Source organism: Rissa tridactyla, chromosome 15 (genome assembly GCF_028500815.1).
Source record: "Rissa tridactyla isolate bRisTri1 chromosome 15, bRisTri1.patW.cur.20221130, whole genome shotgun sequence".
Classification (NCBI taxonomy): domain Eukaryota; kingdom Metazoa; phylum Chordata; class Aves; order Charadriiformes; family Laridae; genus Rissa; species Rissa tridactyla.
In genome coordinates this window covers 13,700,886-13,772,974 of record NC_071480.1, presented here as the reverse complement: position 1 = coordinate 13,772,974, position 72,089 = coordinate 13,700,886, and the positions used below count along the sequence as shown (strand labels likewise).

Genomic DNA, 72,089 nt, shown 5'->3' with positions numbered 1-72,089 from the left:
TTTTTTTTTTTTTTCCTTCTTCTCTGTTTTTGGTTTGGTTCTCTGGTTTGTAGCCTGAATGGAACTAAACCAAGCATTGAAAAAGCTTGCCACACACGGTCAGAAACGGCACCGCTCTCTGCGAGCCGGCCAGGCAGCACGCACGCCGGGGCTGCTCCGCAAAACCTTACTTCGCGTCCAATGACTCCGAGGGCATGAGGAGCATATTCCCCTGTAAATTCCGATCTGGGTTCCACAGCCCTAAGTACAGAGCAAAATCCCAGAGTTTGGAAGATTTAGGCCAGGTTTGCCCCACACTAAGAGACCACGAGCAATGAAGCGCGCACAGCCGCTACCTGGGAGGTGCCGGACACTAAGGATGGCTGAAATTGCTGCGCTGACATTTCCCCCCAGATAGAAATAGCCCTTGTGGAAATTTATTTTGGGGGATTAGGCTGTATTTTATTCTATTTTTTCTTTTTTTTCTTCCCTCCTGGTGGTGGTGGTGGTGGTGGAAATCAACAAATGGTTGGAATTTTTGTTTCTGCAAAACGGGAAAATTAAATTTTATTTTTAATATGGAAAATACAAGCAGCTGAAACATTATAATTTGGAGACTAATTTGACTGATACACTGCCTAAGTAAAATCATGTGCTAATCACGATAACCTTTGTTTTCCTTCTCCCATATAAGCTGTTCTGCCAATATTTATGCAAAAAGTCTACGCTTGGATCCTTGCCTCCTTTAAAAAAAAATAAAAAAGATCCCATCCTTAATTAATAAAAACATTACACAAAGACAAATCAACAGCAAAACAAAGAGAAACAAAACAAGAGAAGGCACTCTTCTTCCCCTCCTGTTAAGATGACAGTATTCCAGAGACAGAGGGATGCCCAGCGCGTGGTGGCAGAGGTGGCCGGGGCTGGTGCCCGTCCTGCTGCGTGGGACTCTGCTCTACGCCACGGACATCCCCGACAGCATTTCCACGAGCTCCTGCACAGCGCTCAGATGCCTCCCTGGTCCCTCCATCCTTAGGAGCTCAGAATATGAACTGAGCAACGTGAGGGAGATGGATCGGAGCACTGAAAAGTGCTTCTCCTTTTGCCTTTACCCTTGCATGATAATACCGAGAGGAAACAATTACAAATAGTGCATCTTTTATTATAACTGAGTCTACAGCTTTTCAACATGATGGTTCTGGCAAGACCTGGAGAGACATCAGTGGGTCCAGGGAAGGGCAATGAAGCCGGTGAGGGGTCTGGAGCACAAGTCTTGTGAGGGGCGGCTGAGGGAGCTGGGGGTGTTCAGCCTGGAGAAGAGGAGGCTGAGGGGAGACCTTCTCGCTCTCTGCAGCTCCCTGAAAGGAGGGGGCAGCCAGGGGGGGTCGGGCTCTTCTTCCAAGGAACAGGCCATGGGACAAGAGGAAACGGCCCCAAGTTGCGCCAGGGGAGGTTTAGGATGGATATTAGGAAAAATTTCTACACTGAAAAGGTTGTCAAACATTGGAACAGGCTGCCCAGGGAAGGGGTTGAGGCACCATCCCTGGAGGTATTTCAAAGCCGGGCAGACGCGGTCCTCAGAGATATGGGTTAGTGATGGTTTTGCCAGAGTCAGGTTGATGGTTGGACTCAATGATCTGAAAGGCCCTTCCAACCTAGGCCATTCTATGATTCTATTATTCTAATAAACCATCCTTAAATATCACTTTTGAAAGTTAATTCATTTGGAGTCATGCTTTTTTGCCAGAAAGGGAATTTTTTTACTGCAAATGTTTGTCAATTTTTCGGACGAGTGGAATAACACAGCACGCCCAAGAAGTCTTCTGGAAGTTATCAATATCCAATTTGCCACTCGAGCCTTCGCATTCACCCCGCAAACGAACTCTGCAGCGACATCCTTTGTGGTGGGAGAGCAGCGGAGCCCAATGCGCTGCCTCAGCTCCGGGAAACGGGGCAGAAAGGCTCAGCCTCGGATCTTCCTCCCTTCCTGCCCCCTTCCCAGGGAAAACCAGACCCTGGAAACCACAGGGGCTTTTGCTGCCTCTTGCAACCAACGGCAGCCCTGGAAGTAGTGCAAATAATGTTTCCATTGCTCACTATTTCGGATTGAGAGCATATTTTTCTTGGAGCACTCTTAACCTTTGGGATCTTTTCATGTTCTTTAGCCATTGTGTTCGCTTCTTCCTTGTTTTCTTACAGGGAAAGCCGAAATGGCTTACAATTAAAATCTTTTTTTAACAGCTTTCTCCTGTTGCTTTGGCAAAACAAATTTTGAACAGTTGGAATGATACAGGGCCATTTACTCCTTCCTCAAATAGTTTTCCCCTTCTACCAAGAAATCCTGCTCTATTTGGATCCGATCATTTGCTCGTGTAAAGGGATACCTCTAGGGCCTTAAACAGAACTAGAGAGATCTGCAGCAGATGAAAATGTTCATTGTTAAGTCCAGGGATAGATTTAGTTATGCTGGGCCAGATTCTTTTAGCACAGCTTGCTTGTTTGTTTTGAAATTCTGCAGGACCAACTCGTGGTATAACTGAGAGCAGAGCCTGCTTAACAACCCAACGGTGCTGATGACCAGCCAGTCTACAACTGGAGGTGAGCCGGAGCCACAAATCACTAATGTGATTCGCACTGCAAAATATGGGAGGATTCGGGATTTAGGAGTCTGGTTTTACCCACGCTGGAAACAGAACATGACCACGACACTCCCACGTGAAGGCAGGAGCACTTCGTTGTCGTCTCAGCTCATCCCTACGTGCACAGATCCCCTGCAAGCCTTGGAGGTTTTCCAGTTCCAAGCTTGCACTCACACCCCACCTGGACTCCCAGCCCGCCCAAGCCGTGACCCCTCTGCAAAGTCACCTCCAAAGAGACCACGTCCTCGGCAGCACCATCTGCCATGACCCACTCTCACCCAAAAACTTCATTTCTACAGTGTAACATGCTTGATTATTTTCCTCAATGAGTATGTTTACTCCAAAGATAGACACATAAATCACACCAGCTGAAACCCAAGCAAGCATATGACAAATACGGTATTTTTAAAGGTTAGCTGTTGTTCTTTTTAATGAAAGAAAAGCAAGAGGATGGGGCTGGACTTTTATGATGTGCAAAAGAGGTTGTAACCACAGAAAAATCTGCTTCCCAAAGCCAAATATTATTCATTTTGGTGGAATGCAATGTTAAAATAGCTCAGCCTTTCAGGAAGAAGCACGCTTATGTAAACCATCTAGTTTACTTTCTTTTGAACAGACAACCTAAAAAAATATCCTATCTGCATGTACGTGTGGTGTCCTCCTCATATGTATGTGCACAGACTTATACACATCCACTCAGTCAGCTGTGGCCTCCAGCAGACTCCTACAGCACATTTGGGAGAAGAGGTAATCACAGAAGGAAATGTCGTAAGCCATGACACCTGACTGGTGCCATTGATTAGCATCAACAAATCCTGGTGCTTTAACAGGAGCCAATAATGCTCCGCTCATGCACCTTGCTGATCCACCACATCTTTCATTTAACATTTAGAAGGGGGACAATAAGGGCTGAAATATCATCGCCCATCCTCTGTCGGAGCCTGGAAACACCTGCCATCAACAGCACGTCCATCAGAGAGGATGATCAAAATACTGGCCCATCTTCAACTTTTGAATAGTTTTTCTTTAATTGACTCCTAACTCTCTCAAGTTTCACATTAAAGTTCAACAGAAACGACACTGAAGAGCTCATAGTGTGGTTATTTAAATTGAGATTTTCAGCTTTCCTGGGATCCTTAATGGGATTAAAGATGGGTTTGCACACATTCACCTCAACAGTAAATTTATCCCACATTGGTTCTATCAGCTTTTTGTTCGCTGCATATGCAGGACCTTTTCTTCTTTCCTGTAGCCCCTATATTCTTCCAGTGCCATCACACAGTTAACATTTAGACACAGCCACGAACGGCTCAGCTCCTGCCGCCTGGTCGCCTGTGCACATCGATGCTGCGGTTTAATTGCCTCCTGCTGCCTTTTCCCCTTCACCATCCTCAGGATCTTCCAAACTCAACCCACCATCCATTCCCCCAACCTCTTCAATATAACATTGAAGTCGGGTGACACTTTACCTGGAACTAACTATAGCATTCTATAATGCTATTTAATAACTGCCTTGGCTGCAGTGGGGAGAACTCAGCGTAAGGGAACAAGAAAGAGGGAAATTGTGTTTGGATGCTGAAGTTGTTGTCCATAACACCAACACTACAGGAAATTTTGTGTGGCTCAGGTGTCTCAGACATACAGATTAAGTTTCAAAACAGACACTATTGGATCTTTGCTTCTTTCCCCTTTTAGTTCTCAACACTGTTGGCATTCACTGGAAAACAGTGGCCAGTCCTTAAAAAGACCGTGGGGCAAGTCCTCATGGAGGCCAATCTCAGGCACGTGAAGAACAAGAGAAGCAGCAGAAGTCAGCACTGATCTACCAAGAGCAAATTATGCCTGAACAACCTGATTCCTTTCTAAGATTAAATAACAGGCTCTGCAGAAAAGGGCAGAGAGAGATATAATACGGTTCTCTTTCTGGTCTTTAAATGGAGATGTCCAGTGCTGTGGAAAACCCATTTTCCTTCTGAACCAAATTTTTATGGAAAATATATAAACTTAAATTTGCACTTATTACGCAGCTCAAATCCTGCAAAATACTTCAGATACGTGGGCACGCTACTCCAAGGGGGGTCTTTCTGGTCTTTCTTTCACCCAAGCCTTCCTTCTGCCCTCCTCTCATTAATAGATTAAGGGCCATTTTCAGCACAGCTCCTCTCCAAATGCTTAAGATCCCCACATGCAGATTATTTGCATAAAGATGATGAGCTTCCCTGGATAAGGATGCTCTCGTGAATGACTGCTGCTGTTCTGCCCCGCGGTCAGGCAGCTAGGAAACTGCGCTTTGAAAAGTCAGCAACAGTAACACGCAGATTAAATATTCATGTTTCTATTTTTCATCCTTTGATTTTTGTCCCATGTAGCTGTAGGGGGCAAAAAAAAAAAAAAGAGACTGAAAATATGATCATTCAATTGAAAGTTTAATTTGAGAGAGTTCAAAAACATTTAAAATAGAGGACAAACTACTTAGAGTGATTTCTGTACACTTCATGTTGTTAATTTGCGTACTTCAGCTTCTCTTCTCCCACCACTTTCTGTCCCCATCAATTAGATTTATTTTTTTTTTAATCCTGCTTAATTTTTGCTGGGAATAGATGAAACGCTGTGGCTGCTTTTCTTGGCCTAAGGAAAAGTTATGTGTGTGCAGTAAAACTACTCCCTGCTATTATCACCCTAGGAGTTATACACATAAAACCCATTTTTATCCATGAAATAAAAGAGAATCGGAAATGCTTATAAGTTATTATAATTGGTGAAAAATACTAAATTCAATAGGTGATTTTCTCTACCGTTACAAGTGGAAGTAGAACCTTTCTACTTCAGTGGAACGAACGATGTTGATTTATACCACTTAAGGATTTCACCCATGGTAAGACGGGAGAAACATAAAACACTTAATTTTTTTTCCTGGAGGGGAAGAAAGAAAAGGAAAAAAAAAGCCCTTCCTGACTGTGAAATCCACTGAGTTTTAAAGGAGAAAGTGTGTAAAGAACATACTCGCACGGAACTTAGGGTTTGAAAAATGACAGAAAGGCAAAGCAGAAGAGAAGGGAAATAACCCAACGCAGGTGAGAGAGATTGTGTTACTTTTATGATTAATCTCATGAACACGTTGCCCTGAAGTCGACAGTCATACACAGAGTTTTCAAGGAATTTTTCAGGATCAAAAAACCCCTATTAAAACGGGCGTTATTTAAGATGCTACATTTAAGACGACCTAAGATGACCAGAACTCTCATTGAATTCAAAGAGCCACAGAAAAGCCCTAGTGCCCATGAGACTGGCCATACTCCAAAGCAGCCATAGGGTATGGGTCACTTACTCGCACAATACCATGGCACTAAGCCACTACTCCACTTAACTGAGAGGTCTCCACATCACAGGGTATTTAGGTAGTAGGAATGGGGCTCTCTTTCAGTTTCCTGTGGGATCTACACAATATTGAACCAATTATTCATTCTTCACTGTTCTATGCTCATGAACATACTCATCTTCCTCACCAAAAATTAACGCTAGAAGCAGAAAGGCACAGACCCTCGTGATGTCCCAGGCTTCTCTACTGGTTTCTGCAAAGGAGAACCTTCACAAGAGATCGGTTGTGTTTCACATTTTGGCTTGTGCAGCCTCCCGTCCAGTAGACAGTGGGACGATTGCAGTTTGATGATGGGGGAAAAAGGGCTTTGATAAACACCAAACCCCATCATTATCTCATTTTGGTGCACTCTACATTTTTTCCTAAACAAATTCCATGGAAAACTCATGTAGGAAACCATAACATGCTACGAATGAGAACCCACAGATTTAATTTTTTTCCTTTTCTTAATATGCGAATGCAGGGATAAAATTACTTCATTGAGAAATACATGTCATGAAAAAGAACAGAGGGATAAAAGAAAAAAATTACCCCAAATCTACCAATGTCTAAACCAATTTTTCTGGGGAAAAAAATACAGTCCTATCTTAAAGCTCGGCTATGCCACTGTGCCTACTAAAGATACTTGAGACTGATGTGCCGAAACCACTGCTCATACCAGTGAGCAATTATTTATCATTACTTCTTTCCACTCCTCTATCTGGTCCCAGTGATGATGTTTTTCCAAACGGAACGTATTTGATAAACATTAAGGTATTAATTTACAGGCGACTTGGAAAATATACCAGTATGATAAGTAAAGGAATCATTAAGCTGATCTTTAAAACTCCCAACCAAAACACTAAACCTGAAGTTCAAATGAAATCGGTGTTATTCGTACCAAGTTCAGCTCGGGACGTAGAAATGCCTGAAGATCAACTTAAAAGCTTTACAGTTACTATAATGCTTGTTTCAGTATATTTTACAGTGTTACTTGAGAGCGACTCAAGCTTACTCATTTATTACCAAGTCAGTTCTCTTGTTGATGTGTACCAACTCCCTTCCCTGGTGAACTGTTCACCTCCAGCATTAGCCAAGCATAATAGCGTGGTGTTTGATACTCTGGAAACACACACAAATTACAACCCAACAACCACCACGATGCTGGCCTTACTTCTGTGGAGGGTAACAAATATAGGGCTCTCTTCTTAAGAAAATCAATGCTTTGTCATTTTTTGGTCTACTGTTGTACAGGATGTCTATCTAGTTGGAAATTGCTCTATGGAAATCATTCGAAAATGCCAATTTTCCATGTTATAATTTCCTGATAGACGTTTTGCTGAAATGTGTCTGAAGTTCAGGATGACAAACACGGGTAGCAAAAAAAAAGACATCCACTCCAAAACTAGCCAATTACTGGGCCATCTCTTGGCATTCAAAAATGCCACATTTAGACTCTTTCCATGGTCTACCTGATTCCCATTAAGGTACTGGGCATTCTAGACAGAACCGGGGTTAAGTTCCTTTTGGAGCTCTCCCAGGGCGGATAATTACACCTTGGCTTAGTCCTTACACCTATATCTCATTGACGTGGATTAAAAAAGTATCACTAAGTTCCCACTGTCGTAGGGGAGTAGCAAAGGTTTCTGAAGACATCTGGTATGTCACGGTGCTCTCCATCCTATAGTAACTCCTGTGGCACTCCATGTTAAAAAGCAGCCCCGCAGAAGTCGCAGCAACTGGTCATTATTTAAAGCAGACAAGCAAGAAACGTGCCTGCAAACATGCAGGGGGGCAAGAAGACCGTTTTGAAAGCATTTGGAAAGATTTCCCCTTGTATCAAATAATAGCCTGGTTTATTGAAGCCTTTATTAATCATCACTTACTGACTGCCCAACTCCTAGAATTCCTTTATATTTACGGTGCATGCTTCTCGTTATCCCTTCTCAGGTCAGTACTACTCAAACTGGCGCGGCTGGCATTTGCTGAGCCTGGAGTTCTGCACCAAGGTCTCCACAGGATAGCAAGAGCAGTCCACTTCTTCACAGCTCCTGTCTTCACCTCCCCATTTAAAAACACTCACGCAGGGTTTTAGATGTTACTTCAGCCCTACCATGAAATGGCAAATCCTTGGAAACAGAAGCGCATAGCGGCAAGAAAGTCAATCACCAGTGGTGCACCTGGATATACAGTGCGGTTTCCTGCGGGCCCACTACCACGTGGTGTTCTGAGTTGCAAAGGACTTCCCCTCCACACTTCTCATACGAATTCTTGATATGGTGGCAGAAATAAAACAGCTTTAACAGATTTAATTCTTTGTTGTGGCTAAAGAGTCACTTCTGGAATGGCAAGGAGGAAAATCCCACTCCCTAATGCAATGTACATCCACGTCTATAAGCAGGATTTAGCATTTTCAGACTCCACACACAACCTCCTCACTGAAGTTCAGACCAGAAATCAGGGTTGATACGGTCGTTATAAAAGCTCTGGTGCTTCAACAAGCCCAGCAGCTCCCGGCTCCTTCTCCAACGTTGCTCCTCATGAATTCTGAGCTGCCATTTGCAGGCAGAGGAGAAGGACTGAGCGGGGACTGTCTCACTTGTCATCAAACATTGAAATCACACGCGTCATTTCTCTTCCATTCATGAGTCTTTTTGGCAAGCGTTCTCCTTCAGCTCTGCCATCTCCATGTAACAGAGAGGTGAACTGCAACGTGTCTCATTTGCTATTTAATATTCACTTGAAGAAAAAGGACTTCCCTGTGGAACTGGTTTTGTCTAAACTGTTTTTTTGGTGAGCAATCAGGTTTTAAACTTTTTTCTTGTTGATGTAAAAACAAGTGTCTGTCTCTCTGAAAAATTGGGAATTTTTATTGGAGACTTTGGGCAAAAGGCAAAAATATTTTGGCCCCAAACCAAAAACTTTAAGCCTAAAATGGCAAACCTCTCATTTTCAGCCAAACAATGAAAACGTTGGTTTTGGCTGGACATTTTTGGTTTTTCAACAGAAATGATCTTTTTCTCTAGGTCAAAAATTTTCCATGAGGTGAGGAATAAACACTACGGGTAAAAGCCTGGTGTAACTGGAAGGAAGGAGTAAAAAGAGAGATAAGGGATAAAAACAGCTTATCACAGCCATCATGAAGCTTCTGTTACCAAGGTCTGTTACAAGCCACTGCACCAATCCGGTAAAGAAACCCTGAAACCTATAGCCTGGTGTATTTATAGCATGATTCATGGCCACTGAATGTTCTATAAACAAATTTATGGAATTGTTTTTCTCTTGGCCATTTCCTTTTTTAGAAAATTATCACCAGGAAAAGCATTTGCAGACTATTTCTACCTGGACAGGGTTTTCATAGCTGTCCCGATGATCTCCTTTGCTACACAGGCAGTAAAAAGTCCCAAGCACTTGTAAGCGGCCTTATTAACTCATGAAAATCAGGAGCCCCATGCAGGCATCCGGCAGGCAGAGGAGATGCCTTGTCACCTCTCTCCCACCAGCCGCACACGGTCCGTAGGGAGAAGGGAGCGTGTTTTAGAGATGGCAAAGCCATCTCAGACCGAGATGCGAGCCACCGGAGCACCGAACACGATGTGCACAGATTATCCCGCAGAACTCTTAATCACCCTGCGGGTGATTAAATTACTCGTGCAGCATAAACCGCATCCAACCTCCCCGTGGCGTGTTTCAATGGGGAGCGGATTGAGTAATCACTGCAAAAGGGCTAGGATGGGAAAAGCCGGAGGGCGGGAGGATATGGATCCTCGGGGTTAGGAGAGGGAGAACTGAAACGTTCTGCGGCCAAGAGCTGGCCTGTAATGAAGCTCTCACTGATGGTGCAGGTTTATTTATTTACTTTTTAATTTTCTGCCTAATACTTGGCTCTAAAGAGCGTGTTTCAGCATACAGCAGGAGCGCTGAGCTGAAGGGTAAGCTGAGCAGCATCAGGAGAAGAGTGTCCCCCCGAGCTACTAGGGCAGGTCCTGGTGTTTCCCTTTTCTCTTTCCGTGTCTTCAGGAAACAATCATTCCTGAAAGCGCTGCCATCCGCATCATATGTGTAAGTCTGACTACTTGGACGGACAACGGTGAATTAAACTGCCAAGAACTGATGCTTCCTCCTCCTAGTTTTCATGCAGGAGCCATGATCAGAGACAATTTTTTAATCACTGTTATAATGTTTCCCAACCAGTTCATAAAGCGGCTTTCAGGACATGACGCAAACCAGCAGTCTAAAGCCATAGATCTTTCTAGTTAATCTAAAAGATTAAGCACCTCACAGCCACTGGAGAGTGCTCCTTGGAACTACGCTATTATGGCCCTGAATAAATCTGGTTTTATAATCCTGCTTAGTCTACCCTGATCTGGATAAACAGAGACCCATCGTTTGAGAATGAAGCTCAGAAAAGCACGATTTAGGCAAAGGGAGGAAAATCGGAGCACATGGAAGGTGGCATAGGATGTTAAATCCTGTTAGGGACAAAGCATAATCCCCAGTTGCCCTTTACAATGACACTTCCCACAGAGTCACCTTACTGTTCAAGTCCCCACAGACAGAAACAGCCGGTCAGGCGGGGAGGAAGGCTGTGCAGGATGAGGATGAGGAGCAGGGGAAGCTCAGACGGCTGGCTATCCGCAGCCAGCACGGGTAGAGCTGCCACCCCCAGGGACCCTGTGGGCAGGTGGCACGTGGAGGCACAGCATGGCTCTTGAACGTGCTCCAATGCCGCTGAGCTCAAGGAGCTTGTAGGGCAGCCAAGGCTGAGGGGGGAAAAATAAATACTTATCTACCCTCCTCACCTCGGGGAAAGAAGCAAGAACAGAAGTAAGCACCTACACAAACCAGCTGATTACCAGGAATCCCACTTCACCTACCAGCACTGAAACATGGGTACAGTTACTTCTAGCAGAACTTTGCATTGGGAACTCAGCTACTAACCCAATGCACCACCCCTGCTGCACCGACACCAGCCTTCACCAACCAACGGCCCAGGATCCTGGGGTAGCAGCATTTGTCCTCCTTTGCCTTGTCCTTCACTGCAGGACATCGCTGCACAGCCGCGGAGAGAGGGAACACGTCTTGTAGGCACGACCATGACATGATGGTGGGGAGGTGGCACTACCTAATGGATACAGCACTGCACCTGAATGCAAAGAGACCTAGAATTTTTCTTCCATTTGGCCAGTGGATCATCGATGTAGTCGAAGCAGTTGTTTTCCCCTTTTTCATCATACTTGATGAGAAACGAAGCAACAGACACCTTTCCCCAAAAGCTCTCTGATGCAAGGCTGAAGTGCTGCCTGTATTCTGCACTAAGAAATAGTGCAGATTCTACTGCACTATTCTACAGATTCTTCTCTTCTATTCTACAGATACTTCACTTAAAAGTTCTTATATTCAGCTGCAACCAGCTCAAGTTAAAGTGCATGAGATCATTCATTACATCACCAGCTTATCTATGGGGTTAGTAACACGCTGATCAGACGACTGAAGAACTGGAAATATTTGCTGCAACTGAGGATCTTAGGAAGTACTTTTTTAGCGCTTGTACAGGGAACACTTGCCTATACAAATATTTGCGAATAGTGTGAAATAAATTAGAAAGGAATATATCTTTAAATCCAGTATTTCCCGTATCTCTGAAGGAAAGGGAATATTGCCTGTATTTCTGAAGATTACTAACTTAATACACGAATTACTGGGCAATATTCCCTCGTCTGTGTTTTGCAGATCATCAGATCAGCGGGTCACAATGGCTTTATATTCTGAAGAAGCTGTGAACAAACAACAAACTGGGCACTGGATCTGCATTTGCAAACATTTTGCAGTTATCCCACAAAGAAAAATGAATGTGAATTACAGCTAATATATAGCCTTTGTCTATTCTGAATCGACGCAAAACTTTTGGCAGTGAAGACAGAGAGACTGGAAGTGTTGAATGTACAAAAGTTAGCTCCTACTCACCCAAGTGATAGTATTAAAATAACTCTCCCACAAACTTTATGGCAGCAAAATTCAGAAACAAGAAAAGGAAGCTTTTAGAAAACAAAGCAACTCATGAAACTCATTACTATGAGACAGGAATTATGACTGCTGTTATTATGATCTAGTGCCTATAAGCTGCTATGATGTGTAAGAACTTGTACAAATAAAAGGATAAGAGATCATTGTCATCACAAATTTAGTGGATTAAGAAAATGGTATGTGCATAATGAGTCTGTTTAAACAGAATGTTGGAATGATTTTTTTAAGGTAGGTAGAAATTGTCGTATCATTGACCACTAAGTAATTTGTACTTGGAAAAAAATCCCCCTTACATGACTTAAATCTCCCTGACATGACATGTTTTTAAGATGCTGGAAGGGTTCGCCTTGGGAAAGCGGAATTGTTCTACAGGAGCAGAACTCCCTGCTGAGCCTGGTGCTACAGTGGGACCTACACTGGGGTACATCAGAAGGTGAGAGAAAAGCAGAGACTTCCAGACCGGTAGAGAATTTGTCTCCCTCTCCCAAAGGAAGAGGCCGTTTTTCCATTTATGTTTAGCACTAAACATAAAACCCCAAATCCTTAAAGGCCGGTAGGTACTAAACCAAACAAAAGCATAAGAACTGACTCCAAGCCAAGGCAAAAGTCCTGAGGTCTTTTCCCGAAAGGCCATTGCACGCCATCCTTACTACACTTCTGACGCCAAGAACTTAACGTAGGCAAGAGTTCCCCTTCGTTTTACTCTTCCAAGTAAGACGCTGCCTAGCATGCAAAGGACACAGTTCCATGGTAACACGCTTCTGGAAATAGGCAGTGTCGTGGTGCTTTTGGCCGATAATCCAGATTGCTATATGTTGTCTGACTACCTGAGTATCTTTTTTGCTCACAAAAGCTACCATGGGACCATGATAAGGAAGGAAAGATCCAGTTCCGAACACCCTTGTCATTAACCAGAAACTCAGCTGTCACGGGAAACCTGGAGACGATTTCTGCGCTGATAGCATCAGAGCTATGGCTGCAGAAAACTTTGGGATATAGTTTTCCTGTTATTCCCCTCACTAAAATGTTTGCATCAACTATACAACAAAAAGTGTCAAATCAGCACTGAAGATCCCTCTTCTTTCTGCCCTGACACTCTTCTCTTTCCATTGCCTTAGAGGAAAACTATGTCACCGCTGGTGTTAAAGGACTGCAATCCAACTTAAGCAAAGGTTACACAAGCTAGTACAATTACTAGAGTCTCCATATTTTCCCAATAACGAATCTTGCTCTAATTCAGAAGATATGCCCTGCCTGGGAAACAATGCGAGGTTGAATGAGGACAGAGCAAAGAATGACATGTCATAAAAGCCTGATGTTCTTGAGTGCCAGCAGAACCGTTTCCTTCTGATGGGTGCTCTTGGGTAGCTAATTTGAGGCATTTGGAGCATTTGGTAGACAGCTGTTCTGCTCAGAGTGCAATGGCAAGCGTTTTCAGCTAAAACCACAAGAATGAACCGATGATGCCATTTGGAAGCCATGTTCAGAGAACTTACCTCCTCTGACTACGTTGCTGGTTTTTAGGAACAGAACGCAGCTTTTTACCCTCTCCCTTCCCTGCTGCTTTCCCTTTTGTGCTTCTCTAAGCAACCAAACCTTGCCAGAGCTGCAGATACCGGAGGCAACGCAGGCTGGCTCCGAGGGAAGATGGGAGCAGCTTCAGCCATCTTGGGTGGTGCCACTGGTGGGACAGAGGAGGAAAAAGAGGTCTCGCTTTGTGAGCATCTCCTCCTTCTCTGTTAGAGAATCTGCACCTAGGAGCAGTTAAAAAGGACCTTTTCTCTCTTCCCCAAGGCACACGCAGCACACAGCACACTTTGTCCGCATGGGATAGTGCCAGGCACTGGTCCCAGTGAGAATTGTCCAAGAGAAGGGGGTAAGAATCAGCAAAGGTCTTCCCAAGGTCGACTGCTCTTGTCAACTGTTAACCTGTTTATTGTTAACTATTTACTGATCTTCTCCTGACAGTGGATGCAAATCTACCGGACCTGCCACGTGCAAAGATATTCATTAAACTAAAGAAGATCAAGACTAGTGAAAGAGATGGAAGGAGGGTGTTTCGTTCAAAGGGTAATGCACGAGACAGGAAGGCAACTATAGGTTCTCTGGGATCAGTCTTTGAACAAATCCGATTTTAAAATTTTCAGGTTCTTGGGCATGTTAAAAAGCTGGGGTTGAAACGTGGATGCTGGAGGAGGGGAATACCAAAAGGGAAGAACCAAGCAGTCCCAAGGGACTGAGTAATGGCAATGAGATGGAAATTTAGTAATACATACTGTCAAAGTGTGAATAGTAACAGCAAGAATTTTTGCTACATATTCAGAATATAACACACAGAAAACAGGCAAAAGAGGAAGATGTGGTTATGAACAGAGGAAAAAGATGAATCCGGCCCTAGAATAGACCAGAGGAGATATTCACAGACAGGAAAGTATTACTGTCGTACTATCGTAGATCACTTTTTTAACCGGAAGACTATGTCTCTTTTTTTTTTTTTTAACTCTATTCATTTCTTCAATATTCTGCACATTTCCTTTTATTTGGTGGAATGGAGACTCAAACATTGAATTTGCACCAAAAAGGGCATGCACCACTAGTTTATTAACTAACTACAGAAACCTTTGCAATGCTTCACTGGGAAGTGTAAGACTACACAACTGACTTCCAAAGAACAACCCATGTTATTTCCGTTTCTTCTTTTTTTTTTTTTTCTGGTATTCTAGAATACCTTAAAATCGACTCTTACATCATTAGGATGCTGAAACTCATTTTACAACTTTCTTGATTTTTGTCTCTAAATACTTGTGCTGCTTTTCTATAGCCATTCTCAGTAATTAAACTACTTTTAGAAGCGTATCAAGTTCGTTCAAAAATTAACAGGTTTTGAAGACAAAAAGGGGAGAACAATTCACTAGAACGATCTGATTCTGTTCCAGACCTACCAATCATCTAGTCTGATTACTGTTTTAAAAACTGCACCTTGCAGGCTCCTTGATAGCTGGTACTAGTGCAGCTCTTTAGATCTCATTCTGCAAATATTTCACCCCCTTATTAAAAATAAAAGGAAATAAAAAAACATTAGATGTACTATGTCTTTCAACAACAGCCTTTGAATATCTTGCTTGGTGTTCTAAGTCACTTTGAATGAATACACGCACAGACAGGACGACATGGCCACGCAGACCACAGGTAACAGGACCACTAGCCTTCATCCTCCATCCCCCCAAACGATGCATGCATTCAGTGCTCGTTATTCTGTTTAATTGTCTCTGAAAGCATTCATATCCAACTTCATTATGATTATTATGTTCCTTTATGCTGCCGATGTTTCCATCCATTCCTGCACTTGAGACCAAATCAAATTAAAGTGATGTTTAGCATGTGCACGCTGCGCATAGCACACTTGCTTGCCTATTTTTCACTTCCGTTTCACATCATTCTTAATGGGCCTTTAAGGACATCTCTGTATTCCCGCAGTGTTATTTATGGTTCTGACATCATCCCTCAAGGTGAACAGTACTTTGCTGTAGAGTATTTACTCTTTTATAGTAAATCTGCCTGCTGCTTTCTATAAAAACAGGAAAACAGCTGCAACTTTTATAGGTGAGAATGAAGGTTTCTCCCTCTTCTTAACGTACATTTCGTCATGGGGAGGTTAAAAGTGATCTTGGGAGCAGAAACACAAAGCATGAGTGTGGTCTTTCATGGCTGAATTTTATCTGTATCCCTTCAGCTGATGTTAAACAAAATGCATAAAGCCACACCAGATGTTTTTATTATCATTCGTTACTTACACGAATGCAGTATGGGCAAGCGCAGTATACAGAAGAAAAAAGTGGCCTTGGCTCATGGGACCAGATCTGTCTTTATAAACATCTTGTTAAATAGTTACGTGTATGCACAATGCCTTTGGATTAATAAGTGTTGAGTGAAACAAAATCTATAAAGAAATATCGTCAAATGAATTAACAGGTAAGTGGCTGTTATTATCTGAAGTCCAGGAAGATCTGTTCTCATTTATATCGATAGTAAATTGCTGAATGAGCTTTAAATCACATTCAACTTGGTCAAAACACAGGGACCAATATTTTTAAGTGCAAACCAGGTACCTAACAGGGTCTCATTTTGAAAGCATGCAGTGCTAGGTTAACGGTTGGACTTGATCATCTTAAAGGTCTTTTCCAACCTATAAATCCAGGGACAAACCAAGAACCAACACTGTTTTGATGCAGAATATTTGTTTGCTTAAAGCCTCAATGTTCCTAAACAAAGCACTGAAACCAAGTTATCTTTATGTATAGACTGCAATCTGTGCAGGTGCTTCTGCTTCCTTGATACTCATGCAAAACCTCACAATTCTTGTCCCAAATCCGGCTATAGTGTTTGCCACATCACGTATGGCCCTACACATTATGTTGCAGGACTCGAACCTTTAGACCTTTGAGTTTTTCTGACTCAAATTTCTCTTCTTAACACACTAATCCATGCTACTGCAGTTGTACCAGAGCAGAGCTGAACTCCTCTAGCCTTCAATAACAACTACAGGCTTTATTCTGTAAATTGGTCAAACACTGTTTCTGGATCTTCAAGTAGCTTTTCCTCTGAGCATTCTCCAGCAAGCTAATGGGGATGTGTGAGCACAAATGTGTTTAAAGACAACTGGTGGAAAACTTTCCTGAGGACAACGCTGCCTCTCTCGATCAGTGGATCTTGCTGATGTGTGCAGCCTGGATGCTGCCACCACAGCTTCCTAAGAACTTCAGAATTTGCTCTCTCCTTTTTTCCACTGTCAAGTGGCCAAATATTTCAAACATTTTCCTTTAACAAATGTGTCCTTGTGGGGGAAAGTACATTAGTAACAAAGTAGTTGCATCTTGTCAGGACCAGACTTTAATGGCTGTTTGAATTTTAACTATTATTTGCTAACTATTCCTGTTCAAGCCAACTAAGACCATAATAAAAGCCATTAAATACCAAGTAACTGGCCTCAGTGTAGCTGCAGGGTATAACACTGAGTATGATCTGAATTTATCCACTGTAAAGCAAAGACTTTGACCCTCAGACTTTTTGGAAATGGAAACTTTTTTTTTTTTCCAGAGAAGATTGCCTAGAAGAATAGAAGTACTCTTCTTTGCCCCAGGGAAGGCCAAACATAGTCGGAAGGTAACACGACACAGTGGAATCCATTTTCCTATTTACAAGAGGAATGAAGACACTGTAAAATATCTGGCACTGATTTGCTAAAATATATGGGACAATGCAACCCGGTGTTTGAATCCATGGAAAAGTACACTGTGTAGGACAGAAAATACAAAGCATTGTCTCACTGTGAGCAGGGAACTGCCAGGTGAACAGGGCAGGCGACTCAGACTGAGCTCCACATTCTTTCGCCCTTTTCCTCCCTTTGCTTCTCTCTGAGCACCAGGAAGCCCTTGCGGCACATAAAGCATCGTTTTGGTAATTGCTGCCCGGTGGAACAGCAGGGAACGAGCAGAGGGACTGCAGATACAACAGAGAGAAGTGGTAAGAACAGAAGGGGTTACCCATGGCCAGATGAAGCCCTGACTGTGTAATGTCAAAGAACACACCAGCAAAAGGCCTCCAGGACATCTTCCATGGGTGAAAGGAGATGGCTCCTGCTCTCTTTCCTCCTCAGGAAGGGGAGCACAGACCCTCCTCAACCGCAGCCTTGTCCTGATGTAGCCTGAGACGGGAGGCTGGGGTAAAATGGGGGACACACTGTGCAGATCCTGAGCCGGCGTCTGAGTGAGAGCACTGCATCCCAAATCAAGGGAAAATACAACACAACCCCTAAGAGAGTTATCCTCCACATTCTTAACGGGCTTTCTGCAAAAACCTGGGGACAAAAATTAATACTAGCAGCATTTTCACTTACACAACAAATCTGATTTTTAGCCATTTAAGGTGGTTGGAACTAATAAATCAAAATCTGTAAAAACCTAAAGAGAGAAAAGTTAAAGGCATGAATCTTAATCTGAAGAATTTGTGTCTTTATATTTAGAGGCAAGGTAAGAGATGCAAGTAAAATAGTCAGTGCAAGAAAGCAGAAAGGTAAGAAAAAGGTTAAAATAATTTCCTGGTTATTTACTTATGGCCCAATCAAAGTCTACTGAAGAAAACAGAAAGCCTCAGTGGGCTTTGGAATAGGCTGTTAAGACATTTGCACATCTTAAATGATCGCTGGATGTAACCAGTGCACTGAGAGCGGAGCGCAGAATGGAGAATTAAAAATAAGCAACACATTAGCTCAAATGGGAGCAGAACAGAGATCTCACAAAGCAATTTTCCATGCAAAGCCCTTAACTCACAAAAACAACAACAAAAAAAGACCAGTCCAAAACAAAACGCAGCCCTCACAAGTGATGTTCAAAACAATGCTTGGCTAGAAAGATGAGCTTTACACCATGTTCCAAATGTGAGCAAGCTCCACAGCTGGAGACACTAATCTGAAAATGTTCACTGCATGAACCGATCACTGCAGGGATCAGGAAGAAATTTATTTCCCTGAAGAACAATAACCTATTGGCAAGGTGTACCACAGAAATGTTTCACCTTTTGGAACCAGCGAGTGTTGCTGGTGGCTGGACATCAGACTTGACAGGCCGTGAGGTATCATCCGTTGAGGCAGTATCAGTGCAATATTGAAGGTGGCCCAGGAAAAGTGTAATTTAGCTGAAAGGGCTTCCCATGTCATCCTGCAGAAATAGCTTACTGCGGCTTCACTAACGAGGAGCCCAAAGCTGAGATTCTTGCTCGCAACCTTTTGCTTGCTATCCTCAGTAAATCACAGCACACACTTTGATCTAAGGTGCTTAATTAAAATCACGGGGGAGCAAGGTAGAGTTCCCTTCTCTGGATTAGCTTGTTTGCACGGGATCGGCCCTCTCTTTCACTGAAAACCAAAATGCTGTGTAATTTCACAGGGCTGAAAAGCCCACACTGACATAGGTTACGACTTAAACTGCTTGTAGAGCACTTGGATTATCTCTGTGTTGGAGCGAAACGTGCCAGTTGTCGCTCAGGCCCAGGCAAGCATTTAGGAAGAAGCTCATCCCAGCTGTCCAGCAGCAGTTTTCACAGAATGATATTACAGTGCCGGAGTTACAAGACTAATTTGCTTCTAAATACGTTCTTTTTTTATTAGAATCAGCTCAAGGGTTTGCATGGTTTCAGTGATGTTTAATGGGGATTAGTTTGAAGTGAAAATGTGTTTTCCATTTGTCTGAGAAAGACACAACAGGGAGCCAAGCCCTGGAGATTATTGAGAGCTTTGGGTGGTTCTGGGAGGCCAAAGGCCGAGTGACTTCAGATTTCAGTGGAGTGTAATAATCCCCTAGAAATGCACAGCCTGGTGTGGCTTATTGTGCAATTACGGGATGGAAATTGTAGTGCATTTCTGACCTGTGGATTATTCACCGGGTATCATTAACGCAGGTATGACAAGACTGTTAAGCAGCCAGGCAGTGCCAGCTGCACCTGGAGCTACCCACAGAACCTTCTCCGCTCCCGTTCTCCTGCTCCCTTCGGATGTGGACCCTCTCGTTTAGTTTAACAAGAGATTAACTACAGGGTAGCAAATAACGGAGCTGGTAAAGCTTATTCCCTGATTGATGGATAATGAGTTAGTCATTTTGCCCACCTCAGGATATTTATACAGCTAAGGAGTGGCACAAAGAATTGCTATTTCAGGGCTCCGAGGGGCTACACTGCGCATTGTTTTTCTACTCAGTGGTGTCTGTGACATACGGTAGACTTAAATCTTTGTACTTATTAAATGGCTTGCCAACATAGGAACATACTGGCTTGCTTCATCTTACTTATTTTATTTATTCACTTATATTTGGTTGCTAAAACAAACATTTTCCTTGGCTGCAGAGCATCGCTCCCTGTATGTTGCTGGAGGTACGTGAAGGATGCTCGGCAGCCCGGTGTTTCTGCCTGCATCTGTCCTGAAAAACAGCTCCAGATGTCAGCACCCTGAGTGACATCTCAAATGTCACAGGGACCTTACTGCATGGCAGACCTCATTTTTTCTGAAGAACCTTCCCACCATGATTGTCTAACACCTCATTGTCCCGAGAGAAAGGTTTCGTATCTTCTGGGCATGCAGCATCCCTGTGATCCCTCATCATCCCTTGGATTTTTGCATTTGGAGAGCCAGGTTACTTTATCCACAGTGCAAGATATACAATAATATTGTTTCTATTGATTTTTTCCTTCATTTCAACTATTCGCTAGCTGCATTTCTTGGGACAGATTTGAATGCTGTTAGTGACCTTGTGAAAACACCGTCTTCATTATTAAAACCAGGTCATAAATACCCCTGGGCACAATGAAATGCCTCACCTGCAATTCTTCAAATAGTTTCCACTGCTATTAATTCTTTTAGGTGTATGAGGTCTCGCACATGTCTATTCACTAAATAGATATCATCTGGAGGTAGTTGAATATAACATTTTGGCATCAAATAGCCTGTATATAGAACACCTAGAAGTATTATTTGTGGATTTATCAATGTACCAAATTCTTGATTTTCCTGGGATAGCTCATCTGGAGGGAGGAAATCCAGCTTCAAACAGGAAACTGAACTTTTCCAGAGTTCATTGGTGTTGGAGGTCAAGCTTTAGTTCAGCTCATTACAGAGACAGATGTTAAATTCAGATTAGGAGTTACATTTTGGGAAAGTTTAAGAGGTTTTGGGATCTGTGGTTTTGGCCTAACCTACTCTTTAATCAAAAACGACATCCCTGGGCAACAGTCTTCAGCTCTCTCATACCTCTCAGAAATATGCATTCAAGACGTACAGAAGCTATTTCAATCTCAATGAGGAAACTCAGGTCATGCTTATTCCCGTAATACAGTTGAATAATCTCCTCCGGTTCACAAGAAAAGTGTTTTCCCCACCCACATTTTATTTTTTGCCTCTGACTTTTACAACCTTGTGGGTGTGTTCTGTTTTAATAAGAAAAACTGTTTGATTATGATTGTCAAGTCAAACACATTTGGTTCCGAAGAAAAATTTAAATGAGGACTTTTCTAGTTTGTCAGCCATGACTTTGCTAAAGTGGTGGTTACTATAAATGATACGTTATAAATATGCTCTTTTAGACAATACTTTGTTTTGGGATGTTTTTAATTACTTTTATTAGAAACACAATGACTACAGTGATGTTAAATTTAGAAAACAGCTTCTTGGGTTTTATACCCTGCACATAAAGGTCCGCAAAAGTCCTAATATACCCTTTATGTGAAATACGTGGGTAGCGAACTTGGCATGTAGAAATACTTTGTCAGGTATCCCTGACAAAACTGACGCTATGTGCTCTCACCTACAGTAATTTTCTGGCCGGGGAAAGGCGCCTGAGCTCCTTGCACAGAGAGCCAGGAATTCACTAGAGAGGAAGGCACTGAAATGGGGGCTGCTGGAGAAAGTCAGCTTGAGAAGAGGTGGCAGCGCTGCCTCAGTGCTGGGCTGTCCTCCAGCCACCTCCCAGTCAGAGGAAAGTTACTGGGCTGTGCCATATCTTTGTTTAAAAAAAAAATAAAACCTTAGTTAACAGTCAATTTACAAGATCGTATTACAGTCACAGCTAAAAATCTGATTACCATGATGTATTATGTAAACAGCATTTATGAATACTTATAAAAATGAATTTAGCTACTACATGTTACCTCTTCAAAGCAGGTAAATATAATTTGCATTTTTATATGTAGGTGAATAACACAGTTGGCCAGAGTCATGTGAAACCTGGAACTGACCCCAGGCTTCAGGACTGCTTTTTCTGTCTAACATTACTCTGGACAGAAATGGAACTTACTAATATATAGCATTTTCCATCCACTATATATGCCAAAGAATAAGAAAAACAAGTTAAAAGAATGCAGGTGAAAGAAAAAGGAAATATCGCAACAACTATTTGTAGAGATGAGAGTACTTAGTTCTTGGTAATATCATACAAAAATATCATCAGACTGGATAGCATTCAGAAGTGATCAACAATAACGATTTTGAGCTGGAGACACTGATTCATAAAAGTAAAATAGTATTATTCGTTTGTACGCCTTGTTTTATCAAATGTAGTATCAGCACTGGAAAGGGGTAGCTTAGTGTGGTATACAGAACACAGCTATAACTAATGGGATGAAGTCAAGGAAACTAATGCCCGAGACAGCAGGGAAAGCTTTCTGAAGCTGCAAGTCTGCAAAGAGAAATGGTAGAGGCCACATCTCTCTGAACATTTGGAACTTGCTTAACCAAAGCACCAGAAACTGCAGCAGAGAGAGCAGTCCTGGCTTGGCAGGGGAGCCGACAGGATTAGCAAAGAGGTCTTTCCTAGGGCTGCCGAGGGGCTGTTGTAGGGGTTCAGAGCTATTTTTGTCTTTTACGACAACTGTTTGATGAACAACTCTATTATTTCCCAGTTGTCAATGAATACGAGGAAAGAGTTCCCTACGGAGTAAAATCTTTCCTCCAAGGTGAAGAATCAATCGGAGACAAATACCAATGTCACATTCCAGCGCTTCACTCCTTATTGTGCTTGGCATGTCGCTTCCTCCATCCTACGCTGCAATTGGTCCATACTAGGGCAGAACCAGCCTGTTCTGTCTAATAAAATTTTATTGCGTTGCTTTTCAAAATAACAATTCCTATACTGGCACTTTGAAAGCCAGGAAGGCACACAGGCAAGAAAAAACATGCCTACAACTCATTAAGGCTACTAGAATAGTTGCATAAAAGGATCTGACAATGCAGCACAGTTTGTCATTACAGTTTCATTCCACTAATTGTTTTGTTGTTTTTTTTTAAATGAAGAACCATCACCCCAAAATAGACTGTTTCCGTAAGAAAGCACAAAGATGAAACTGGAAATAAAAATCATTAAGTCTTACTATCTGTACAGTTATGCCAACTTTTTTTTTTTTTGTTTCCAATAACCTTCTCAAATTCTTTTTTTTTTCTGTCAGTTGTGCTCTCCTAAATCCTGCTGGAAAGGAGGGGAAAGGATGAAGGGAAGTGGTCAAACCACCATGTCCTCTGGTGTTACAATATTGACGAGCTGACCATATTCTGAGTTGTAATTCCTACACAGGTTCAGCCCCTGCAATAACCACCGTCACTGATGGTGTGCTGTTTGCACCGTGCCTCTTCACTCCTTGACTTCCAAAAAACTTAAAATCTATCAGAATCTAGACAGGAACTGGCTTTGACTTAGGATGCTAGAGCTTCCCTGAATGGGTCCCATCTCTGGTTATGGAAGCAAAGTGGTTTCTGAAGAGACTTGGTGGCCTCACATCAGTGCCCCAAATCTCAGCCCCTGCCAGGGCACCTGCCAGCGCGCCTCCGTCACCTCCCTTCCTTATTTCTCTAACGAACAGGGGTAAGTCAAACTTTGAATAACTCAGCGTCGCCTGCTTTTGGTCCCTGCCTGAACTCTGCATCGCCCTGAACACGGGCTGGAGGCGACCGTGCGGCCCTCTCACTAACGGCGGCGACGGGGGGCCCAGATGGCTCCCAGCTGCTCCCTCAGGCCTCGCTTTGAAGCCCGGTCGGGCTGTCTGGGGGCTGCTCTGCCTCTCACACACCCTTCGCCTCCGCCGTTCCTGTGAACTCTTCCCCTCAGCGCTGGCGGTGGCCCCCCAGGCCCCCAAAGCCCCCTCGGAGGTCACCCACGGTCCCGCCACCAGCCGCGCCCGCCATTTTCACCCGCCCGTCACGTAACGGCGGCGCGGCGCGGCGCGCGGCCCCGGGTGGCGTTGCCATGGCGACGCGCGGCGGCGCGGCCTGTGGGGCTCAGGGGCCGCGTCGGGCCTGCAGGCCCTCGGCGGCTCGGGGAGGCCTGAGGCGGGGTTCAGGGCTGAGGAGGGGAGAAGGGGCCTGTTTGGTGAGGAAGGTGAGTGTTAGGGGCACCTGTGGGATGCGTAGTGGCGAGGTGGAGAAAAACAGGGCGTAAATAGGAAATAACCGAATCCCTCCTGTGGACCCTGAGGGGGATCAGCAGGGTCTCAGGCTTTCCTGAGGCACACCACTGGGAAAGAACATTTTAATTATTAATCCATGTTATAATAACCTGCACATGGAGGTGGGTTCTAGGCCATTATTGACTTCACTGGTCCTGAAACAAGGACATTGCTCAGAGCTCCATTTACAACATGTATATACCACTGTTCTGCACTGGAAAAGCATCCACTGATAAAGCCTGTGCCCATAGGCAAGCTGTTCCAGGGCTTACTTAGCCTTAAGGGGTCTGGGTCCTTTTCAGAAAGCATTCACTGAGTACAATTAGATTTCTTCTTCCAGTCTTCTATTTATTGTATTTTTTTGCTTGTCTGCCAGGGTTCCCATCACAGCAGTGCTGCCCCTTTAAGAGCACCCCAATTTCCAGTTCAGATATCTGCCAGTTGAGGGGAGAGGAATACTGGCCCAAGAGCACAGAAGGGTATGTGTAAGCTCCCGTGAAGGAGACGGGTACTGTGCATCAGAAGGGTCTGCCGTTTTATCCTAGAAATGCTGCAAAGCAAAGGAAGTAAGTGTTTATATTTTACTTCACTTAAAAATAATAGAAAACTGCTGCATCTTTTTTTGGACGTCTTCCCTTTCTCTCACAGCCTTGAAAGCCCAAGGAATGGTCTGTGAGAATGGGAGGAAGTGTTTCTAAGCTAGTTGCAAATGAACTGTTTAATATGAAAAAAATAAGGGCACGTATCTCCATTTAATTTCCTCTGTTTGCCAGCAAGATAAGTCCATCCTTCTCTTGTTACATCCTGCAACAATGGAAGTCGCAGTCTATATAATTTCTTCTTCTGTCCTTCTGATAGATAAGTAAGAGGGAAGCTAATGTGTCCTTGGCTCTTGCACAGGTTGATGAGGCAGAGTCACCCACATAAAGTTAAGAGCAGTTCCAGCCTGTATAGGTCCCTTTGGCAACCACCACCCCAGAAAGGCTTGGGAAAAAAAGGTGGGTCATTGCCAGGCACAGCCCATTACACACACTTAAAGGTTGGTGCGTAGTCAGTGCACATTGATCCTCGAGGCACAAGCTTCTATTTAGGCCATGCATCTCCACAGCATCTGTACTTGCAGGCGACAACAAACAAGCGCCATCAGGCTGGTGGTATCGACTGCCTTTGTACTGTCTCATTCTGTGCACACTTTGTTTGCCTGTCTTATTCTGCTGATGCTGAAAATAATTCATTTTTAAAAGGGAAAAAATGGAAAAGGAAAGCATAGTGCCATTGAGTCCTAAGAGTGCCATTGAGTCCCTAACTCATTCCCCAGCTGTTTGCTCCAAGGCACTGGGGAGTTGTAAATAGCTGGAAGCAAGAGTGCAGAACAGTGGTATATACATTTTGTAAATGGAGCTCTGAGCAATGTCCTTGTTTCAGGACCAGTGAAGTCAATAATGGCCTAGAATCTACCTCCATCTGCAGGTTATTATAACATGGAATAATAATAAAGAAGTTCCTGGATTTTCACAAGTTCAAGCCATAAAGAAGAGGGAAATTATACATTTACTCTGCCTTCCAGTCACTTTTTGTAGCTTTTATTGTAACTTTTCTTAGGGAAGAGAAGGAAGGAGCAATGTTGGCCATCTCTGGGTAAAGAAGAAAAAGGAGAGGGGGGTAAAAGACACACAGTAAAGACTTGAGTCTATCGTCAGTTCTGCTGGCGTCTTTCAGGCTTAACAGTGCTGCAATCAATAGTAATAATCATGTAAGCAAGCTGGTACCTGTTCCAGCGGCTTCCAATTATAGACAGCTTTGCAAATAAGGGAATCAGTGACAAAACCACTGTTGATTATCATGCGTTATTTGCCAGTGCAAGCAATGTTTCTTCAGTATTACCAAGGAGAATTACTGTTAGTCATTCTATCAGAAAATTGGAAGCATGCACAATAGTTAATAGTAAATGTTAGGTATATTATGGCCTACAAAAAAACATGATATAATGGGTTCTTATGTAGTATGGCACTGGGTACAAGGATTTATGGATACATCTCATGCTATTCCATTGAGGACTATCACAATAGCAGTCTCCTGAAACCAAGATTTGTGTGTATGTGAATACAAAAATCAGTTAATTGAAATTCCCCTGTTTGATTGTATTTTGCTTGATTTTTTGTTTTGTGTGTGCGTGTGAAGTAGAATTACACTGCTTGAAGTCATTTCTTGTCTCTGCACCCCAGTTTGCTACCCATACAATGGGACTAAGGATTCTTACTACAGGATGGAGTACATGGAGTTCTGGGACTGTAAGATATTTTGTTAATCTAGAGCTAAATGCCTCCTAGGGAACAGATATTTTTTGAGCCTACCTTGAAGTAAATGACAGATGAAGACTTCCACCTGATGGATGACAGATGCTCTGTCATTGGTGCAGCTAACCCTGTCACTGCCACTGATGGGTGTATTTGACCAGGAGAAGCTGTAGAACGGTCTTGAAACTGTTTGAGCCCTCAGGGTAATTTCTACAGCAGGCTATTGCCTTCCCTCTGCTTGACTTCTAAGGAACTTTTTACTTCTAACCTGAAGGTGGAGACGATGCCAGTGGCAGCTGAAGTAAAGAAGACAGTAAGTAGAAAAAGAAGGAGCATCTGAACAGTTCAAGGCTAAAAGGAAATGCAGCATGCTACAATCATCAGGCAGGGCAAACGGTGATTGGTTCAAAGCGGAAGAGCTGAGGCAAAAAAGACAGTACATGTGCAGCTGCTTCAGTTCCAAGTGGTGTGCTTTGCACATGCTGCTGAAGCCCCAGCTTGTGTGACGGGAACATTCGTCTGCAGGCAAAGGGGATGTTGTATTATCTGCTCCAAGATGATCTTGTTTTCATTTTTATCTTGCGTGTGTTGTCATCTCCAGCTTTGTAGTGCTACAGACTTGTCTTTGCTACAAGCATGAGGCTGCACTCAGCAGTATGTGGTAATTAAGCCCTTTGAGGGTCATGCATATTTTAATTATTACTTGTTTTATTGTCAAAAGCTTGCCCACATGAGATGCAGTCTTGCATTCCATGTGGGACTGAAATAAGGGTCAACACATTCCTTCAGAACCCCAAATATTAAACAGACATTAATTTGTTTTGAGCTTTGCACATTTTAGATGAGCATAAATCAAGTTGTATAATGGTGAAAAAATTTCCTCCATATGTTGGAAAGTTGAACTGAGACACTAACTCTAAGTGACAAAAAGTGGTGGCTGCAACAGAAAATGATTAAATGATTTGTTTAGCGTTTATGTAATGTATGAATGCACCTTGTCTGTGTTAAAGCAAAGTAATGATTGGTTTTCCACCAGCAAAGGCTGTGAATTTTAGCTGTATTCCCTTTTGGGATTCTGAAGTTCTCAGGTTCCGGCTTACACAACAGCAAAGTCTAAATGCAGACCAGTTTTTCATCCATGAAATGGAAGTTAAATAACGTTTGACCGAAGTAGACAAAACAAGAAGATACCTAGACTAACTGGAAACATCAAGATTTGAAAATTACCTGATAGGAAAAGGGAGGGGAGGGGGATCAAAGACATCCCAGGGAATGAAAAATTCCTTCACAGGGCTTCCTGTTCTCTCTGTTATGCTAACCAAGGTAGGATTAGGTTTCAGCTGCCAAAAGAAATAACATTTGTAGATTTTTTTTGGTCTGGGGAAGTGGGATAGAAAGATTTAAGACAGCTTTTTCCAAACTATTTGCTTTTTGTCAAGCAGTCAAGTCTAGTTATTGTTATTAATTTGTATTACAGAACTACCAAACCGAGACTGGATTTCCATTGTATTAGGTGCTGTACAAATATCCAGTCAGAGACTGGTCTTACCTCAAAGAGCCTGTAGTCTAAATAGAGCAGACAGACAAAGGGCGTTTTGCCCTAAGCTGTATAGCTACTCAGCAGTTGAGCTAGGAATTACGCTCATCTCTCCTGAGTCATAGCCTAGTACCTCAGCTACTGGAGCGCAGTTCTGGAGAACAGAGCTGTCATTAAAAGGAATAAGCCTGCCTTCTTGTATCCAAACACAAGATAGCATGAGATTGTTTCGGCAAAACCAAGATTAATGTCAGTTAGCATAACTGACTGCTGTTGATGGCTGCCTGTGTGAGCTGTAGAAACCTCATCCCACCTTGCACCAAGTCATTCCTCTGTTTAGTCTCTATGGTTTGCTGTTGGTTTGGATTTGTAACGGGTTCATTTCATAGATAAGGCTCAGAAACAGAGAGGGTCTCTGTGCGGGGATTACAGTTTGGTCTGCTCCTGACCTTGCATGGTTCGGAACCATACCTAGAAATTCAGGTGGCCTAAATTCATCTTTAAGTGCCTGCATTCATCTTCAAGTGCCTAAATGAACAGCCTGAACATAACATTGTGAGAAGTGAAAAGCAGTAGCTAATACACTTTCTGAAAGGTCCCGAAGCAGCAGAGCTTCTGAGTAGGGACGAAGGCTGCACTTCACCCTCACCTTTTTCCAGGTATCTGCCTAGCAGGTACTGATACATAATGCTGCCTGCTCTGTGACGCCGATAGAAAAGGAGATTGCACTTCTTGCATAGACTGGAAATCTTTACCTTAGACTTATGCTAATATAGAAACAAAAGACTTTCTGTAGAAAAAAAATCTGAATAAATAAAATAGAATGCAAGTATAAACTTGAACCTGTTTATTCTGAAGTGGTATATCAGTGGGTAATTCCAAATCCAATCCCATGTGCAAACATTTGAAGTACCATTTGAATTGTGAAGAGCTTTTCTTATATGGGAGAATTTCCTGCTTCTTGTTTTTTAAATTCTAGTCTAGATGTGCACAGGTGACTTCAGCTTTCTGCGGCGTGTGTCTGAGCTGCAGGCAGGGAAGTAGCTGGGCAAGCAGATCTTGGCTGTTGCCTGTTTCTCAAGATGCCAGCAGTTAGCAAAGCAGACCCTGAGTTTGCTCACAAGAACAAACTGGAGTAAATGTTTAACTTGAGTCTTTAGAGTCTAGGGCTTGTACCTTTCTTTATTATTAACCCAACCCCTGTTTTTCTTTACAGTTGCAGAGCTGCTGGCACACAAGAAACAAAGGACCCTTGAAATAACTTCCTCATGGAGGCACGAACAAAGGTAAAGTACCTTTTGTATTGTTTCCATACCTGTACGTGGGAAAGCGGTTGCACATTTCTGTGTTCTGCGTTTCTGTTATGGCAGAACAACCTGTCAGTAGCAAGCATTGTTAAATTGTGTCTTTTTAAAACTAATTCACTAGATAGATACAGTTAATTTCATCCTAATTGGACACAAACTGAAAAAAAAATCTATATACATAGTATAAGAGTATATGGTGAATTTGTTCAGACATTCACATACTCACCGGTATACACACACTGTTTTCCATTGCTCTTTTCTTCTCACCAATAGCCTTATCTTTGTAACTATTGTTTTCCTCTTAATTTTTTTCTGTGCTGATCAAGTCTGAAAAGGTCTGCCTCTTCTCCCTGTGGAGAGGCATGACTGCGCTATGAAGATCTGAATTTACATCAGTCCTTTCACTAAGCTCACACTAACAAGCTGTACCATTTGTTTTGCATTCATCCTGAACCCTTGATTGTTTTCTCTGCTCTTGGCTAAGCTGTGAATTCTAGAAGAAAGCTTCTTGGTGAGGCAGGCATTCATCAGCACAGTACAGAAATTACGAGGACACTCGTCTCACAATTGTTCTGGTTACTATGTCAATACGGTGTGAATACTTGTCTTAAAAGCATGTTGAGTATCTATGTATGCTATGTGGTGGCTCAAAATTGGTTTGCAGGGATAAGGATTCATTTGTTCAAATCTTTTTTTATTTGCTGTGACATAAATTTACATGGAAAATGATATAATTGAACTTCAGCCAAAGTAATGCATCGAAGGAAATTTGAGTGAAGATCAAGAGTGTAAATAAAAACAAGTACTTTAAGACATTCAAAAAGTAGCTGTTCATTTTGTTGTATAATTACATATTACATAAATATTACATGCTTTTAGAAACAATAGCATTTTAATAGAAATGGGTTTTAAAAACTTCAGTTTGTAAAGAAGAACCAAATTGTTCTTGTTTCCAGCTGCTCAAAATACCCATTTACTTCATGAGTAAATGCTGTAAGTCAGGTGTGATCTCCATCTAAGCAGACAATGTCTCAGCCCCAATATATTCTTTAAGGAGACTCAGATGTAATCTCCTTTCTGTAATTCTGCATGTGTGCTGCCTTGTGAGGATGAGGATGTCCAAAACTATTGAGTGCTGCTTGAGAGATTTCTGCAGGCACTGCAGCTACACTGTTTGCACTTTGATTTATATTACAGCAGCATTTGCAACATGGTATGTGCTACTCTCGGAGTGAAACAGTTCTTTTACATTATCTTTGGGCTATACTGGCAATCAAAGTATTTGGCCTGTAAATACCTAGGAATCTGTGAGCAAAGGTTTGCAGGCACATAATGAAATGTGAAAGTGGCATGATCACTAAGCGCTGTGAAGACACACCATCTTCATAGTTCCTGAAAAGAAATTATAAATAGCTGTTTGTGAGGAGTTCACACATTTCTGATTCTCGTAAGCATATTAGGTTAGGAGCAAGACTCTGCTATTCCGTGTTTTGATCAGATACAGCTGTTTGTTTAGCCCTAAAGATCATTGGCACCATAAGCAAAGGATGCTGCAAGGTTGATTATGTGGCTAACAGATACTTCCAAAACATCTATCACATATAGCTAGATTCTGTCACTTTACTCCCACTGAAATGAATGAAAGTATCGGTGGAATAAACTAGTGCGTATTGGAGGGATGTCAGAATACAGGCCCAAGTGACCATGAAAGTCTGAATCATAAGACAGAAAAAGTAAATGAGGAGTTGCATGAATTTCAAGAGACTGGCACCGTGGTTGTGAAGTAAGTGGGAAGTAATTTGTAAAGCTTTCAACCTTTTTCTACGATGGCCAACTTCGTATTTTGCAATTTACTCAAAGATTAAGAGATAAACAAGCAAAGAAAATACAACAAAACACAAACCCGTTCTCTAAAAGAATGGGAGAACTGGCAAGTTGATAAAGGACCTTTTGTCTGTTCAAAGGTGACCTAGGTCAGCAGAGGATGCATTTGCCTTCTTTTTTTTTGTCAGCAGTTTAATGTTTATTAAGGATCCATGGAGCATCCTGAGCATTTTTTTTTCCAATCTGGCAATTCTACAAAGCCTATGTTGGACTTTAAACGTATTTGTCTAGCTTGTTCTGGGTGCTACGAAATGCAAATAAAGACACTGGCATCAAAAGGGGATGGAGTGCTTTGAAGATGAAGGGCTTGACAAGGAGCCAGGGAGCCAATGGACCGGTGAGAACTGGAATTCTCATAGGACTTAAAGGACACTATACCTGTTGGTGAAAACGAACATCCTAGTTATCCTAAAGTATAAGATAGGATATGTAGGATACCACCTTATGCTTCAGAGACATACGAACAGAAAGCAGAAATGCATAATTTTCCAGCACCACTGCCCCATCCAGGCCCAATAGCATTATTCTGACAATAAACAGATTAGGTTTTCTTGGGGAAAAAAGTGCAAAGCAGTAACTGCTTTTTGTGCCTCGGTCCAGCATGCTTCTCGTCTCCCGGAGAACTCCACAGCAAGAGACTCAATTGGCTGGCAGCAGTGTGTGGTGTCAAGTGTTAAAATGCAGCGGTAATCACAGAAATAACAATAACACTATCCCATGATATGATCAGGGTTTCTTTTTCAGAATCTAAAGATGTTAAAATAAATGGAATTATGTTGCTTTTCGGTTTTTTAAGTCAGTAAATTCCAAAAGAGGATTTGCCCCATTTCTACAATGTGCTTAAGGACTTAGAGCGCACAATCAAATACAGATTTATTAGGGGCATGATGGGTTGGCATACGGCATTCTCTGCATAAAGCTGCTCAGTGCCTTTTCATTCTGGTCATGGAGGATTCTTTTGCATTTTAATCATTATTCGTGAGACCATATGTGGCCTTGCATTTTCCAGAGCGTTTTTTAATTGCACAGAAAAGTTATGAACGCTCTTTACTATAAACAGCAAGGAAAACTGGTGTTGTGAATAGGACCTAGAAAACATGAATTGGAGAAAATATCACACAAATGTCTCTAGTGGAAGGTTTTTCCTTCTTTTTATTGATGTGTCAGCCAATAAAGTGACTGTCAGTGAGAATACTTCCACTGACTTCAGTGGCTGTTAGATCAAATCACAATGTCTCTCTGACTCTCCCCCTCTGCTGGCAATTCAGTTCTTGCTGTGCTGTCAGAGCTGCACAGGATCTCTGAGCTTTGCAAAAAAATCTTTCAAGAGGTCAGGTAGTAGCATTCCTCATTTGAGTCAAAGGATGACACACCTAAGAAAACTCTGGGGCGGTGGAAAGCAGGAAAAGTAATAAATGTTAGGGAAGGACAGGGAGGTTCTGCAATCTGAACTGTATCTGTTTGCTTTTTATAGCAATTGGAAGCAAGCACACAGACTGTGATTGATAACACCTGGTCAGAAGATAGTGTTTCTGGTTCTAACACAAGGAGCAAGCATGCAGTAAGGGCACCTTAGACTTTTACCATACTTCATTTGATAACCCAAATCAAATTCCACCACTAAGCCAACAAAGCATTGTATTATTCTCATATTTTGAAACACAAAATAAATAACATACAAGCCAGTGACTGCAGATAAGATTATTTCGCATGCTTTTGAAAGCCACTGCAACTTATAGAATATACAACACTGGTGCAGTGCATGCTCCGCAGTACTGTACATTATAGATCTTCAAAATTATACTTTTTAATGTGCAGGAAGATTGGATGGTTTTATCCAAAATGTTTAGCTTGTAAGTGTACCTGATGTAAGAGTGGTTTGTCTGACAAGAATATTTTCCTACTCCTGTTTCACAGCCCTTCTTGATGCAGGTATTTTTTTAGTTCTTAATCCGCTCTGCACAATTCTTTGCTTTGTTCAGCACAAAGGCATGAAAGTTGCCAAATGCCAAATGGCAAACTCTATTGGAGGAAGAGAAATCCAGTACTCTAAGTAAACTTTTCCACCCGTGTTTAGAAATATCCTCTCCCAATAGAAGCAGAAGCATTTCTTTTCAGTGTTTCTTCTGTCCAGCCATGAGTATGTTTTAAATATATAACACATAAAACTAGGGTACTATGGAGGCACTGATTTTGAACAGAAACTTGAATTTCTCTGTCTTTGATGGAGAAATTCTCACCAGAAAATAAGTGTACCAAATATTTTTGATGTCATAGGAGGCTATTAAATTCCCAGGTATTTGCTCAATTCTAAAGACAGGTTTTCCCCCACGCCAGATTCGACTTGAAGCAATGAACAAGTGTACAATGAACTACGTTTATCTAGTTCATCAGATTATTTTTCAGTACTGGAGTGTGAAACAGTCTCAGCCGAAAATGAAATTACTAATGTTCAGGAGAATGGCAGAGATGTATGTCTTAGATAAATGAAGTTCTAACCTTCACTAACTCAAATGATAGCTTTATCTGAATTGCCAGATCAGATCCGCAAATTGCATGGTTGCTTAGTTTTCTTCTGCAATAATTCTATGTACGGAAACATTTTTTGAGAAGAGGAGAAAGCACAATCAATATTTTACTGCAAATAGTTCTCAGATAATCTTTTCTGTTAACTTGGGAAAAAAACAAGCACCTTTTCTTTTAGTGCTGATAAAAGGTTTTAGTACGACAACGTTCAGAAAAAGGATTTGCTAGTTTTGGTCTTTGGCACATGTTCAAAATTCAGACACTTTCACCTTGTCTTTTGTTCCACCTCAAATTCAGAAAATCCTCTTAGGTTAATTTGTTTTCCAGTACAAAATCAGATGAAACCTAAAACGAGAGAACAGCATTTTCTTCTTTTCTTTCCTTTCCACCGCAGAAGAATGAGATAATCCTGCTCAGGGTGAGCAGCATAAGGTGGATCCCGGCTTCAGGGAATGCTCTCAGGTGGAAGGTTTGTGATTTTAGGGCTGGTAACTAATACCGTGCAGGAGGCCGGGAAGCTTCCTCGGTGGTTTCCCATCCATCCCGCTTAAGACTCCGTTCTTCCCGGCTGGAGGGAGACCCCCCCCACCGCCGCGGGGTGCCGGTGCTCGGCCGCTGCCGCCGCCGTGGTGCTGAAGGGATAGCGCCTGCCCCCGGCCCGCCCGGCCCCGGCCCCGGCCCCGGCCCCGCTCGCTCCCCTGCCAAGGTGCCAAGGCGCTCCCGTCCCTCTCGGGACCGCTCCTCATGTTTTCGAGTCATTTTGCAAAAAGGGATGCTGTATCAAAGTGCTTCTGCAGCGCTCTCCAGAAGAAAAGCTGTTCAAAACAGTGTTTGTGCTCCAAAGCTTGCTTTGCTATAGAATCACAGATCATCGAGTCCAACTGTAAAGCTAACACTACCAAGTCCACCACTAACCCATGTCCCTAAGCACCACATCTACCCGTCTTTTAATTACTTCGAGGGCTGATGACTCAATCACTTCCCTGGGCAGCTTGTTCCAATGCTTGGTAACCTTTTCAGTGAAAAATTTTTTCCTAATATCCAATTTAAACCTCCCCTGGTGCAACTTGAGGCCACTTCCTCTTGTCTTCTCACTTGTTACTTGGGAGAAAAGACTGATCCCCACCTCACTACAACCTCCTTTTTTAGGGAGTTTTAGGGAGTGATAAGGTCTCCTCTCATCCTCCTTTTCTCCATACTAAACAGCCCCACTTCCCTCAGCTGCTCCTCATAAGACGCTCTCTGGACTCTTCATCAGCTTCATTGCTCTGCTTTGGACATGCTCCAGCACCTCAATGTCTATGGACAATGTCCACTATGCTCCATGGAACTTAATTTCTCCTCCCCACTGACAATTACTGAGATCTTAAATATTACAGTAGTACTTAATGCCCCCAGTAATGGTCTGTTGTGCTGCTTTACACAGAGCAAAGAATTGGTCTCCAGCCTGAACTGCCTACAGCTTAATTAGGTATGACACACATTACTTCTTGTGCTAAACTGCTGCAGGGGGATGTTGTATGTTGTTAAACAGCTCCTGGATTCTGCCCGAGAGGGAAATCTATTTATGGGTTGTATTTTGGGTTGTAAAGTTTGCAACTATGCTTAGGAAACAGCAAAGCTATAGAACCATGCTGAATTATTAAGAATGTTCAGTCACACAGAACAATAACCATAAAACAAGGGGTCAGACACTGGCTGGCCCCATGTGAGTAGTGTACAGGGACAGAAAGCATAGGTCATCCTGAGTGCAAGGGCTACTGCTGCGTAGCAATACCTAAGCGGTCAGAGACCATTAACAATTACCCTCTGGCCTGTGGAACTGGCTGGATCCAGACAGCTCAAAAATAATGTAACCCCACTGGAGAGACTGTACTTATGCAATGGGAAGTTCTGGGGGAGCTTTCCTGACTCACTAAGGACTCTGGAGCCTGGAAGTACAACTGTTAGTGAAAAGAAGACTTTTTCTTCTTCAAGTACTTTGGAAAAAAATTACTTCCTGATTCTCAGTAACATCTTAAGACCAAGGAGTTAGCTATGCAGTTGGCAAGGGCTGGGCTATTTCTATTTATCAAGTATCCCATTTGAATTCCGCTACCAAGAACTGAATATTTAGGATTTCCATGGCAACATATTTCTGAACCCATATTACAGTCAGACTGACGCGTGTCAACTGATACAGGGATGCAGGAGATAGTGTCTGAATTTATTCAAGCAATCACATTCTCTTTTCCAAGGCTAATGCACATGAATACTGAGTTAGCAAACTGAATTGACAGGGATTCCATCTCAATGAACATGTATAATGTTCCAGCTCAGGAGAGTAGCATTTAATTGATGAGTGGGATTATATTTACATAGCAATTATAACAAAGTCAAGGTTGGCTTTATGTGAAAGACTATTTGCTGTAATATCTTGCTGCTTGGTTGTCCAGGAAAGCTGTTCCTTTATGGGCAAGAAAAAAAAACCAACAAAAAACAGAACAGATGCACTCAGCTTTTACATGTGCTTCTTTTCATACTCTGCAAATACTCACTTCATGAAGCCAACTCAGTAGTCACATTGTGGTTGCCTTAGATACATACATTAATTTACTCCATTATAACTTAGATGCTGATTGTTTAACTGCACGAGTATTAATAGTTATTCACTGCTATCCTCAGATGGCTGTTCGGTGGCTAATGTAAAATGAATAAAGGCTCATTCTAAATCCCATATAAGTCAATGGGCATCTTTGTCCTCATTTCATTCAGAGCTGGAATTAGCTATCCCCATTGCAGTGCCCCCACATATTAATTTTTTGTCCTCAAGACACCTTTGCAAGGTAAGGTAATGCTACTGACTCAGTTTCACAGATGGAAAGCTGGAAACCAGAGAGGTTACCTCAGAATCATACAGCAAATACGTAGAGGTCCTGGCTCTCATCATCCCTTCAGTTTGGATTTCTTTCCATGGCTAGTGGGATGTGGAGAGAGGAAAGGTGTATGCCTGAGTTTTCCTCCAACGTGGAGTTGGATTCAGGGGGAGGGAAGCAGCTGGACCTCAAAGCTAGGAGGCAATTTCACATCTTGTAGTTCTGCGTAGTCAGAGAGACCAACAGCTGGATTCAGATGGGGCCTTCCATGGAGTTAAGTTCTACTGATGGCTCTGGAAACAAGAGGGTGGTGAGGAACTCAAACCATCTATCATTTATGGCATGGCAAGGAGAAAGATGCATGACACCTGTGTTGAGTGATCTGAATACCTCTAGACACTGAGAAGAAGGAAGCCTAGCACAAATGTCATACTCGTCTGTCTTTGTTGACTCATACAGAGAGCCAGGTCCTGGCATCCTTGAATACCCACATGGTCAGACGTTATCATCCTTCTCTTAAACTTTGACAACAGAGAGTGTAGTTTAGGTCCATCTTTGTTACTACACTAGGAGGATATCCCTAAGTGGCTTACCTAAGGGTATACTGACAGGGAGATATACTTAGGTCTCTTGAGTCTTTTACCACAAAAAGACTTTTCTTCTCTTAATCTCAGTCTTATTGACATGGAAATTGTCTCCATAGCTGGTATTAGAATTGCCTTGTTGACATCATTAGTAAAGCACATAATAGATAGCTGAACTGCTCTGATATTTATCTTTAGGTCAATAGCTATTGAGACTGCAGAGGCAAATTAGAAAAAAGCATAGACTCTTTATTAGTAGAACTTAATTTAACTGTATTTAAACTTCATTAAGGAGTAAAAAAAAATGACCTTTCTTAATGCACTCTTTCTTTATAAAGTATGAAATAAGGATATTAGATTAGTTTGATCCTGGTTCTTATTATGCACACACAGTAGATGAGAATGCAAAAATTCCCTCATTCAGTTAGGTACTCTTGGATGTCAAATCAAAGACCAGGTGCTCCACAAGCCCATTTCCTTTCTTCAGTGTTTTATGTTTCCTAGCCCTGTAATTCCCCCCAGGAAACCAGAAGAAATCTTAATTTCTTACCCCCCTCCCCCCCATTAAAGTAACAGCTCTGGTCATTTAAACAATCAAGCACATGTTCTTACACTGTCTGCACCTCATGCTATCCATAAATGGTGATGTGGTAAGAAAAACCATGGAGGAAAGGAAAGGAAATGACATTAACCTTTTCCATCTGATAAATAAGGGCTCTATTCAGCTGCAATAATCCACATCCTTCCCTAGAGATCCAGTTAATGTAATACCTAAGGGCTCAGTTCATTTAAAATTATTTCCACACTGGCCAGCTGATTTCTTGGTGAATTATTCAGTCCCCAGACTGAAATATTCTCCCTGTGCAATAGCACATGTAGAAAGGCTAGAGCCCTTTTGTAGCTCCCAATAGTCTGAATGTCCTCTCAGAGGTGCCAGAGGGTCTGTGACATGCACATGGTTTATTTGTGCCCTCTAAGTTAACAGGAACTTTTGTGCTGATTTTCATGGGACCACCAATCTGTAAGCACTGAAGATAGCATACTTTGTCCCATTTGCTGCTCTCCTCTGCAGGGGTCTTCTCACTTCCCTATCAAACTTTAAGCACCTGCAGTTTATAGGTAGTAAAAAGAGAGTTTGAACTTTGAATGGGTGGAAATTCAGAGCAACAGACTTTTAGTTCAAAAAAAGCAGCCTGGATTATGCATGTTGTTGCTGGGGTTTGAGGTAATGGATGTGGATCAGTGACCACTGCCAGGTTGCTTGAGTGATGCACACTGCCAAAAGCTAGAAGCTGGGAATTGAAATCTGGGTGGTTTTTTTTTTTCCCCCTTCCCTCTTTGCAATACATAGATGGCTCCAGTGTGGTTGGTATCTGCTCAGATATACCTGCCCTTGCAAAGACAGGCAACTTTGTATGCATTGGGGAGATGTTTTCAAAGCAGGACAGGGGAGCAGGGCATACAGAATCCAATTGCAAATCAATGGGAAACACTTGTCTAACATCAGTAGCAATATATGAAAATCCCACATTTATATTGGTTGCATTGATCTGTAGTCAATTGAAAGCCATGGGAATCTTGTTATTGGCATCAAGACATTTTGTATTAAGTTCCTACATTATGACACATGTTCCTTCCTCTTTTTTTTTTTTAAAGGGAGTGTAACTAATTGGGTATAATAAACCAAAGTTGTGTGCAATTTCGCAACTTTTCTGATGCTGTAATAAGCTGTGCTCTGAGGGTTCATTACTAGACGATCTTGAAACTTGCTAGTTAAACAGGAAAAACAAGAAATCTGACCTCACTGTAGTGCTTAATTGAAGTGCATTTATTGACTGATTTTAAGCTCTTACAGCAACTCTGTTTGCTAAGAACTATGGGCCAGCTCTTGGCTTGTATGGACCCTTAGCTCCCGGGTGGACACAGCCTAGCCACACAAACACAAGTCACACTCCAGGCTTGCATCAGAGGCTTGGTCTGGGACTGAGCAGGGAGCTGTAGCTGGAGACTGGCACATTCTCCCTTGTTGCAATGCGGCTCGGCTTCTCTCCTCCCCCAGGAGCCCACAGCTGGCCAGCCCTTGTGGGGTCAATATGCCAGAGGTAAAGCAGGAGTGTTGTACTGGGCATGGTTTAGTTCCTGGCTCTTTGGTGTTGAGCTAGTAGAAAGAATAAACCCCTGTGGATCTACCCTACCTCCTTAAGGATTCCGCAAGTTGCAAATCTTTCGAAGGATCTGGATCTCCAGCCTCATAATGCTGAGGAGGGAGCTCAGCACCGTTATATATCAGTGCCAAAGCAAGCTGCAGCTGGATCTCTCTGCTAGTAAATCTACCTTTGATACTGTAATGCTGAGACTGGCACGCATTTAATGCTAATACATTCTTATCCCCATCCCATCTGTATTAGAAATTAAGGCAGAAACATGAAGACTGTTACCATGCTGTAACCTTAAGAACAGTTTCTCACTTCATAGAGGCACTCAGCAGGCAGTGGTGCGTTCAGCCATGATTCATTATCACTGAACTTTGGTGCTGGCCTTTGCCAGTTTTGTCTGGATTCAGTTAACTTGTTCCACTGGCAGGAAAGATCTCTGAGCATTTGTGTTATCTCTCTGGAAATCTTAAGTAGGGAGCTGAACACGATTGAGAACAGTTGCCTGATAGAAGAGACAGAAATAAAATGCATTCTGCAGGAGAGTAGGGAGGAATGGAAGTTGGTCCTGGAGTAGACGGACATGGCCCTCCCCTGGTATGAGAGAAAAAGCTGAGATAACAAGAGGTGGAACTGGACATTATTGTACACAATGTCATACTGACTTTCTGTGATACCCATTGAATTCACCTCTAATCTAGTTCACCATAATGTTAAATTAAACTGGCTGTTCTTTTTCCAAAAGTTTTGGAACATTTAGGGCTTTGCAGAGCTGTTGCTTATCAGCATACTGAATACTGTAATGCCAGCTGTAGTGACGCAGGTAAATGAAGTCTTTGAAACTTCTTTGTTGTAAACCAGCTGCAAATCTGACCCAGAGGAAATATGGATTCTATTCAAGGAGTCTGTGATGCAAATTTATGCAGATGACTGTCGTTAGTCTACTGTATGGTTGCTTGAAACAGCAGGGTAAGGAAGAGACAGCTACTCTGCAGAGAACAGGCCATAGAAATTGCAGATTTGTGCCCAAACTGCCATCTGAGGGAAAGTATCAGAGCACAAAGGAGACTTGCCTTTCAATTCTTTTGATAGATTGCAGGAAAGTGCGAGCATTGAAGCTATTTCATCACCAGCCACCAAGCTCTTGGCTTTTCTTTCTTGGCATTTATTAACAAATATTTCTGCTCATGAGTCCCCCCACAGAAAGGCTGTGGAAGCACACAACTGATAGCATCGCTGTGTACTGCACATGCCTCTCTTTACACTGGCCATTTTTGTGGCCAATGTGGCCTGCTAAAGACTTCTCCCAGCTCTCTGGGATTCCTATCACATTTCAGGTGACAGTGACAGAAGGTGAGCTGGTCTCTATGCAACCAAGTCAGAGGATGGAGTAGAACAGGAGTTTAAAATAACCTGCTTTCTTCTGCAAGTGCAGGCAGGTTAGCAGCAGCAGAGGGTTCTGGGGGAAAAATGAGGACTTCAGACATCTACTGGTGACTTTTATTATACATAGTGGTGGTGGGATGCAATGATGAAATCCAAGGCCCCAAAATATTTGTGCTGTCTGCAAAAAACCCTTTCCACTTATAAAAAAAATCCTCTTGTCAAGGCTGCCTTAAAGGGGCTATAATAATCTGTTGGATCAGTTATCAGAGAAATGGGAAAGGTTTGGGGTCAAATTAGTTCCTGGTGTAAATCCTCTGGTTGTTTCATACTTATTGCAAAGTAGACCTTGAGCCTTTCTGAGAGAAAAAATCAGAAAACTGCTGGGCTCCCAAATGTAGCATATTTCTCGTCAGCTCTAATGTGCTGAAAGGATGGGATTTTCTGTGAACTTTTCCCAAACAGTCTTGCATTTTTTTCTCTCTTTGAGAGGGGGAGGAGTTGTGCCTAAAAAAACAAACCCAACCTGTCCTTCTCAGCTCTGCCAACCTGTCAGTCCAGCCATGCAAGAGAGAGGGAGAGAGAGAGAAAAAGAAAGGAGGGAGTGAAGCAGAGATTCTTTCAGATCTCAGCAGACATTAAGGTAAAAGCGCATTTCTCACTTCCTTAATTATGCTTGTCTCTGTGTGTGTGTACATGTAAACAGAAATTCTGTTACCTTAGAGAGTTTTAAACTAACTAAACAACCTGTATGGGAATAAACTGTTTATCTTGTTCAACTGGAAGTGTGTTTTGCATGTAACCTGGCAGTTTGTTAGTTGTTGTCTGGAAACACAGTTTCTCTCTCTGAAATTCAGAAGCAGAGTTCCTGTTCATTTGAATATTAAAAAGAGGCAGAGCTTTAGTGTTTGTGTGAGTACATGTTTGGGAAGGATATTAAGCTGTGTAATTTCAGGGCTGAAGCCAGCCTCTAATTACTGAAGATCAGGATAAGAACTTGTTAGAGGAGGGAAATTCTTCCAAAGCTGCCTATTGCAGAGCTCTTACACCTTCTCCTGGAGCATCTGGTATTAGCCACTGGTGGAGACAGGATACGAGGCTAGACAGACTGCGGGTCTGATCCAGTTTGGCAGTTCCTACGTTCCTCCATTCCTGTCTGTCCATTTCTGGTGGGGTTTATCCAACTGGTCATTACCAGAGGAGGAACAAAGCTAAAGGTGTAGCAAAACTGCCTGCATGAATTCTTGAGTTAGGAGGGCAGACCAGCAGAGGCGCTTTCAGCTCATACCAGAGGAAATTGAAGGTTACAGACTCTGAGAAATGTTGGCTGAAATGAGCGTGAGTCAGAAGAATCATTCTGCCCCAGAGCTTGCCTTATGAGTCTGGTCTGGGCAACCAGTTTGTTGGAATGATGGTAGTAGAGGGGGCCTAGTACTGAAGGCCTGAACTATAAGAATGGACACAATTTTGTTAAACCTGAGCATCTGTGTGCGAGGGCCTGTGTTAATGTGTACTTGTGCACAAACGTAGATGTGTAAGGAGTCTGCTGAAATATTCTGACCCCTAATATGCCATGAAAACCCTCCAGTAAAGGTAAGAAAGGAAGAATTATGTTCATCCACCTTAGGGTACCCCTATTTCTATATTTCTAAATCCTGAACAAACATTTTAAACTGTACTGAAAATGGTAATATCTTTCTAAGGAGGCTGAGGCTCTGGGAAGGTCATATAGAAGGCAAACTGGTGGACAGGATTTCCTTTTGTTACTGTGTATTTAGGGTTTTCACTCCTACTGCCAAGGTGTGCCTGCCAAAGATAACCTGTCTAGTAATACTAACCTGACAGACAGAACAGGTTGAAAGATGGCAGAGAAAGACAATACAATCGTCATGTTGCTCACTGCATGGGTTGTAATGCCCTTGCCAGGGGTTTGGCTACATAATACTGGCTTCTGCATCTTCCTTGTTAAATTTCCTCAAATACTTGCTCCTGTGCCATAGTTTCGGATTGAAGTTCTCCTCCCATGGCAGTGGCCACAACAGAACTGTGAGCCTGGGAAGAAGACACAAGTGATCCAGATTAGAGAGGGGTGGCCCGTGAGGTGGTCAGTCCATATAACTATTCCTAGAGAAATCTTGCAATATCCTTGCGTTACATCACTTTCCTTTCTTCTGGTAGCGTGGTCTCTTGGGAACTTCGAGCTGGTGTTTCTTATTACCCATGACTCACTCCCCATGGGGATGGTGATCACTATAGAGTGAGGCTATAAGCTTTTAATACACAAAAGAAATTCTTTTATAGATAGTGTTTTTTGCAGTATTATTATAAGCTTTCCTGCCAGAGCCAGAATGGAGAGGGAAGTGCTTTTTCAAGTGACTGTAGGAGATGGAGAAGAGGAAATGAATGCTTCAGTTTTGGTGGGGATAAACATTCCTACTGCTAGTTACAGTAACAGAAATTAGTCACTGAAAGAAGGAAAGGAGGAAAATTCTTTAGCTTTCATGATCTGCAAAGACTTCATTAACTAGTCTCACAGCACTTTTTCATCTTCTTTTTGCTTTCTCCTCTCCTCTCCTCTCCTCTCCTCTCCTCTCCTCTCCTCTCCTCTCCTCTCCTCTCCTCTCCTCTCCTCTCCTCCTGTTTCCTTTTGTTTACATGATTTAAAGCAATGCAAAGAAGGCTTAGGACATCTACATAACACATTCTACAATGCTGATGGGCAATTTTGAAATGGGGGCAAACATTCCGATGCACTTGTTTCATTGCTGCCTTTGAAAGGGTGTGAATATACTGATGTAACAAGATTGGTGCTACGAAGTCAGCCAAGCTCCCTAGAGATGAGACAATTAATCTATGTACTGCCAAACGCAAGATTATAGTACATGTTGATAAATGGTTTAGCACCACTTAGCAAATGTCAGTTGATCAATCAGAGTTAACCAGCTGCAAACTTGCTAAATTCAGGCAAGGTCCAGGAAATCCATATTTTAGATGGGCTTCATTAGTGTAGCTGTAACAACTCAGCACTGCAACAGAAGGGAAGAAATGTCACAAATACAAGTCAAGTTCTTCCCAAGGTTGCTGTATCTGTCACTCTGGAGGCAGAAAGAGCAGGGACTGATGCATCAGTCACTTGTTCAGGAAAATGTTTCTAAAGAAACAAACTTTTGCAAAGGAAGTGTTACCAGACAAGAAGGGTGAAATCCGAGAAACCTTTCTGCCAGAAGAGGTTCTGAATAGCTCTTGGAAAAATCAGTTGGAAAACACTTCATACTGAGAAAGTTTCTGCCTTTCAACAGGACACTGCTAATTGACCTCGCACAGTATTCTCCGGCGTGACTAAAATTCTCTAGATTGGCTGATGCCTTGCCCTTCTTCTTTTTTAGTTACCTTTCTTGCCCAATATTTTCACCATGAGCTTTTGGTGAGAATGTTTGATAAGAGAACATCCATTTCCAGTAATCTATTGTGCAATTAAAATGCCCTACGATAAATACAAACAAGCCAAACAAACAAAACCAACCTCAGATTTCTTTTCTGTTTACTTTTTAAATTGGGATAAGAGCTTGATTTGATTCTTCATCTTTTCACCTTATATTGTAAAAGCAGACTATGTCCATCCTGTCTGGCAGGAGGCGATGCTGTAACCCAAGAAGCTATTGTGTTGCTTTTCACGAGGAACTGTTCATTTTTTGTAGTTTGCAGTCATGATAGTAGCACTGGTTCCTCTTTTTAAAGCAGTTAAATTCGTGTTTTGAGAGTGCAGACAGGGGAGAATATGCTTCAACTGCTCAAATGTTATTTGTGGTGACATGCTGGATTGGAGAATTGGAAGAGTGGAAAGCATTTCAGCCCTTCATTTCCTGTCGAAGGATTCAGCTGAGGAAGCATTGAATTTTTGGTTTCTCTTTGCTGTCAACATGGTAGGAGACAGTAGGTCAATACTTGCCTGAGAAGATCTAAGAACTGACATTTGATAAAAATCAACAGTCTGGGAAACAAACTGGACAGAGGCAATTTCAGTGAACAACCATTTTTCAGACAAGTTTTCCTGCACCCCAAAGGAAAACCAAGACAGGGATTCACTAGGCGGAGTGAAATGAAGACTCATCTGGATAAAAGAGTAAAACTAGCTGGAAATTTTCCATATATAAGAACTAAAGGCATCTCCATTCCTGAGCCAACTTCAAACACAAAGGATCTCCAGTTTTTTTTTTAAATGTTCTCAAACTGTTTTCAAATTGGCACCTGATTTTGTGTACATCAATGTCAAGCCATTGATTCTGTGTTGCAGTACCAACATCACCTCGATGTTTCTTTGCAAGCCTGCATCCTGGAAGTGGTCAGACTTGAACTAACTTTATCGACCTGATTTCTGACATGGCCAGATGGTCCATGTTGCTGTCCAAGAAAAGCTGATCCTTAGCAGCTATGGGAGAACATGCACATTTTCTAACTGGCATTCTCCCACTCAAAGATAGCTCAGATGAAGACAAACCTGAACAACTGAGATATTCACTTAATACATATAAAAGTAGATGCCATAAAACACAGCCTACTTTCCAGCAGAAATCCCAGTGGGGAAATTCAAACATTTCTATTTCCACTCACAAGCCTTAACCAGCTGTTTGACTATTAATGAAAATCGTTTTAGTTTTCCAAAACCAAGTGAGAACTCTTTCCAGGAGTGGCCTGTGTCGAGATATCTAGTGCACTTTTGCTTTGGATAGACTAAGAATATTAATATTTTCGTGGCATTTTGTCGCCACAGCTAGCTATTCCCCAAAGAAATGAGGCAATTGGTGCCTCATGCAAAAAAACCAAGTGCCCTTCAAATAACTTATAGAAGTTTCTGTTATTCAGGTCGCAGAAAGATGTGATTTAGACTTTTTCAATGGGAATAAGTAATTAGTGCTTTGCTTTATCTACATGAGTCTGTTCAAATCGAGTTAAATGATTGGTGCGGCAGAGTTTTGGATTGAGGTGCAGTTTCCCTGGTAACAATCGAGAGTGAAATCAGAACCTTTTGAACAGCCAGTGGAATGTGGTTCTACTTGGATGACAATAGGTCAAAGCATTTTAATGGGTAAAAACGTAATCCAGTACAATAGGATTTATTGCCACTATGTCATCAGATTGACACTATTCCTGCAAATTCTTTAGCGTGTGACAGACTTCAACTGAAATCTGTTTAGTGGAAAAACTTGTAAAATACCATTAATCATTTTGTTTTCCAAACCAACCAAAGAGTCTGTGTGTCTCAGGGGGTTAGAAAGAATATCTTCCAAGTGAATGAAATTCAACCTTTCTGCAGAAAGCCCTAATGAATGGCTGTTCTGGACGCAATAAATGGTTCTAGGAACTAAAGGCTCTTTTCTGCAGGGTGCTGAGTACTCTGGTCCAAGTCTACTGGAGAACTTTCGCACTTGCTTAATTTTACACTAACAAAATAGTTTCCAGTGATTTCTAGGATGGTTATTCATGCTCTTAAACCTGATTGTATTTGCTGACAGACAAGACCTTGCAGGATTAAGTCCTAAACCAACACTGGAAGAAAAGATTCCCTGTTCAGTATGGCAAGGGCATGGCGCAATATTTCATCCCTTCTGCTGACATTTTTCCAGCTTCTGCAATAATAATCTTTTTATTCTGAAAGATCCCAGAGTGCTGTCTAAACTAATAAAATGCAGCCACAGCTAGGAGCAACAATGCATGAACAGGAGAATACGCTCCCTGCAGCTTTAAGGAAATGTCAGGTTAGAGTGCCAAAGTCTGTCCCTCTACCTTGAAGCCAAAAGCATCAAAGGCTTGGCTTGGCATCCTTTGGGATGTCAGCAGGGGACCTCTGTCACACATAGACGTCTAGAGCCATCTATTTTGGTGGCAAGGTAGCAGAAAGGGCCCTTAACATTCTTTGGAGGTGGGTATCCCATTGAACCTTCTACCAATTTCCCTTTCAAACAGATGGATGTCATTCTCATTCATTTTCTTTTAATATGAAAAGCAGATTCTCCTCCATCATGTGTCTGGTACCATGCATACCCTTTCATTGTTGATATGAGGCTTTTACAAAAATAAAACTTCAAGCTAGTAAGTATTCCTCTCTTTGGAATTATTATGTAGTTATGAAGAACAATTGAGCCAGACAATGACACAACCTGTTTCTTGTCTTCCTCAATGGGAAATGGGCTTTGAGTTTTGTGAGGATGTTCATAAACAGCCAAGGGTGTGTAAGGCGAAGAATGACCTCAAAGCTGAGTTTTACACAGGAGAACAAAGAGATCTCAAGTCCTGATTTGAAAAACACCCGAAGACCAAATCAATGGCATAATATCATAATTATCAACACGCGTCATAACGTTGCTGGAACCCACTTGCCGCTTCTGCCTTTAAACACAAGTAAACACAAGCTCCTCTCCTAATTGCTATGCAGCTGTCAGGCTTCGTAAATGATGTTTGTGCTGGCAGTAGCTGGGAGATAACTTCATCTATCTAGCATTCATACGGACTGGAGATTCATCCTTGCTTCTTTCCGCGGGATGTTTTGTGACATTATTGTTTTCAGATTGCTTTCCCTTTGTTACAGTACTTCTGGCTTCCTTCCAGAACCTTTTAGGTTACTTTTTAGTCTCCTTAATCTGCACTTTCTCTCCTGAGCGTAATCAGCATTGCAGTTGCTCCCAGACTAAGACACCCAAGTGGTGTGGCTTGTTTTTTCTGTGGGAAACACCACTTTATGTTTTTCACAGACTTCATTCCCTGAAGACCTTTTCATTATGAAGTGAATACAGCTTAGCACTATACAAAATGTTCCTGAGGAAGAATGCCACCAATCCAAGCTCATGTGATTTGGCGCTCGTCAGGCCTTGATTGCGATTTGAGGTTTAATTAATCACCTACGGATTTGTGTGACTTTTGAGCGACTCTGGCTTTGTGGCAGGAGAAAGTGATGCTTTTACTCAGTTCTACTCAGTGAAAACATGAATAAAAACAACCCAGGGAGAATACAGGATAAAGCATCTCCCACTTAGGCTGTGTATATCAATCTTGAATTTAATTTTGCTCACCAATTTGTCTAACTCCCAACTAATTTCAAACCAGAAACTTAAATTCTCTTTAGGCATGCTGCTGCCGCTGATGACAGCACCCCTGTAAAGACAATGTGTAATAAAGGAGAGAGACATTTGTTTCACAGGTCTATAGCACCTATGAGGAAAAACAGAAAAGTTGTTTCTCAGAACAAACTTTGGGAATTTCTTTGGCAATAAAATCAACTCTACTGTAGTTTAGATATCTTTTTTCATGAGTGTTGACATTTGTAATATAACAGATTTTTATTTGATGTATTTTTGTTAACATCGTCTTGATAAGATCTGCTCGCTTGTTCACAGTGTTTGCCTTTGAGAAGTAAAACAGGAAAAACACACGGCTGACTGAACAGGTTCCCGACAAACATCTTGAAATGAGCTGAACCTCCCAGAAGTAGCTCGTTCAGTCAGTAGTACCGCTGAGTGAAAATCTTCAATGCAAAGCGCAGCCGTAGATGCACAGACCATGAGCACTGAGGAAGGCATAGTCAGCCTCTGTGCAAATCACTGCAAGACAAAAAATCCCATCAAAAAAACCTCCTAAATTAACTTTTAAAATTATTTTATTTTTTAAGTAAGCACTGTCACTTTTGGAAACAATTTTATATTTTTAACAGAAAATAACGTATTAACTTTCCCCAACACAGCTGATGGATTTGCTGATTCATTATGATGGGACTGAGAAACCAGTTTGTTGCATTCCTCCGGTGGCTCACTGTAAAGCCTTCAACGAGTATTTTACCTCTCTGGCTCCAGTCTCAGGAAGATCTGAAGCAGGCTTACGTTCATTCTTATTATGAGCTTATAGTTAAGCATATGCATGAATGTTTTTCTTAGATTTTAAAACAAAGCCTTAGGTCTTAGATTGTCCTTCTCCCACAAGCCTGGCCTGGGATTCCTCTCAAGCCCTTCAAGAGCTGAAGAAAACGACTGCCTACGATTGGGGAGGCTTGGGGAGCCCATGGAAGAAGTCATTGGGATTTACTCGCAACCCAGTTTGGCAAGTGCAGATTTCACATACAATGGTTGAAACATGGGTACAAAAATAAAGAAGAAAATATTTAGGAAATTACATAAAAAATATTAGTAGTAGTCTGCACAAATTAAGTAAAGAATAAAACACGGTCAAGATTTAAGGTTTTCAACATCACAAAAAGTATCTTTTTAAACTGTGTGAGGTGGACTGTGAAAACCATTTTCAGTACCTGTTGCAATGCATGCCACATGCACAGTCAAGAAAAGCATAGCAAGAAGAAAAGCTGTCTTCACTTGAGAACTCAGAATATGCCCAAAAGACAACTCTAGGAATCAGAACTGTGAAAAGACATGAAAAAGAGGAGGGTTAGATCTGAGAAACACTGATCCAGGGGTGACAGATTAATCCAAAAGAATGGGATATTGATAGGGGTAGTGACTCACCAGGGTGTCACAGTTAGTATTGGTGCAAATATTGAAAAGGATCTTAAGCAGTAAGCACCAAATTTGTCTGCTACATATGGTTTTGGATGGAGTGGAGCGGAGAAACTTTGTATATGGAGTCATAAATGATAAATAAAGTTTGTCCCATTAAATATTTGATGTGGACCACCGTTAAAGAGTGGGCTCTGGCATAAATGAAACTCAACTCTGGTTCAGGATGAATGTTCCCACCTTTAGAGGAATGACTAACTTATCTAATGGTGTTTTAAAGGTGGGGAAGAAGAGACAAGCTTTAAGAGGACATTCTGCTTCTCTTCATATTTCTTAAAATACTAATCACTGTGTCCGGAAACTGACTCAGGTGGTCAGGAATAAGCTGTGGGATAGCTTCAAGAGACCAAAAAGGAAGTTATGCAACCCGCACACTGAGGTAAAAATAAAATTCTTAAATGTACGGTCCAAACACACACATACACGTGATTTTCCAGTTCCACATTATTTTAATTATCTGACTTGCAAAACACCAACATACTGTGAATTAGACCGCTGAACTCGGGAAGAGAACGACAGTTGAAAACAAGGGTGGCCAACATCACGCTGAGTATAAGTTTTGAAAAAACAGCTACTGAGTTTCAGAGTGACCTGCCTTTCCAGACCACATGCAGCCGTGCTGGGACCGAGGCTTGGGGGGATGCACACACAGAGGTTCAGCCGTCTGCTCTACAAGGTGTTGAAAGTCATCTCTGAAAGAAGCATCCCATTCCCAAATTTCGTATAGACCCCAGTGGAGTTAAGCAACAATATGGAAAGTCAACATTCTGCCAAAGTCTGTGAACCAAAGAAAATGAAGATTTAAAAAAGCCCTTGTTCCTTAGAAAGTATTGCTGTAATTCCAGCAAGCCAAGCCAATTCTGAAGAGCAACGATGGATGCTGCCTGTGGTGATACTAAGAAACCCAACAGCTAGATCTGATCCAAAAGAAGAAATCAAAGACAACCCCTTTGCTGACTTCAGTAGGATTTGGATCAGGCCTGTGATCTCTGAAACCATTTAATATATTTCACAGGCTTTTAAAAAGTGGTGACATATATAGCCTGACAAATGTGGAAGTGTGTTTTGGTTTGGATGAAGAACCCGAAACTCAGGATGCCATGTAGGACTATGGGCCTTGGCTGAGTGGCTCCAGCCACAGGAGCTACATGATATCCTCTACCAGACTCCAGAGAAAATCATATTTAGGCATATCAGAGGTGAAGTTCTGCTGTATCTATATTCACAAATGAAAGGAGAGTCATACAAAGCTGCTCAGAAAAGCAAGTAGTTATTCTTAATCCTAGTAGTGATTGATAAGTAGGTTTTGATTGCCTGGTTTATCTGACTGCATGTGTAAATGTCAGTCACAGAATTTTCTGGTGCTTTTCCTAAAAAAAAAAAAAAGCACTGATATGTTATTTGACTTGATCCTTAACTAATACTTATCTCAGCCTCTTTGATTTGAGAATTAGTCTGGAAAGCTGAGACAACAGGGGTTTTTGGTGGTATCTCCTAAAAAATTAGGTCATAGTGGATGTGATTCATTTTATTTACATGTTTTATTTTGATTTTTTTCCTTCTCCCTTCCATTTCCTCGAGGAAGTAACACAAAATGTATTTTCATTGTTAGACCCTACTTTATTTTTGAAAGTGTAAATGTGCTGGTGATTTAATTGGCATTTGAGATATTAGGTGGGATGAGACAGCTTCTGAGTATTACAGTGGAATTCCTGCTGGGTCAGTAGCCCAAAGTTGAGATCAGTAGAAATTTGCAAGTGTTCCTGTCGGCTGTGGATAGCCCTTGGGAGTTAATAACTGGTGTCAAGCTACATCTTAGGCAACTTTCTACCAGGGCTGGGGGGAAAAAAATATATTCAGAGATCCTCGGGCTTCCTACTCACATCTTACTTCTCTCATCTGTTGAACAGAGCTCACTCATGCTGTTAACTTGGGATTCTGTTTTATTCTGTTCTGTTCCTTATATGAAATACAATAGCCAGGCGTCTGATCCAAACTCCATTGACACCAACACAAGGCTTTCCATTGTCAAAGCTGCAGCCTTTTGAATTGGCAGGATGAAAACTTGCATAGGCAATATAGGGGGGTCCTCTGATCTTCACATAACCCTTTGGTTAAAGCCATGTAACCTTTTCCTCTCTCAGTGGTTTTTGCCATGTGTGCACACAGCGAGCTGCAGGACCAGGGAGCACCGAAGTACAGAGGGCTGCAGGAGCTAACTGCAGTGCCCCAAGAAGTACAGCCCTCTGTCTCCTTACCTTTCTTATCCTACAGACATTCTTGAATAAAGAGCACAACTGGAAAGACAGTGACTCCGTGTTCTTATGTCACAGTGCCCTTCCCTGGATATTTGGTTTACAATTTAATCCAGAAAACAGGAAAAAAAGGAGTACGCTTTCTGCCTCAGGAAGCAGAACTGCACAATGTGACGTAAAGGAAACGGCCCCTGAGACTGGAGGAACCCTTTTAGAATATCAGCTCTTGCCTGCCCCCAAAATCCTACATTATTAATAACCTGTTGTGTTTTGAGAAGAGATATAACAGCATTGAATTGCGGCAAATAACAGAGCCGAGGGTGTTGGCTCCATTAAACGAAAGTGGTCAGCATTATCTAATCTGGTTCTATCATTGTTCATGACCTGCCACTTACCTATTGTTGAATACATTATTATATTACATCATGTCTATTAAGAGCTGCAACAAACTGTTCTACTGTTCCCTGCCAACAAGATCTGGTGGAAAAGTTCCTCGAAGAATGTTTCTGTGCCTCTAGGCTGAATGTAATCCATAAGGTTCAATGCGTGGAGAAATCCCACTGCTCACATCTGCAGAACTATTGAAATTAACCTTCACCGTGCATCGGCACAGACATCAGGGTGTCAGGGGAGGAGGGAGGAGGAAATGATAATTAGCGCTAACACTTGTATTCAATTGCCTCACAGCTAACTTGCATTAAAGCTCAGGGGATTCTGCCTGCTGAAGTACAGAATAGGTTGGCTACTGATTTCCAAAGGAGGAAGACTGGATATAAAATATATCTTTTCAGCTGTTCCATGTCTGTGTGGCTGGAAGATTTTTCAGATCTAGGATGTGTACCAGCTATGCCATTTCTAAGAACGGAGGCTACAGGGGTTTGACGAGAAGGAGAGACTCTTTGGTCTTCTCAGCTCAATACCCAAATGCAAATGGCTCATGGCTGCTGAGAAGAGAACCAGGAGGAGGAATTTTCAGGCAGGAGGAGATGACAGTGGCCCTGTGTGGATCCAGCGGCTCCATTGCAGGTATGGGCCGCACTAGATGCACCACAGGGTCACCCTGGAGGGTTGGCTCCGGTGCTCCCATGCTTTGTTTCCCTGCTGTGGTCGGGGACTTGGCTCATGGGGGCAGCCCTGGGCCATCGCGGCTCGGCCCCAGCACTGCTGCAGCTGCCCCGGGGCTGCCCCCTGTGCCCCCCCGCCTCTGCGCTAGGGCAGGCCGATGTGGGCATTGCGCTGTCGAGTGCACGCTGTGTCCGGTCACCCTGTGCAGGAGCTGCTGAGAGCTGAGGGTTAAAAAGAGGAAAAGAGTCCCGAGAATCAACAGTTTTGGGTTTCACCCCTGCCAAATTGTCTGAGACAAAGAATGGCAGTGGGGCCCGAAATCAAGAGTTTCAAGTTGCCAGCACTTTCCATTTCTCATGGTATTTCAGTGTTTCCACTGCTTGTTCCTGGCTAAAACCGTGCAGTGCATACAGTGCGAATAAATTAAAATAGACATTTTCAGCTTTCTACAGATTTTAGGAATTGCTGTGAGTGGTAAGCAAGGAGCTGGTTCACTTTTAACCTGTCCTGTGGCTCTCAAATGGGCAACCTGCCTTTATCAAGGGGCAACTTTCAGAGTCTGTCTTCTCAAAGTTAAGGAGCCAAACATCTTTCCTTTTTTTTTTTTTTCTTCTCTTTTTGTTTTGTTTAAGGAGATCTGGTTTCACTTAGATGAATTAAATGTCAATATATCTGTTACTGTGAGTTGTTCCAGTGTAGATTACAGCAGTACTGCATGACTGTAAAAGCTGTGCAAAGGTCTGCTGCACTGTGCTATTTATGTCTATCTTTTAAAATGTTTGTAAACAAACGCTTTTATATTGATACTTTAGGTCTTGTCTCTGTATGGAGGTATCGAATAAGAAGTCTAAGAAATATCCTTTTTCTCCAGCTCTGAGCTTAGCCTATTCCAAGTTTTATTTCTGTATTTGCAATCTTCTTTTCTGCTGTTGAAAGACCTATAGACACAAAATGATGGCGGAAAGGTGTCACTTGCAAGGTGATGCAGAAATGGGTGTTACAATTTGACAGAGTCCTGCTGAGTCCCGTTGCGGGTTGGTGAACTGCAGCCCTACCAACCTGCGCTGCGCTCAGTCGTCTAAGCTGAAGTGATCTGAAAAACAAAACTTTTATTTTAGAGGGAAACTTGACCCATGTGAAAGCTTTGCTGCAGTAGCTTCAATGACGTTTCCGTGGATATACGAAAGTTCTGTGATTGAAGTTCCGGCTGAGGTGCGCTCCACTCCTGCAAAGTCAGCACAAAAGCACGTGCTCGTCTGAAAGGGCTCAGGGTCCTGCTCTGCGGTGGGAACCCCTCTCCTACATCCCTGCTTCCCAGAGCTCTGGCTCCGGGTTCTGTTTAGGGGATTTTGCATTCCCCCTCCCCGTGTAGAGATACCCTTTAGTCATTTGTGGGGATCTGAGCTAGGATAAGGAGCATTAAATACAAAAAAAACACTTGTAACATAAAGTTGTGCTTGTCAGGGTCTCAGGCCTGACCCGTTAGAGACGAAGAATATCAGACCGTTTCTGAAACTCTGAACATCACTGAGCTTTTTTGTTCTGCCAGGGGAGGCCAGTGAAAGCTTTCACACCATAAAGATATGGTGCCCAGAGTGGTGGTGGAGTCTCCATCTCTGGAGACATTCCAAACCCGCCCGGAGGCGTTCCTGTGCAACCTGCTCTGGGTGACCCTGCTCTGGCAGGGGGTTGGACTAGAAGATCTCCAGAGGGCCCTGCCAACCCTACCATTCTGTGATTCTGTGATAAGTCTATCTTGCAGGCTAAGCGTAGTGAGACTTAGATGCCGAGCAGGCAGCAGATTTATGAGCCCAGACTCAGGTGTCCCGAAGCGTACCTGGTGGAGACTGCTAGCAAACACCTCCGTGGGGCAGCACTGTGGTGTGCATGGTGTGAGATACACAAATGGCGAAGCACATGTGTGTCAGCCCCACTCTGGGGATTGCATATCAGAAGCAGAAAAACCGGCTCTAAGTATCAGGAGAAGTTGGATCCCTTTGCAGAGGAGTGGAAGGAAGGAAGGAAAGAAGGAAGGAAGGAAGAGTCTCAATGCTGTCCCGTAATAGATTTATGTAGGTTTTCTGGATGGTAGTTTTTTTTAAAGGAACAAGTATTTGAGTCAATTCCAAAGCAGCTCAAAAGGTTTCTACTTGTCACATTTCTGGTCTCTGAGCTGAAAGTCTTCCAGGGTTACACAACAATGACTAAAACTGGAAACCTTTCAGACCATTTCCAAAATGAAGCAGGAAACTGAGGTGACTGCTAAACCAACACTAGAGAGAGAGAGATCCACTTCCATCTGTGTGGGGTTAGAGTGAGAGTACCCGATTTTATTTGGACGTTTCAAGTTGTTTTCTTTTTGATTTAATCTCAGAACAGAATTATTCTGGAACCCAGATCTTCACATTGTTTTGCTTAATGTTTTACAAACAGGCTGTTGACTGAAGTTGTCACTGAACAAAAATTCACCCCTACTTGTTTACATAATGGTAAAACATAGTCATAAAATGGGTGTAGCAACAAGTCGTTAGGTATTAAGGTAAGGTGCAATACAGGGATTATCCTCATAAAACACTGAGCCCTAAACTAAACATATCAAGATTAAATTGACAATTACATTTAGTGGAAGTCCTTAAAAGGCTTAACTAAATACTTAAGGCTTTTAAGTTACTGTTGTTCTGAGTGAGTGGATGAAGATCAAGAGTTCTGGTTCTTCTGGTGCTGCTGCTCTATTCAAGAGGAACTAGATGCAGATGATAAATATGACAGAAAGGCTTGCTTCTGCCAGGGCTTGCATTGTGGTAGCTCTTCACTGGGTACAAGTAGGTGTTGGGTTTGTTCCTATTTCTGCCACTGTGCTGCTTTATGACCTTTGAAATACAGGAATTTACTTACCTTTCTCCCATATCTAATTGGGGTGAAAATTTCAAAGAGATCAGTTTGGAGGGTTAATACGCAGAGCCTGTGAACACGGGTCTGTGGAGCAGTTCTGTATCTCCCTGACCACGTTTCAGTATCCAACACAGGAAGATCCTAGCCTTGGCTTAGATAATTAAGAATATATTCTGATTTTCTGAACTCAGCCTGATGCATACATGCTTTAGAAGGACTTCTAAACCCTCTCTGCTATTTACCCTAATGAAATCTTAGAGATTTTTCTAGTTCTGTATTTCTGTTATCCTGCCTAGCTTCCCTGATCCATTTTTATCTCTGATAAGTTTTTATTTTGGGGGGAAACACGTTTGTAAGAATGGTTAGCAAAAGTACTGCAAATTTCAGCACACTTCCTCCTCTGAACAGCAGAACAGTATGCAGGAGGAGGCTCATGATGTGTACGAACATGCCCAGAAATAAAGGAAAAAACCCAAACACCAAAACCAAAACAAAACAGAGAAAGCAAAAGCAAGACAAAAAAGGACAAGGGTTTGTGTGCTAGTGTTAGAGGAAGGTGAAAACTCTTCCCGGCAACATCTGAGAACCATTTGCAGCAACCGATCCATGAGCTTTAGTGAGTAGAGAATGCTTTTAAATCCTCCCCCACCCCCTTTGTTAATCTTTACCAGGTAGTAGGACCTTTAATGTAATTCGTATGGCTTTCTTGGGGATGGGTACAATATTTCCCTTTTGAAAAATAAGATTTTTGAAATGGCCCTAAGATTTAAATTCCTAAGTCTGGCTGTAAGTCTGTGGTCTTCTCCCCTTTAAAATTTGGTAATTAATAATAGTCTTCAGACTGTTCTGCAAAAGGCAGCGTGTCTCAGTAGAGTGAGCGATGAACATCTGGCTTCACAGCCTCACTGCCTCTCATCTGGAATAGGAAAACCACGTGCCTGTTTAAAAGTGTCCCTATGAATGAAGCAGAGATCGTAATACAGACTTACATAATTCAGAAACACTGAAGGATGGTTTTTTAGACTTAAGTGTTCTAAGCAACATCAGACAATGTGAGAGAGTTATTAATTATGATGCATGATTATTATTGCACTCAAGAGACTATAAGAGGTAGCCTGGAAAAGTTCAGACTTGGCTTACCTTTAAGCACACCCAAAATACTGGGCAACATTTTTATATGTTTTTGAGTGGCTGAGGAGCCTATTTCCTAAGACTTTCAAGCACATTTGGGATTTTAGGTCATCTGGGGCACGTCTCCACTGTGCAATGCCAAATGGCTCTGAGCAATCCAATTTTCAGCACGACGGAGAAAGATTAACTCAGATCCTGAGAGCAGTATATGTCTGTTAGCGTTGCTCTGCACTGATTCTTTTTTACTCCATCCAGCTTCAGGGCTAGATTATTTGGTTCTGGTTTAGGAAGCGCTGCATCACGTTCCCTTTCTTATTACAGACATACTTGTGATAGTTTTGCAATATCCAATCTGGCATTTTACTACATGGCTTCATTTGCACCAGTCAAAAACCCATCGCAGACATCCATGAGCATATATCTATTACTGCAACCGGTACTTAGGAGAGACCCTAATTAGAGTCAGAGTTCCTACTTAAGGTGCCTTACAATCAAAGCCGTCTCCTGTGTGTGGCAGGCTACCGTAAAATCAGAGTGGACTTTGCCACATAGCCGCATGTGTGACAGTCCGTGATTCTTGCCAGCACTAACAAAATCTAAAGATGGTGCCAGCAAAACACCATTTTTGAAACACGATGATTTGCTGATGGCAATAGCAGAGAGCGGAATCAACTCAGTAGTCTTTGATTCATGAACTGTTTAGTCCCTTTTGGAGTCCCAGGATGTTTGTGAGTATTTTCAAGGAACTCTAGTTTGAATCAGTCAATAAGAAAACCAGTATAAGCCTAAGTATGTTTTTTATTTACGATTATATTGGCTCCTGATTACAATTCGCTTCATTTCACACCTCATATTATGAGGTTCTTAAAAAAATAACTCAACAGTTTCCAGTTTTTGTTTGTTGTTAAATATGACTTATAAAATGTTAGGTCAAGAGTCTTCAATAGACTAGGCTACAGTGTTTGTTTAAAGCTTTGAGTAAAGCAAGTCATATGAATGTTTCCAAAGACTGTATTCCAAGAAGTATTTTTGGAAACATTAATGTTGTGTTTTTTAATGAAGGCCACATTCTGAAGCTACGACACCATATGTCACATTCATTTCTGTACTGAAAAGAAAAAAAAAGAAAAAAGAAAAAAGAAATGGAAACTATGTTTGGCTTTTAAGTGTTTTTGGAATAGCGTCTATGCATGCTTGTCATTGTTCCTTGGATGGGAGAAGAGTTCTCGGTCTGTTAATCCAGTCCATCCAATATATATTACACTCCATGGGCCTGACTCTCCTCTGCCTTGAAGTGTGTGCAGTCACTTAGGCAAAGTGAATGAAGAGCTGAGGAAAAAGACTACCACTAGGAAACTTTTTTTTTTAAATTCATTTTCCATGAATATGTTGGCTTCATTGTAAACCTACATCTGAACTTTTGTCAGCTGAAACCAGCTTAAAAATGGGAAAAGTACTTGTCATTTTTCCATTGAAATCTTACAATTTTTGGAAGAATAATGTCAGTTTTTCCTCAAAAATATTACCTTTTTTTCTTCAGAAATGTCAGTTAGAAGCATGACACTTGGCAAAAGTTCGGAATTGTTCTAGCTTTGTGCTCTATCACTTCTGAGTCGTCAGTGGTTTTGTGCGTTAGCGGTTGGGATACGGCAGAATGAGCTGGAGACCTGCAGGAAAAGGCATTTGCCTTTTTCAGTGCTGTATCCTAGAAGTGATTCATAAGCATCCTGTAACTGATTACTTCAGCTAAGTCTTTCCTTTTTTATTGGATTACAGTTGATGAGGTCTCAGTTTCTAACATAAGTTCGTGTTATTAGTCACTAAATGTATAGCCTAGCACTTCGTACTGCTGAAGTTCATATGGTTGCAATCTGCAAAGACATCCTTTTTTTCTCTGATCTGACAGAGGAATCTCCTACTTCACATCACTTCCTAAATTTGTGTCATCCACAAATTTTATTAACGCACTGCATGTTTGTTTCAAACTCATTAATAAAAATTTAAATACTTTTTGGCAGCCGGATTTTTTTTTTGTTTTAAGGAATGATTTGTGAGGGTTTCCAGGACCTCAGAGAGGTTTCTTTTTCATTTGAAATGTAAATACTTTTCAACAAATTAAACAAATATGTCTCTGTAGCACTAGCCCAGTAAAGTTCAATTCCATGACCAGTTTTTTCTGGGCAATACTGAAACACAAATGATGATGAATGATTGTGTGTTCGATACATTTTCTGGTTAAAACATATTAGCACTGAACTCGCCTGCTCATGCTACTGAAGTCTTCTACCTAAAGGAGGGTGTTTTCCTGGGCATTGCTTCTAACGGAGGGGGAAAAAATAAAGCAACAAACAGATAATTATCTACCTCAACTATTTCACTAACTTTAAGAGGGCTCCTGCGATTCCTGTGACTCTTCATGAGAGCCCATCCTGATTTGAATGTTACTTCACCAGAACATTAGAAGAGATACAGTGGGGTCACCACAAAGGTTTTTGATTTCTCTTTTCATCTACATACCAAATTTTAGGATTGATATGGACATTTCTAACTAGTTCAATTTCTAGCTGCCTCATATTTCCAGCCCAAGTTTTTGAGCTATGTTGTATAATAAATGTCAGAGTCTGTACTCTTCAGAAAATTGCTCATGATGGCCACAGAGTGAATGTATTTAGATTTGGTGTTACACGGTTCTGGCATAGAAAATTAAAACAAAAATAAACTTTTTTTTTTTATTTCATAGATTTCCAATGAACAAAGAAAACAATAGCCCTTGGGACCACGTGTGTTCTGTACACTGATGCCACGAGGCAGATATGAGAAAGATGACTGAACAGAGAGGTTGCTATAGGCCTGTAAACATACAGGGAAATAAGATCCGTTACCAAGGCGCTTGTCAAGAAAGCCCTGAAATGGGGATGAAAAGATTGCAGAAGCGATTTCTCCACAAGGATGGCAGCTGCAATGTGTACTTCAAACACATCTTTGGGGAATGGGAGAGCTATGTAGTGGACATATTTACCACACTGGTGGACATCAAGTGGCGCCATATGTTTGTGATATTCTCGTTGTCGTATGTTCTTTCATGGTTGTTCTTTGGACTTGTCTTCTGGCTGATAGCAATCCAACACGGAGATTTATTCAATGATGAAGAAATAACACCCTGTGTTGCAAATGTCCATAGCTTCACAGGAGCATTCCTATTCTCCCTTGAAACCCAAACGACCATCGGTTATGGTTACCGCTGTGTTACAGAGGAGTGCTCGGTTGCAATCCTTATGGTTATCCTGCAGTCAGTGTTAAGCTGCATTATCGACACCTTCATCATCGGAGCAGCCTTGGCTAAAATGGCTACAGCTCGAAAAAGAGCTCAAACCATTCGTTTTAGCTACTATGCTGTAGTAGGCTTAAGAGATGATAAATTTTGCCTCATGTGGCGCATTGGCGATTTCCGGCCAAATCACATGGTTGAGGGCTCTGTACGAGCTCAGCTTCTGCGCTACAAGGAAGACAAGGAGGGGAGAATGACGATGGAATACAAGGACCTCAAGTTGCAAAATGACCAGATCATACTTGTTACGCCGGTGACAGTCGTACATGAAATTGATAGTGAGAGCCCCTTGTATGGTCTGGACCGCAAAGCTCTGGCCAAGGACAACTTTGAAATCTTGGTCACATTTGTCTACACGGGTGATTCAACAGGAACTTCACATCAGTCAAGAAGCTCATATGTGCCCAGAGAGATTCTTTGGGGTCATAGATTTAATGATGTCTTACATGTAAAGAAAAAATACTATAAGGTGGATTGCTTACAGTTTGAAGAAACTACGGAAGTTTATGCTCCTCACTGCAGTGCCATGCAACTGGATCGGAAGGAGCAAGAATGGAACCGAACCCAGAAGACGCAGAAGAAAGAAGCAGAGACATCAGCACTGGAGATCAAGTCATTTAATACTAACCAAAAGTCATTTAGTGCTGTTGCCCTCATCACTAGTTGTGAAGATCCAGAAGACACAGTGCCAGCTGTCAATCAGCTTTCTGGAGAAGTTTCTTATCAGAAAGCAGCTGTGACCTTAAGTAGACTATCGATAGAGTCCCAAATCTAGCTTTGTACTGCAATTAAAATCACTTCCAACAAATTCTTCCATCACAGCTTTTAGAATATAAACAATGAACTCATATGCACAAGTATTTATATTATAAACCTTGCTGACAGCATGCCTACATTGCAATACATTGCTGAGCTGCTAGAAGGAGCTTCATACTGGTTAGCGTGGGTATCAGTATCGGATTAGCGTTGGCACAAGAAAACAGCTTACATTTGGGTTGGCTAGACAGCTACTGTACTTGAGCAAACTTACTGTAAACTTCCTTACCCTGCAGGGACCAATGTTGGACATACCCAGAGACAGATAATGATCTAGGCAGGGAACAAAAACAATGTAGTGTGCCCTCTAGGTCAGCTTTTTCAAAGCTGCCTGATTTATTTGGAAAGCCGGTTCCCAGTCTCTCTAGGAGGCTCTGAAGCTCCCCCACCATCGCAACAAGTGATTACTCCTTTCATTGCACCTCTCTAGCAGCTCGAATGAAGCTCCCAACCTGGGGTTACGGGGGTGAATCTATGGGGCTGTTCTGTGTAGGAGGGAGGAAAGAAGAACTGAACCCAGTATTACTGGGTAGCTTTGGAAACCTGCTTACACCCTGCCTAGTCCTGTGGGATCCACGGTGGGATCCTGGAGAGCTTTTCTCATTTCCTAGTCGTGAGACATTCCCAGAACTGCCACTCCTTCAGTGGCCTGAGGTATGTGGTATGGCAGCTGGCGTGGGGCTGCAGGAAGATTTTCTTACGTGGCTCTGAGGGCTAGAAGGACTGGCCAAACTGGCTCGTTTGCACTGTTCAGGAATCAAAACGAGACCTCGAGTTGGAAATGGAAATCAGCAAAATCAGGTTGAGCTTCAGAAAGATCATGTTTTTAGTGAGCTGTGCAATATTTTAAATCAAAATGTCTTTCATTTCAGAATGTCAGCTTTGTTTTTCTTTTTAGTATATTATGCTTCTTTAAAAAGATGAAGATCGATCTGGAGACCAAACAGTGTGATTTTGTCAAAATGAAATATTTTTACTCATCTGAAATGACTGTGTAAAAATGATCCTTCACAGAGAAATTCAACATACTCAGCTGTCAGCTCAATTTGGAAAAAAGGAAAATGTTAACGTTCTGAAGTTGTCTGTGACGTGGAAGTTCCATACTCTGCACGTCTCTGTAATTATTCGATAAGCAATATCTCATCATGCTTTTTTTCCCCTGATGATTAACAGTTAATTTGCCTTGTGTTTAATTATCATGCTAATATAAATACAATTATCTCTGAATTTATGGTTGCCTAAAAGGGGATGTATCTCACCTGACCTCAGCCATCAAGAAATTAAGTGTTTGCCTACTGGTCAAGGCTCTCTGTGGTTTCTGGCACTCTCCTCTTCATCCCGTCGTGCTCTGGCTTTTTAGGGAGCTGAAGGCAATAGCATGTGTTTATCCTGGAAAAGTTCATCCCTGTCCATTTCTTGTTGAAGGAGATGAGGCAACTGTTGTGGAAATGCTGGCTAACTTTAGGCTGCTAAAATTAGGTCTGACGAGTCATTCACATCATCCTGACTAATTAAAAGGTTTTATGAACTCATCACATTTAATGAAGAAAAATAAATAGCACGCTGAATATTTTTTCTGAAATTTACTCCATATAGTAGTATTGATGCATCATTTTAACGTACCTTGCATTTCTCTTTTGCTAGCACTTGTCTTTGGATATGTGTGATCCCTTTAGGTAAAACCAAGCATATTAACAAGTCTGGGGGAAGGCAGTTATTCCAAAGCTCATTAATTATCCTATTTTATATTCCGAATCATCAGCAGCATCCATCTGTAACTGCAGTAGAAAACATCTTATTGTATCCTGGATTGTAGCACGGGCAGGCATTGGGGAAATAGCCTTAAAAAATGGAAAGGAATGTAGGAAAATGTATAAGGGTCACAGTACTTATGTGGTGTTGGAAAAAACACCATCCGGATTGTATAAAATAGAATATAACCTTCAAGACGTGAAGTAATCCTTCCACACTCCTCTGTCTTTGAAAGATCCTGGCTGGGTTATGTTATTTGATGTTAGGCACCGCACTTTGGGAAGGACATGGAACAATTTGAGCAGAATCCAGAGATCTAGAAAACATGTCAGTGAGGAAGCAGGGAAATAATTTAAGGTGTTTCAGTCCAAGAAGGGGTTAGGAAACAAAGAAACAGTTCTCAAAAACTGCAGTTCAAGAGGGGGGATAATCCGTTGCCTGTATCTGGTGGGCAGGACAGGAAAACATGGCCTTAAAGTGAAGCCAAAGAGACGGAAGTTAATTAGGAAGCGCTGTCCTAAGGAAGGCGAAGCCCCAACAGACCTGGGGGGGTGTGACCTCTGTGGTGGTGGCTCTCGGGAGCCTGCTGGAGAAAACGGCTGTCAGGAGTGATACACAATGGTCAGCCTCGCCTTGAACTTTCCGAGCCTGTTTTCCTGTGATCCTACGATTTTCAGCAAAAAGAAGCGTCTAACATGAAATCTGCTTAACTGATCCCTTAGTACTGACACACGTGTGAGCGTTTGCTTAATTACATAGCTAAAGAAAGGTACTCAGAGAGATAAGATACTACTGAGATATGTAATCAAAATCCCCAAAATATCTTCAAAAGGTGCATATTTCAGGTGCCGTTTCTAAATGTAGTTTCCGTTATCAAGCTGCGAATCTCAGCTGCCTTTCCCTCTCCCAGTTCTGTACTGTGTGAGCCTCTTGCGGTGAAGAAAATTCTTTCCTCGGAATGACTTTCCTGTAAGTGAAAGTACCAGGAGTCTGATTTAGCGTTTTGTCACATGCTTCTTGGTATAGATAGATATAAATACGTGAGCATGTACAGTAATGTATGCTTTGGCATATAAGTCAACCACTAACTGATGAGGGTCAGGAAGAAACTTCTCTCCTGGGCATGTTAATTCGTAACAGGCTACTATACAGTTTCTTCTACTTTTATCTACAGCATCTGATACCAGCCCGTGCTGGAGACAGGATACTGGTTGAACCACTGGTCTCAACCAGTCTGGCTTTTTCTGGGTTTCTCTGTTTGATATTTTAATTTCATTTATCACAGTATAAAAACTATGTATAATAATGTATAGTAAAGCCTGCACTGCATTTTTATGAATAAATACACAGAATAAAGAACATGCCTTTACCACACACCTTGTGAGAGCACGTTTTACTTTTCTTCCCTTCAGCTGCAGTTTTAAGCTTCCATATCTTATGCACGAAGAGGTCACGGAAAGATTTATAAGGTGCAGAGTAGTCTTTTGACTTTAAAAGATGCCAAATCACAAGCAAACCCACAAAGTTATAAATACATTCTGTGGAAGCTTCTTAGCATGAACTCCGTTTGTTTGGAGGAAGGAGCCAAACAAAGCCCCGCTCACAGACACGCACACACAGGCTGCGGCACGGCAGCTGCAGCCCGAGCTTGTGTGCTGGACCTGCGACCTCCTCACCTGGTGGAGGAGCTTTGATAGCACCAGGTGGGTGAGACAGGAATGGACAGAGCTGTAGAAGGGACACACAACTACACAAAATGTGCAGAATCCTTCCATAACTGTCTTTTAGGTGAGGCATGACCGCGCTCTTGGTAGAGCCAGTTCTTACATCCTCCGTGGTTAGGAGAGGACCTAGGAAAGACTCTTGCAGTTGTCCTCAAACCAGGACAGCGGTACGCTGATGTACAGCAGCTTTGGGTATGCAGGAGGGAGAATCTTCCTCACCCATCACCCATCTGCTCTTTCTAGATGAGGATATTTCCCAAGGACTTCCATTTGGTGCTTTTTGTATTCATTCCTGTTGCAGAGCTGAGCTGAGCTGAGCAAAAGCAAGCCTCTCAAAAACCCAACAAAAGTAAGCACACATGCGTCCACCCAGCAGAAACGCAGCCCTGACCCTTCATTCCTGATGAATGGATGATCGTGCCCACCAGCCCAAAAGTAAGTGTCTGGCCACACTCCGGGCTGTTCAGTGAGCTGGGAGCTGAAGTGAAACCCAAATACCCTTCTGCTCCCCCAGAGCATTGCACGTGCTCCTGGGCTCCTCAGCAGAAAGATTCACTGGGGTGAAGTTCAGCAGCTTCTTCCCAGCCACCAAGAGGCAGCAGCTGGCATCTCTTTCTGCCTCCGCTGGAAGTTGCTCACCCTCTTTCCATCTTTTCCACAAAATTTACCAGATGAAGCAAAATTTTAACAACAAAGTACAAACCACTTCGCATTGGACTCCTGTATCGTGATTATAGCTGCATCTCGGTTATTTTCTCTTGGAAAGTAGCACCATTGTTCTGGGTCAAGATTAGTTTATGTCAAAGGGAATGCAATAAGAGATTATTATATAATTTATTTTTCCAGCTTTGCCTACCACCGTTCATTAAGGCAGCTGGCATTTCCTTCCCCATTATCATGTATCATTTAGTGCATATTTTCTGTGAAGCCGAGTTTCAGATGTGGGACATAATATATATCCCTTTCTTTGTCCCTTGTTTCTGTGCAGGAGGTCTGGCTTCAGCTGCCTAACTTGAAGCATTACGGTTACACTCACTTCAGGAAATAACAGGTACCTTTCAGGGTATCAGAAGTGTTTGTGTGGGAAGGAAAAATTGCCTGTAAGCTTTTTTTAGCTCTTAAATCTTTGCTAGTTTTGAGCTGGGAACCTGCAAACAGCAAGAGTTGGTGTCTCTGTGGTGGGCCGAAGAGGCCCATTTAGGGAAGCATCTGACAACAAATTCACTTCCAAGCAGACAAGGGGAAGGGCGACAGAAATGAACCAAGAGTGAAAGAAGGAGCAGTTTTAGTCTGGGCTGAAAAATGTGGATCGATGTTTTCATGGGGCGTTAACATCACAGCACAGGAGCCACTTCCAGAATTCAAAGCTTTTCTTGGGGTCAGTCCCCGCGGCCGGGGAGATGACGGGGGAATCGGATAAACATCAGGCAAAAACCGCTGCGCAGCTGCATCACTCCGCTTCGGGCTCCCGTTGCTCCCGAGAACGCTCAGATTTTTCGAAGCTGTGCGGTTGCCACCTGCCAGCCACGTTCCCCGTGCTCCGCCACGCCGAGCTACCCGGGGCTGCCAGAACCCCCCAGGAACCCCCCTCCCCGCCGCCCCCCCGCACCCCGGCCCTTCCCGCCGCACCCCGCTCCGCCCGCCGCCATCCGCCGCTCCCGCCGCCCGGCCCCGCCGCGGGCACTGCGGCGCCACCTGCTGGCAGCCCGCGGACCGGCCGCGCCGCGCCCCCGACCCGCCCGGCCCCGCGGCCCCGCGGCCCCTTTCGCGCCTGTCCCCGCGGCCCCCCGGCCCTTCCCCGCCAGTCCCCGCGGCCCCCCGGCCCTTCCCTGCCCGGCCCCGGCGGAGCTCGCCCGGGTCCCACTGGCTGGGCGGCCTCCCCAGGGCATCTGTTAGGAGAAAAGCACCATAAAGGCCGCTGAACGGCTCATGCCAGGCCCCCCTCGCTGTTCCAAGCGCTCCTTTGCCGTGTTTCCCAATGGTAATGATTTGGGAGGCACGGCGCGCTGTCCCCGCCGGTGGATTCCCCGTGCGGTCTTAAATTGGGTGTATAAAGGTGCTGTTACAACCACGGCATAAGCGGGGAACCCGTCGTCAGCAAATTCCTGATGTTGCCTGACCATCCTCAGCAAACGTGGGACTTAGGGCTTCCTCTAGCTGCCTTCTCGGGCTCCGCGGAATAAATCAAGCTCAGAAAGAAAATGATTTTGGTATAAAAATTGATATGACACGTGCTCCGTCCGGCTGATTTATTCTATACCATTCCTCTTTATATATAGAAGCAAAAGCTGAGAGGTTGCTTGGTTTGCCAGCTTAGGTATATATAGCCAGTCAAAACTGGCTACACTCCACTAGGAACTTTTCAAATAGGGCAATGATCTATTTGTGGCCAAAGATACTTACTTCCAGAGGTATCAGTGACAAGAAGCAAAAAGCTGCTTGTTTGTTTGGACCCGGGAACGCGTGTGCGTGTAGAAAGGCAACGCTAACGTTTATTATGTAAAACTACACACAGAAGGGCTCCAAAGTAGAAATGCCTTAATAATTATCTCATATTCAGTGCCATGTCCACTTCTGAACGCACATTTTCCATTGAACAGCTTCGTGCGTTCTCTCACGCATGGGAGTAGCTCCAATTAAACATCTGCTGAACCATCTATATCATCATCCTTCTGCACATCCTTTCTTCAGACTCCTTCGCGGCAGCGTCTGTAGGAAGCTCCACAACTGTCAGGCAGCTGGTCTGCTGCGACTACTGGGCATTGCATTTGTTCCTCGTGTTTCCCCATCTTTGATCACAGGGTGTCTCTCAGACTTGCCTGACAGGGGAGGGACTATTTTTGGTCTGATGTTCATTCGGCACGACTCCTGCCTAGTCCAGGTGCCAAAATGAGCTGACGGCCTTGATGTGAGCGTTGTACAAAGCAGCGATAGAGAGGAGACAGTCCCAAAGCCTCCCCGATACCCCTGCTCTGTGCTGTGGCTCGGTGAAACGTCCGTGTTGGGTGTCTCTAGCACGCTGTCCTGGGAGAGTTGCCTTTTGGGTGTGTCACAAAGTTTCAAATTTTGACTGAAAAATGTTTAATTGTGATAGGCATGCCCTAAAGAGGGCATAAAAAGAGGAATTACACATAAATGGGTAGGTCTCGTTTCAGATCACCAAGTGGAAATCAAAAAACGACCCTGGTGAGTGTACCCAAGGGGAAACCTTCCCCTGCCCGCCCAGGTCAAGGGCCTTACTCATGTTAAGTAAATGTCACCCCACCAATTTCAGTGGGACGGTTTCCAGAGTGACCTGTGGTAGGATGTGAGTCGGGAAACAAAATTTGGTAAGTACTTTATTGCAGTTCTTGGAATGGCTTACTGTATATACCAATTTAAACCTCTTCTCTTCAGTGATCACTTTTTCTGTAGGCAAAAAATCCACCTTTCTTTTGCCACTTGTGTCACTGGAGCCGGTACAGCAGAGTGCCACTCCCGAGCTGGCAGCCACTCTGATGGAGGGCCCAGAACGCTTTGCCTCACTGGCTCTTCTTTCTGTTTCCTCCCTTTTAATCCTTCTTTTTGGGGAAGTACCAGGTAAAGCCATCAAATATAGTTCTTCGCAATCACACAAAACATCAGCCCTGCACACCTTCACACACCGCCAGCCGTTTCCCAACACCCTGGGCCAAACCTGCGGCTGGTAGTACGGAAGACCAAAAACCACAGACCTCCCTTGATATCGTCTGTCCCGGAGATGTGGAGGGATGCTTTGGAAAACCTTACGCTGGCATTAGCGATCCTCGGGAAGGTGGGTGCGAAGCTCCAGCAGGGAAAATCACATCGCGTGTGAGTGTGTGTCTGCACATGTGGATGTGGGGCTGGAATGGCTCCCATCACTTTCCTTACGTTCGCCTTAATAAAATAACAGGGGACGGTGCCTGCCAATTCCATCTCCAGTTTCATCCCTCTGAAATATGTGCACTTTCCCCAGCTGTGTATTTGGCCCAGGGTAATTACTATGGTGCTAATTTTACCTGAGATGATGAAAGCGCTGGAACAGCCTAACCATATAAAGGGAGGAGATGCACACAGCTGATCCAGTCTTCTGGGTCCTTTTTTGAGCAAAGGAAGTCATGACTTTGACTTGTAGATTTGCTCCTTGGGGAGGCTTCTTCTTACAAGAGTCAGCCGAAACACAACTGCGGCTAGAGAAGAGCGAGGTCAAGGATACTTGTGTGCTGGAAAATAAAAGCGCTGAGTACTGAAGTGTTGCCTTGTAGTAAATTACCTTATACAGATTAAATTACTCAAATAGATCTGCTTCTTTTCTTTTCTCTCCTGTGAGAGAAGCCACTTCCAGACACCAAAAGCACAAAGATGCTTGAAAGTCTTCAATTTCTCTCTGGACCTTCCAAACGGATTCAAAGTCAATTGACATTTCTAATGAAGATTCAGAACAGACACCTATTCTATCCAAACCAGTTCAGCTTGAAAAAATTACTGTGAAGTATGGTCAGAGGAAAAGCAATTTTCCAGAGCTTGAAGAGTGTGAATAATGCAAAGCAAACAGCTCTCCGCAGCCTTCACTTGTGCTTTCAAATACGCTCTCCTTAATTGTGCACCATCCTGGCTTCACCTGGCGGTTCTGGTGACCAGCATCACGGGTGGCGATTAAGGAAAGATGAGCTGGTTGGGGGATTTCTAACATCTGTAAACTTGGAGGATTTTTTTTTTTTTTTTTTTTAACAAAACACCTAGAAATGACTGGTATTGTTGGCACTTGATCCTAAGCACTGGAGTCACCCCATCAGGAAGGATTAACAAAACGGGCCCATTGTGCTCTGGTCTGGTCTGTTCTGCAAAGGTTTTTTATGTCACCTTTGCTGTCAGAGAGCACAAGCACCTTCCAGTACTGCAACAAGCGACATGACGAGCCTCTGTTCATTCTCTCTGTCTCTTTGTCTCTCTCACTCTTTACTCTTTGCCACCCATCGCCTCTACATGTGATCTCTGGCCTTTGTCAAATCAAGATGGTCAGACCCTGGGTGCTGAATGTTCCCTCTGCCCAGGCCGATGGCCTCGGTAGGCATTTGGCTGCCAAGTTAAGCGTGTGCTTAGATTAAAGTGAAATATGGATCGAAGCGCTGCTCTGAATAGAGGTAGTTTTCTGGTCTGAGGCCTCCCAGAAGGAATGTGGACTCCTTGTAACCAGCCTGTCTTCTTCATGAGCTATGGAGCGGCGGCGTGTTTCTGCACGTCGCTTTACGCCAACAACAAACTGCAGAGAATGCCACCTGGTGCCAGCCCGGGCTGGGGGCAGGAGAGGGACTGGCAGCGATCCCTGCCCCCTCCCAGGCATGCTGCTCTCCCTGCACCCATTCGCAGTGCTGCAAGCACAGCCCTGGGAAACCTCGGGGGTCCTGGGACCTGCGATGCCACCGGCGGGCCATGATGTCACCGGGACTCGCGGTCCCCGTGGGCTGCAGCGACTTCGACATTTCACGACTTTCCATACTCATTTTTTAATACTTGATGGGAAATGGCACAATCCTTTCCCCTCCAGTCTCTGTCACAAGGTTGCTTAATAGGGTTTGGGCATTAGCTCAAATAATATCGGAGGATCGAAGCCAACTTTTGAAGTATTAGGGAGATTACAAAGAAACACATGGCTCATGCCTTCTGAGGTGCAGCATTTCCTAGCGCAAAACAGGGGAGAGCCTCCTCCTGCGGCCATCCTTTCCCCCTGCGCAGCTTCATCAGGCCCAACCAGAGCCCAGGACACACGGTTTGGCCCAAGTTTTAGTGCAGGACGCCCAAGGGTGGGTGAGGAATCCTTCTTCCCCTGGGCGTCTGCATATGAGTGAAAGGCAGAATTTAGCCTGGAGGCACAAAATGGCATCAGAAAAGCAAATAAGCAGCACAAGATCACGATAGCAGAAGAAAGGAAGCTGTGGCATTTACTTGCTGAAGATTATTTCCTCTCTGACGACAGATTTTGCAAATGACAGAGGTGTTTTAGTGGGTGGGCCTTGGAGGGCTGGTCCAAATAATCAGTCAAAAACAATATCAGGAAGTTTAACCAACAATTTGAGCTTGGTTTGGTTTTACTCATCTGTTCAATTTTAGTTTTGAGGGAAATTTAGAAAGGTGCCAGCTAATTTAATTTGTCAACCTCCTTCCCAGCCACGCAGGAGTTACGAGCAGGGCTGGACTGCCATTTTGTGCCAACGATCTACTCCTCTGATTGCCCGGGCGACGTGTCTCCTGCCCCTGGCCAGGCTGTCCTTGCTCAGCTTGGTTTCCTGACCGGGGAAGTGCAGGCACAGCAGAGAAGAGATGCTGTGATGGCTGTGAAAGGTCCCCAGGCTCTCCCAGTCAAGGTGGGGCTGCTCAACACCAGCTCCAGCAGCTCCAGGACCCTGTTTTGACCAGATGGTCCCCAGACTCTCCCTGTCAAGGTGAGACTGTTCACCACCAGCTCCAGGACTCTCTTTTGACCAGATGGTCCCCAGGCTCGCCCAGTCAAGGTGGGGCTGCTCGACACCAACTCCAGCAGCTCCAGGACCCTGTTTTGACCAGATGGTCCCCAGGCTCGCCCCGTCAAGGTGGGGCTGCTCAACAGCAGCTCCAGCAGCTCCAGGACCTTTTGACCAGATGGTCCCCAGGCTCGCCCACTCAAGCTTGGACTGCTCGTCACCAGCGCCAGCAGCTCCAGGACCCTCTTTTGACTAGATGGTCCCCAGGCTCACCCAGTCAAGGTGGGGCTGCTCACCACCAGCTCCAGCAGCTCCAGGACCCTCTTTGGTGCACCTGCAGACCCGGTACAGGAATTGCTGCGTTCAATCGGAGGTGACGGTGCTTTGAAAGTGCCAGCACAAAGTCCCGTACCGTCACCTGGGCTGCTCTCAGGGAGTGCTCTGCACCACTGCCATTGAGATGGAAGTTCACGGCTGATGTAAATTGGCACAGTGAGGGCGCCTCAGGAAACTTAAGCTTGTTTTCTGCTGTGTTTTTCCTTCCACAATGGCCCATGATGTAACTCGCTGTTTTTAGCAAAGTTTATTTGCTTTCCAGGAGAGAAAATAAACTTGGATATTGTCATTTACGTTGTGGCCATGGACTCCAGGCAAATTCCTATGTTCTGGTACAAACTGATAGAAATCACTGAGGACATTTGCATCTAAGCTAATATACTAAAATAATAAGTGTGAGAAAGTGAGGAGAGCAGTAGTTTATGCAGTGTTAACGCAAATCGGATGCTTCTGAGTTTATAAATGCAGTTCTCACTGGAGTGGATACACCGATAGGTAATAAAGTACAGTGATAATAAACGATCAGCAGCAGAAATGCAATATGCACATTGCAGTGCAGTAAAATCACACGGGATTTTAACAGAGGTTCTCTGAGTCACTTCTGGGTATAGTGTGCTGCTGTTGGAAGCAGGTTTCATCGTGTACCCACGTTATTTCACGTCATCTTTCAGAAACTACCAAACGCCACCTGAGAAAGCGAAGCTGCCCAACTTGAATCGCTTTGGGAACCAAGCTGTGTAATACAGCTGGGTCAGTAGGAGAGCTGCAGAAAAGGCATGTACTTTGCATTAAATTTGATGAAAAAAGACAAAATGTTTCTAGCTTTTTCCATTACTTTTTTTCTTTCTTGCCACTCCCTTTCCCATTGGAAGTTTTCCACATTGCCGCCTACGGTGGCACACACAGGGTGACAAAGGCCGAAGCAGATCTCTGCTTCATCCTTCCTCTTGCAGCCGTGGTGACATTAGAGGAGACACGAGTCTGTAACCATTACCCCTTCCTCATCCCGCACAGAACACCAGAAAGTAGGTACCACTTTTTTTTTTTTTTGCTAACCAGAACATGGTTGTGCCAGGAAGGTTGGTGGTGAGATGCTGTGGGGGCAGAGAAGCAGACCAGAAACACATCTTGCAGCTCCCCCCACCCTCACACCTTGGCTAACTACCGTTTATAAGGATCAGCTCATTAAACTCTGATACTCTGATAACCCCCAAGGAAGGAGGCTGAGGTTTCGTCCACTGTCTCCGAGCACAGTGGGCTCTG

The 72,089-nt window shown here is 43.0% G+C and overlaps 1 protein-coding gene across 3 annotated transcripts; it reads left to right on the top strand.

Moving 5' to 3' along the window:
* The first annotated feature begins 29,025 nt into the window (after positions 1-29,025).
* Positions 29,026-63,921, top strand: KCNJ16 (potassium inwardly rectifying channel subfamily J member 16). 3 transcript variants are annotated; one of them, XM_054221869.1, is made up of 3 exons: positions 29,084-29,102; positions 41,048-41,151; positions 59,150-63,921. In XM_054221869.1, the coding sequence occupies exon 3, from the start codon at positions 59,223-59,225 to the stop codon at positions 60,510-60,512; it is 1,290 nt and encodes a 429-aa protein (XP_054077844.1). In that variant the 5' UTR covers positions 29,084-29,102; positions 41,048-41,151; positions 59,150-59,222; the 3' UTR covers positions 60,513-63,921. The 3 variants fall into 3 exon arrangements, with proteins under 3 accessions (XP_054077843.1, XP_054077844.1, XP_054077845.1); XM_054221868.1 differs by lacking the exon at positions 41,048-41,151 and having other exon boundaries at positions 29,026-29,102; positions 59,150-63,920; XM_054221870.1 differs by lacking the exons at positions 29,084-29,102; positions 41,048-41,151 and adding an exon at positions 50,276-52,347.
* The last annotated feature ends 8,168 nt before the right edge of the window (positions 63,922-72,089 follow it).

What these genes read in the sequence shown, in the direction of transcription:
- KCNJ16 (XM_054221869.1), top strand. Translation starts at nt 59,223, where the DNA reads ATGAGAAAGATGACTGAACAGAGAGGTTGCTATAGGCCTGTAAACATA.